General features: G+C 50.9%; 1 protein-coding gene and 1 long non-coding RNA gene across 2 annotated transcripts; one reads left to right on the forward strand and one right to left on the reverse strand.

Moving 5' to 3' along the window:
- Positions 1-1,758: 1,758 nt before the first annotated feature.
- On the forward strand, positions 1,759-3,945 carry LOC144947521 (uncharacterized). Its single transcript, XR_013640074.1, has 3 exons — positions 1,759-1,781; positions 2,444-2,481; positions 3,907-3,945. It is a non-coding gene; the product is annotated as an uncharacterized LOC144947521 (long non-coding RNA).
- A 2,906-nt stretch (positions 3,946-6,851) lies between these two features.
- Positions 6,852-55,062, reverse strand: LOC144947520 (protein phosphatase 3 catalytic subunit alpha-like). Its single transcript, XM_078876737.1, has 14 exons — positions 54,915-55,062; positions 48,104-48,307; positions 45,723-45,847; positions 44,453-44,564; positions 43,229-43,374; positions 35,650-35,789; positions 34,855-34,932; positions 28,374-28,468; positions 27,262-27,387; positions 23,772-23,846; positions 22,060-22,144; positions 14,229-14,326; positions 13,883-13,912; positions 6,852-8,007 (listed from the first exon to the last, which is right to left on the reverse strand). Exons 1-14 carry the CDS (start codon positions 54,967-54,969, stop codon positions 7,715-7,717), a joined length of 1,662 nt encoding a protein of 553 aa, XP_078732863.1. The 5' UTR covers positions 54,970-55,062; the 3' UTR covers positions 6,852-7,714.
- Between the last annotated feature and the right edge of the window lie 17,027 nt (positions 55,063-72,089).

Raw genomic sequence — 72,089 nt, forward strand, 5'->3', positions numbered from 1 at the left:
TCTCTTGTATTATGTATCTCCGCTTCTCATTCTAGTTCTGGTTTGGCGTCGTTAACTAGTTTTCCCGATTTCCAGCATGCAGGGGACCCATATTTGTCTCCAAAGAGCCATGAAATTAAAAGTAAACAATACAACACATTGTCAGCGCAATCTTGTGCATTTTGCACGGGTTCTTGTTGCCGGGCTGATATCCGCTGCAGGGTCCCGCTCCGATGCGTCCTGGGGGTCACACCCGGCCCTATGGGTGGCACATGATCATGCTGCTGGTGGCCGCGGCGGCTTGACAGATACCCGAGACTCCGGCAAAACAGGGCATGGAGATGAGATGCTTGGGTGATGATGGAAATACGGTTTTATGCACGACGGGTGAATGTACCAACGGCAACGTCCCAATTGCACACGTACACATTGCGGCTGCTTTACTTCAATTATTTCCAGAGCCCTGCCATGGTCGATGCAATTCAGGGGAGATATTTAGTGGGACCTGTGGATAATGCAGCCACGACTTATCGCCAACTGACCATGGGAGTGTGCAATTACCTGGCATTTTGCGTCGTTCATTTGCGGCCTGGGTATTGGAGGTGTTTGCCATTACCGCTGTCCGCGCTTAATGTAGTTGGTCCAGCATGACCTGTAAGGACACGGGCTGGCCTGATACGCCGTGTTTCTATGGGAGGTTCATGCTCCCTGCCGTAAATTAGGTAAAAGGGAGAAACCCCCGTGGAGGCATATGGCGCCAGTCTATAAGCTGCCAAGACCCCTGGAATGTGAAGATATCATTCATATCATTCGGTTTGCGCCTCATTAACACCTTGGTAGAGCATCGCTGTCAGATGTGTATACCACCAGGCATCGTCGTTGAGCGATCACATTCCAACATATCAACAATCCGTCATGCAACACGAAGTGCGTCCATTTTTGAGAGTTTGATGGGGACAGTCCAGCCTTCACTCGGTGGTGCAAGGGTAGCAGGCTATGGTCGTCACCTTGCAACTGTCCCCATTCCGTATAGGTTAGACCCAGCGCGTAGACCCTGTACAGTTCTTTTGATGGTGGCTCCGCAGGCTGAACCACTGTTATCATCGCCGCCATTTCTGGGGCAGTTAGTTAACATCTGCCCGCACCCGATGTGCACGTACACCGTTCCTTTTGAGATCGCCTTGACAATGCGTCAACATTTCTGTGTTTCAGACCCTTACAGTGTATAATTGTGTACGAACACATTCCTGCGGAGGCAGTTGGTAGGAACGTTGGGTTGCTCGGTCAATGGCCAGGGTCAACGGCGGCGTGGTGTATTCCGCAAATATGGCCGACTGTGAGGGCGGGCACAAGCCGGCGTGAGTAGGTTAAACGTTGAGTTTAATAAGGGCACCACGGGGTGACCAGCCCCTCCCCACCCAGCCCCACCCCTACCAACCCCCAACCAGCCCCACCCTCCCCACCCAGCCCCTCCCCACCCAGCCCCTCCACCCTCTCCACCCAGCCCACCCCTCCCATTTTTGGATGCACGACAGATGGACGGACACAATAATCCCCTGTGGGCTGGTGGAACCAGGTGGTTCCTACCAGTAATACTCCTGCAATTTTTCTAGCCAGTGCACCAGCTGACCAGACGGCTGGTCTATATGCAGGGAGTACTGTAGGGTGGCGTGATCGGTACAAACTGTACATTTCCTGCCATATAGGTAGGGCCTATATTGCTGCAAGAAGTTCACCATTGCCAGAAATTCTCAGCGAGTTGCACAGTAACGTTGCTCCGCCGGCGAAAGAACGTGACTACCGTAAGTGATTACTACTTCAACCCCGTCATTTAGCTGAGATAGGGCAGCCCCTATACTTAGATCACTGGCGTCCATGTCTAAGATGAAGGGCAGGGATAATTCTGGCTATGCTAAGGGTGGAGCATCCGTGAGCCGATCGCGCAGCGTGACAAAGGCCATTTCTTCTTCCATCCCTCAATGACATTTTTGTTTTGTAGCTGTTAACACGTGCATCACTCACATATTTGGGGGTTGGTCAATTTCACTCAAACGCATTTTTCTCGGGATCCGTAGCAACACCCGACTCGCTCACCACGTGATCCAAATATCGCACCAACATTTCCATCAAAATGGCATTAAGACGGATTTAATTTTAAGTTTGCTGAGCATACCCTAGATAACACCATGCGCAATCGCTGCAGCTGTTAATCAAACGAGTGAACACGATGACGTCATCCAAATATATCAGGCATGACTCCCACTTTAGTCCCACTAAAACCAGTTCCATGAGCCTTTGGAATGTGGCCGGGGCAGATTTTAACCCGATCGGAAGACAATTAAATTCGTACAAGCCTTGAGGTGTGCGGAATGCTGTTTTGGGCCTCATCTAAAGGAAGTTGCCAAAATCCAACGCAGCAGAAATCGACACAAAACCTTAAACTGCCGTCTGCCTTTTTTCCAAGCACCACGAGAGCACCCCAAGGGCTGGTGGATGGAAAACGTATGTACGCCACTAATATATCATCCACTGCCTGTTGTACGTGTGATTTTTCGACAGGGCTCATACGATATGAATTTTGCCGAATTGGGGGAGAATCTTCTGTGTCAATGTGATGCTCGTCTACCCTACTTCATACTGCCCTCTGATGAATACATCAGAGAATTGCAGGAGTAGTTATTTTAGTATGACTTCTGACAACTCTGCATTCTCGTCACATAGTTGGTTTAGCCAACTTTCTTCCATTGACGGAACCTCGCGAGTAACTCCTGCTACTATCTTTTCTATTGAGACCTCCGTATCGATAGATACTGGTGTCATGTGTGCCATTACGGTTCCTGCCTGCAAGTGATTGGTCTCTCACTGACATTTAACACCTGAACGGCTTCTGGTCCGCTTGTACAACTTTTTCTGCTGCCGCTAACGTCAATCTGCGAGTCATTGCATTTGATGGAGCAATTAGAACCGAAGACTCGGCGCATGTAGTGACTATTCGTTTACGGTACCTTAGCGGTATGAGCATTTGCATGCCCGGAGGTACATTCACGTATTCACTGACCAATGCCTCCACTGTCACGCCATCTCAGTACATTTTTTCCGTTGCTTTTAGTCCCGGACGGCGTTTCTATGCAGCAATATTTTTTAAAAAGACAGTTCCTACAAGGCATGGAACCACGAGCATATTTGAAACGAAAATGGATCCCATCAAGGCGAGTTCCCCAATTCGCACTTGTGCATCAATTTTTCCCATTATCCTCATGACGCCACGCACCTGGGGGGGTCAGACATTTCTGACGATGTGTGACGAGAGGAGGGTTTGAGAAATGTGATGTCACATCAAAATGCGACGTCACATCAAAATGCGCAACTTTAAATAAATATAAACACGTTCTACTTAATTAAATATACTTTTTAATACATATTTTCTCCGACAACATCGGAGTGCAGCGGCACATTAAGTACACACGACAATGACAATAGTTTAAAACGATTTGAAGTATGTTTTATATATTTGGGGGGGGGGGGGCAGAGGTTTGTGACGTTATATTTGAGGGGGGGGGACTGACTTTATGTGACGCCGAGTGATGATGGGGACAGACCCAGCAGGTGCCATGGGTTGGTTGAGAGGACTGGTAGATGCACCAAGATGTACCCCATTCTGTGCCAACTTGCTGTATTATAGCCGCCTGGCGCTCCGCTCGTTTTCGTGAGCGTCGCTCCTCTGCCGTCCGTTGTTGCTGGCGGGTGACTGCCTCCAAATGCCCAGTAGCAGCGTCCTTCACGTGCCTCCTCCAGAGGCCGATCTTGACACCGCTGGTACCAGTTGTCGGGAAGTCCACTCAGCTCCACATCCTCCTGTACCACATCACTCCATTTCTTCTCTAGCCCGTGTCGTGCCCATTTAGCCCCCTCTATGCGGCCAAACAGAAGCTGCTTGGACATGCGGTGGCTGAAAACGCGGGCTACATGACCCAGCCAACGCAGCCTTGCCTGCCGGAGGAGCTCATTGATGGGAATGTGTCCATATCTTTCAAGGATTTGTGAGCTCCACATACACACACACGTCCGCGCGTGCACATTCACACACGCAAACACTCACTCCCTGCCCGAGGCTGACTCATTGCACCTCGCGGAGGATCGCTGCCGCCGATCGGATGATCGGCCTCCCTGCACCAGCATCCTGTCTGTGGAACATGGAAAGTGGCTGGCTCCCTACCGCCTGGAGTTACCCCTCACACTCCCCATGTACACTACCCCAAATGTCCAGAGGTGGTTGCATGCTAGCGCGTGCCTGCGGGGGCACACCCCCGCTCACCACGGCTCGCGCAAAAAATAGCCGTATGAATATGCACACGTCCCTCCCCACCTGCCGTTGGGTCGGCTTTAATCCGCTGTGCAAACAAAGCACACGGGCACGCGGGCAAAACGACGGCCGGATTGATGATAATATACGCGCGCCCCCACCGTTAATGCAATCGTCGCTACGAAAACACACTGCGTAAAATGCCCTGTGGAAACACGCATGCGAGTGTCAGCGATCGTTTACGATGGAATACACGTGCGCTTCACACGCCTGCACACTCGCACCACACCTACGCTCTCCCCACACACACAGAAATCATGCGGCTCCACGGACACGGGAGCCGTTAATTACTACCCGCGCTGCCTCACACACACGCTCGAATTACACACTACGCCGATACTTTCCCCACACCCACAAAAATCACACCACACGGATCCTCTGTGCTAAAGTTTATTAATGGCACGTCTATAGCAAGCCCTGGGTGGCCCAGAGTAAATACCCAACGAGCAGTGCTTCGCCTATCCCTATTCAATCCCTAAGTGTACTCTCGCCTACTTCTCACCCCGCAGACATACTCACGGAGTCGTACGGACGCGGTGGGAGCCGGAGGGATGAAGGCACGAGAGGTCTCTGCCTGGGGTCGGGTTGTAGCGGCACTCGCCAGTGTCGCTCGGACGCTGCGAGCGGCTGGGAGTCGGACTGGGTCGCTCCCCCGCTCAAGGAGAACTGCATGTTTTTTCTCTCCCCTCCCATTGTCCCCTCCAAATCCAAAAATCCAGGGTCACGTGGTGTTACCCTGCGTGGCCAATCGGGCGCCTACCTTTCGATTTTAAACCAATGCCCCACCCTTACCTGGAACGATATCCTCTGGTGCGCCTTCACCCATTGTCTACGCACCTGCCCTCCCAACCCCCGCCAAAACCGGTTTGGTTGGGGTGGCCGCCTCGCGGGTGTCCAGCTTCAGTCGGTTCAGGAACCTCCCTCCCATCTCCTCTTATGCGCTGCTCGCTGGGTGTTTGCCCCCGAGGCCCTATCTCTCTGTGCTGAGTGTTCTCATGGCGGTTCGCTCGGTGAGCTTCGTCGTGCCCATACAATTTTAAGCTAATTCACGGGGCCGCAATGCCATTCGGCCGGGGGGGGTCGGCCAATCTCCTGGCACTGGGAAACCGTGGGATATCCCCACTAGTGGCCCCTCGAGTAAAAACCCATGGTACCAGGTGACCCCCCCACCCCACGAGACCCTGTGGGTGCATGTGTGTGTTTAGTGAGAGTGCGTGTGTTTGTGTGGAGGGGTGAGGGGATAGCAGCACCGGCGGAGTTGCTCCGTTGCTGTGGCACCACAAGTGCTCAAGGGTTTCAAGTCGATCGCGACTCACCTTGTGACAAACACGAACCAGAGTATCTGGGTGTAGCTAGTCCTAGGATTATTGGGTTAACTCTGCGTATCCTGCAATCATGATCCAGTGGGACAGGGAGCGGGGAATCCCGGCAATATGAATACGAAGTGGCTTCCACGCGTCCCTGACCCACCCCAGGTGTGCAGTTCACGGCCATGGTGCACCCAAGATGCCTTTTCTTCTGCGTAAGCCGTGCCCTTGCACCAGTAGGGCTATTCTACTTGGATCGTACCCTGGCAACTCGTGTTCTCCAGAGAGCGAGGGGCCACAATAACCTGGGACTGGAACTCCGTGGACTGGTGAGGCAGTGCCTCTTGTTCGTTTTCATTGTTGCCCCGATTCACCTCGTCATCCACATTGGGGAGCAGAGATGGCCCAGGGCCCATGTCCTCCGATTCACCTTGCCGTCTAGCATTAGGAATCCCCCCAACTTGGCAAGTTTTCTCACTTGATCATGTGAGTTGTGTCGTTAATAAAGAGTTCATTGCAGCCGGGCATCGTCTCCGTATTCCGTCACAAGCGAGCGCCGTTCGGGACCATGTGAAGGAATATCACGGAATAATCCGAGGGGGGCAGGGGGGGGGACTGACGCCTCCATTTCCACCGCACAAGCAGCTAATATGGGGACTGCACGGGCTGGAGAAGAGATGGACTGATACGGTACAGCAGGATGTGGAGCTGAGTAGACTTGCCATTGACCGGTACCGGCGGTGTCAAGATCGGCCTGTGGAGGAGGCTTGTGAAGGACGCAACTGGGCAGTGCCAGACATGGTGCACGTTGAGGCTACTGGAATGTTGGGAGGTGGTCGCCCTCCAGCAACAGCAGAGGGCAGAGAGAGCAGAGCACCAGATGGATAAAATGCAGCGAGGTGGCACATTGGGGAGCACAGATGACTTGCATCTGCCAGTCATCTCAGTCAACCCATGGCACCTGGGTCTATTCCGTCACCTGCCAGCAACCCTGCAACATTTAACTTGCCCTCAAGGTGTACCTAGCCTGGCACAAGCACAATAGTGATGTCACCACCACTTAGTGGCGAAAGGCAGATGTTGTGGGTGAGTGGGTTAGAGGGTGTGGGTGAATGCAAGTTTGACGTGTATGAGAGTGTGACGGTGAGTGGGGGAATGAGAGGGTGAGGTGTGGGTGTATAGGTGAGCAGTAGGAGTCAGTCTCTCAGGGTAGAGTTTATTTTCATTGTCATGTTAATTTCTCGTTCACTCAGCACTCACACTTTACCCCACCACCACCAGCACCATCAGCCAGCCTGAGCCTCGCCACTCACCGGTCTTCTCGCCACACTACTTCCCTCACCCGGTGAGCAGCTGTTAATGAACTTAAATGCAGCAACTTAGCAGAGGAAAATGGGAGAGTTGGTGCGATTCTCTGTACGAGTCTGTATGTGTCTGTGTGAAACTGTCTCTATGTATCTCTGAGAGCCTGTGCATCTCTGTGTGAGTCTATGTGTCTCTGTTCCTCTGTAAGAGTTTGTGTGTCTCTATGAGAGTTTGTGTCTATGAGAGTCTGTTTCTCTGTGACAGTATGTGTATAACCGAGAGCCTATGCGTCTATGGGTCTCTGTGTCTCTCAGTGTCTATGTGTGTGTCTCCGAGCCTGGGTGAGTTTGCGTGTCTCTGTGTGAATGTCTCTGTGATAGTCTGTCTCTGTAGGAGTCCGTGTTTTTGTGTAAGTCAGTGCATCTGTGTGAGTCTATGGATATCTGTGTATGTGTGAGTCTGTGTGTGAGTTTGTGTTTCTGTGTATGAGTTTATGGGTCTGTGTCAGTCTAAGGGTCTATGTGTGTGTATCTCTGTGTGTGTGTTTCTGAGTCTGTGTCTCCATGTGAGTCTGTGTCTCTGTGTGAGTACATGTATCTCTGTATGCATCTGTGTGTCTGTGTATGTGTCTCTGTGCAAGTCTGTATGCATCTGTGTCTCTCTTCCCGTGTCTGTCCCTCTCCCTCCCTCACCCTCTCCCCCTTTTATCTCCCCCCTCCCCCCCACCTCACCCTCTTCCCTCCCCCCACCCCCCACCGACTCACACGTCCGTCGCTCCTCCCGTGGTCGGCGGGGGCCCCTCCTCCCCCCCTTCCTCGTGCCCCACCGCGGGGGTCTCCTCCGTGGCGACAACGACACTGGGCAGGGTGGGGGGGGGCTCGGTGGGGGTTAGGGGGGACTCGGCGGAGGTGGGGGTGAGGGGCGCCCCGACCCTGCGGGGTGGCATGCGCTCGTTCACCCGGTCCAGGCCCTTAGCCTCCTCGAAGGAGCTGATCCTCGTGCAGAAGCCACGGCCCCCGCTCCCCGACACAGAGCCAGGGACCCCCCCGGCGTCTGTGGTGGCAGAGGGCGAGAGGGAGGGAGTGGAATGGTGAGTGAGGAGAGGGAGGGTGAGGGTGGGAGAGGGAGGGTGGTGGGGGGGGGACGCAGGCACAGTGAGATGTGTGCATCTTTTCTGCCAAGGTTCAGGCTGGGTTCACAATAACCGTGTCGGTGAGGTTGCAGTACCCGTCACGATACGTGCCAAATAATTTTGTACACGCTGCAGCTTGGCAATGCTTTTACCAGACGTCCCACAGAGTAGTGAGTTGCAATAATGGGGCCTTGTCGATATACGATGCTACACACACCATGTTGACTACGTGACAACTCAATAGTGGTCGAATGTGTCATAGAGCCCTGACATGAAAATTGCAGGACCTGACTATATTTTGCACATGATGATCAAACAACATATTCTGGTCGAGTATGGTGCCCTTTAGATACGAGTAAAAAAACTGAAATCCTGGAGTCTGTGACCACCACACCTGATTCTCCGACAAATGTTTTCGCCTGAGACTGAATGCCAACCAGCAGAACTTTAGATTTTTCCGGATTAAGCAGCATTAATTTGCATGCACACCACGTGCACCCCTTATGTGAAATCTTCCAGGGTAACTGAGGCTCTCCATATCCAACTTTGACTTCACTGCAGTGTACAATTGTGTATCATCAGCCATATTGATGGAACTTGATATCAAGCGATGAGATGACATTGGCGATGGGAGAGACGTATGTTGAAAATAGGAAGGACCCAAGGATGCACCCCTGCGGAGCGCCAACTAGGCACAGCATAGGCGATGACGGTCCGTCTCCTAGATTGACGAACTGTGATTGACCATGCAGGTATGACTCAATGCACCCCATGCCATACACAATACACAGAATCTTGACCTCTGCCGTCTGATGACTATCTCATGGTCGATGGTGTCGAAGGCAGTTGAAAGGTCTAGGTCAACCAATGATACGGTGCACCGGTCATCCAGATTCTTGTAGAGATCATCATTGATCTTTAGCGGAGGCATCTTAGTGCTGAAAAACTTCTGGTACGCCGACTGCAATAGGTCGAATCTGCCTGTTGTATGTGGGAAGTAACCGCTTCAGGCAAAAGGAGCTCCATGATCTTTGAAATCGTACTCAGGTTTTAGATCGGGCATTAGTTTGTGGAGTCACTATGGCTGAAGACCACTTTTTTTTCAGGAGCGGTGTTACCTGCGCCATTTTGAACCGTTCTGGGAAAACAGCCCTCGGTGGATAAAATATGTGTCAGGTGAACAATCAGCGGCGCAAGTACGTTCGAGCACAATTTAATAATCGACGTGTGGATGTAATCGAGCGGCGATGTCTTATTTGGCAGCCGTACGATGGACAGAGACACTTCTGCCACCGATGATGGTGCCAGGGTCTCGAGTTTTGCATTGGTTCCAGGTTGATCACACTCAGATGGCAGATCGTCGCAAGTACTGTGCACAGATCTGGGTTGACAATTTTATGGGTGGTAGGAGTGCCACAAAGCACAGGGGGGTCATGAGCAGACTCACTGACAAGGAGAGCATAGAACGATCTGAAATGCACACTGACGCCTATCTGAATGAAGAGTTACACTATCACCCTGCACAGAAATCCTCTCTTATCAAGATGCTCATACAATCGGGCTAAGAAATTGTCAAATGGTGATAGTCTGAGAAGTGAAATTAAATATGTTAAAGAAGTGCTGCAATTGAACGGTTAGAATGATCCACAAATCAACAGGGCACTGAATGCCAAAACCAAATTAAAATAACACGAGCTTTGAAACTGACCAAGTAAGTAAAACTGTTAAAATACCATGCATTGCGGAAGTAACTAAAAAAATAGGCAGATGTTTGGAATAACAAAACGCCTGAGTCAAATTTGGCACGGTACATAAAATACAGAAATGAATATCTGATACTAAAGATGTATTACCAAAGCTATCAACAAAAGGTGGCAAATTCTATGTTGGGCTGACAGGACGAATGATCAACACGAGACTAAAAGAACAAAGGAATATTAACGACACCCAAACACAACTGTTGGTAGTAGGAGAACACGCATGCCAACACGGACACTCAATTGATTTTGATAATGCTGAAGTTCTGTGAGAAACCAGCTACAACTGGCCAAGACTAATTAGAGAATCTATCGAAATGGATAGAAATAAAAATGTTAACTGTTCGGATAGCTAGAGACTTATTGCTGCTTGGAAGCGAATCATCAAATATTACATGTTTTAAAATGCATGCCGAGTCAGGTTACATCAATGGGGATAACCTGTGAGCAGACAATAACAGGTACTAATATTTCACAATGGCCATGTCGGTGGGGTTTACAATGGCCGTGTAGGTGGGATTCACAATGGCCGTGTTGGTGGGGTTCACAATGGCCGTGTCGGTGGGGTTCACAATGGCCATGTAGGTGGGGTTCACAATGGCCGTGTGAATAGGGTTCACAATGGCCGTGTGAATGGGGGTCACAATGGCTGTGTTGGTGGGATTCACGATGGCCGTGTTTGTGGGGTTCACAATGGCTGTGTTGGTGGGGTTCACAATGGCCGTGTTGGTGGGGTTCACAATGACTGTGTGAATGGGGTTCACAATGGCCGTGTGAATGGGGTTCACAATGGCCGTGTGAATGGGGTGCACAATGGCCGTGTGAATGGGGGTCACAATGGCCGTGTTGGTGGGATTCACAATGGCCGTGTTTGTGGGGTTCACAATGGCCGTGTTGGTGGGGTTCACAATGGCCGTGTTGGTGGGGTTCACAATGGCCGTGTTGGTGGGGTTCACAATGGCCGTGTTGGTGGGGTTCACAATGGCCGTGTTGGTGGGGTTCACAATGGCCGTGTTGGCGGGGTTCACAATGGCCGTGTTGGTGGGGTTCACAATGGCTGTGTGAATGGGGTTCACAATGGCCGTGTCGGTAGGATTCACAATGGCTGTGTCGGTGGAGTTCACAATGGCCGTGTCGGTGGGGTTCACAATGGCCGTGTTGGCGGGGTTCACAATGGCCGTGTTGGTGGGGTTCACAATGGCTGTGTGAATGGGGTTCACAATGGCCGTGTCGGTAGGATTCACAATGGCTGTGTCGGTGGAGTTCACAATGGCCGTGTCGGTGGGGTTCACAATGGCCGTGTTGGTGGGGTTCACAATGACCTTGTCGGTGGGATTCACAATGGCCATGTGAATGGGGTTCACAATGGCCGTGTCGGTGGGGTTCACAATGGCCGTGTGAATGGGGTTCACAATGGCTGTGTGAATGGGGTTCACAATGGCCGTGTCAGTGGGGTTCACAATGGCCGTGTGAATGGGGTTCACAATGGCCGTGTTGGTGGGATTCACAATGGCCGTGTTGGTGGGGTTCACAATGGCCGTGTTAATGGGGGTCACAATGACCTTGTCGGTGGGGTTCACAATGGCCATGTCGGTGGGGTTCACAATGGCCGTGTTGGTGGGGTTCACAATGGCCGTGTTGGTGGGGTTCACAATGGCTGTGTTGGTGGGGTTCACAATGGCCGTGTTGGTGGGGTTCACAATGGCTGTGTGAATGGGGTTCACAATGGCCGTGTCGGTAGGATTCACAATGGCCGTGTCGGTGGGGTTCACAATGGCCGTGTCGGTGGGGTTCACAATGGCCGTGTCGGTGGGGTTCACAATGGCCGTGTCGGTGGGGTTCACAATGGCCGTGTCGGTGGGGTTCACAATGGCCGTGTTGGTGGGGTTCACAATGACTGTGTGAATGGGGTTCACAATGGCCGTGTGAATGGGGTTCACAATGGCCGTGTGAATGGGGTGCACAATGGCCGTGTGAATGGGGGTCACAATGGCCGTGTTGGTGGGATTCACAATGGCCGTGTTTGTGGGGTTCACAATGGCCGTGTTGGTGGGGTTCACAATGGCCGTGTTGGTGGGGTTCACAATGGCCGTGTTGGTGGGGTTCACAATGGCCGTGTTGGTGGGGTTCACAATGGCCGTGTTGGTGGGGTTCACAATGGCCGTGTTGGCGGGGTTCACAATGGCCGTGTTGGTGGGGTTCACAATGGCTGTGTGAATGGGGTTCACAATGGCCGTGTCGGTAGGATTCACAATGGCTGTGTCGGTGGAGTTCACAATGGCCGTGTCGGTGGGGTTCACAATGGCCGTGTTGGCGGGGTTCACAATGGCCGTGTTGGTGGGGTTCACAATGGCTGTGTGAATGGGGTTCACAATGGCCGTGTCGGTAGGATTCACAATGGCTGTGTCGGTGGAGTTCACAATGGCCGTGTCGGTGGGGTTCACAATGGCCGTGTTGGTGGGGTTCACAATGACCTTGTCGGTGGGATTCACAATGGCCATGTGAATGGGGTTCACAATGGCCGTGTCGGTGGGGTTCACAATGGCCGTGTGAATGGGGTTCACAATGGCTGTGTGAATGGGGTTCACAATGGCCGTGTCAGTGGGGTTCACAATGGCCGTGTGAATGGGGTTCACAATGGCCGTGTTGGTGGGATTCACAATGGCCGTGTTGGTGGGGTTCACAATGGCCGTGTTAATGGGGGTCACAATGACCTTGTCGGTGGGGTTCACAATGGCCATGTCGGTGGGGTTCACAATGGCCGTGTTGGTGGGGTTCACAATGGCCGTGTTGGTGGGGTTCACAATGGCTGTGTTGGTGGGGTTCACAATGGCCGTGTTGGTGGGGTTCACAATGGCTGTGTGAATGGGGTTCACAATGGCCGTGTCGGTAGGATTCACAATGGCCGTGTCGGTGGGGTTCACAATGGCCGTGTCGGTGGGGTTCACAATGGCCGTGTCGGTGGGGTTCACAATGGCCGTGTCGGTGGGGTTCACAATGGCCGTGTCGGTGGGGTTCACAATGGCCGTGTTGGTAGGGTTCACAATGGCCGTGTTGGTGGGGCTCACAATGGCCGTGTGAATGGGGGTCACAATGGCCGTGTGAATGGGGGTCACAATGGCCGTGTGAATGGGGGTCACAATGGCCGTGTCGGTGGGGTTCACAATGGCCGTGTGAATGGGGGTCACAATGGCCGTGTGAATGGGGGTCACAATGGCCGTGTTGGTGGGGGTCACAATGGCCGTGTCGGTGGGGCTCACAATGGCCGTGTGAATGGGGGTCACAATGGCCGTGTGAATGGGGGTCACAATGGCCGTGTTGGTGGGGGTCACAATGGCCGTGTCGGTGGGGTTCACAATGGCCGTGTTGGTAGGGTTCACAATGGCCGTGTTGGTGGGGTTCACAATGGCCGTGTTGGTGGGGTTCACAATGGCCGTGTCGGTGGGGTTCACAATGGCCGTGTTGGTAGGGTTCACAATGGCCGTGTTGGTAGGGTTCACAATGGCCGTGTCGGTGGGGTTCACAATGGCCGTGTCGGTGGGGTCCACAATGGCCGTGTGAATGGGGGTCACAATGGCCGTGTTGGTGGGGGTCACAATGACCGTGTCGGTGGGGTTCACAATGGCCGTGTCGGTGGGGTCCACAATGGCCGTGTGAATGGGGGTCACAATGGCCGTGTTGGTGGGGGTCACAATGGCCGTGTCGGTGGGGTTCACAATGGCCATGTCGGTGGGGTCCACAATGGCCGTGTGAATGGGGGTCACAATGGCCGTGTTGGTCACAATGGCTGTGTGAATGGGGTTCACAATGGCCGTGTGAATGGGGGTCATAATGGCTGTGTTGGTGGGATTCACAATGACCGTGTTTGTGGGGTTCACAATGGCCGTGTCGGTGGGGTTCACAATGGCCGTGTGAATGGGGTTCACAATGGCCATGTGAATGGGGGTCACAATGGCTGTGTTGGTGGGATTCACAATGACCGTGTGAATGGGGTTCACAATGGCCGTGTCGGTGGGGTTCACAATGGCCGTATTGTTACCTTTTCCACCACCAGAAGCTTCCATGGCGGCTGTGGAGACAAAGAGAGATATTAAATGTGTGTCTCTCAGTGCATCCCCCGATGTCCCTGTGTCTCCTCGCATCCCCGTATCTTCCCGTGTCCCTTCGCGTGCCCCGTATCTCCCCGTGTCCTCTTGTGTGTCCCCGTGTCTACCCGCATGTCTCCATGTGTCCCCGTGTGTCTCCGTGAGTCCCCGCGTGTCTCAGTGTGTCCTTGCGTGTCCCCGCGTATCCCCGCGTGTCCACACGTGTCCCTGTGTGTCTCTCGTGCCCCTCATGTCCCTGCGTGTCCCTGTATCTCCCCCGTGTCTCCCCGTGTGTCCCACCGTTCTGCAGCATCTCCCTGTCTCCGGACAGGAGGCCGCTGGGCAGCATTCCTGATGGCGCGAGACCCTTGAGAGCCAGAACTGTTTCACTCTCCTCCCTAGAGAGAGAGAGATACGGGGGAGAGAGAGAGGGAGACACATGGGGAGAGAGAGGGACGGCAGCTGAGAGTTGGCTGGCACCGTTTGCAAGTCCCCTGATGCAGGAGCACGCGTCGTCCACACGGGCGACACCGAGGCCAATTTCTCCCTCTCTCTCCCTCTGTAGAGCTTCACCGTAAACCCCTTAAATCCAAAACTTCGTAACAATTATCTCCTCTTCACTGTTTAGGTGCTGGCCAGAATCCCAGCTCGTGCAGAATGCAGCCACTGGAGTTATTATGCGCCACACCATCCCCGCAAGCACACACACATAATGATAACTCCCGCTCTCTTGCCTCTGCACTGGCTACCAGTCAAGCATCGGGGTGGACGACAAGATCCTGCTGCTGCTGACCTACAAGGCTCTCTAATGGGTTAAACCCCACGATATTTACAGGAACTGAACCTGCATTTACCTCTCAAACAAGGTCCCCAAGATCTTCAGATCACCGTCTTCGAAGGACTCTGAGGTCAAGGCTCATTTTCCTGGGGTGATGATGGGGCTTTTGCCAGTGCAGTTTCCAAGCTTAAGAATGCTTTGTTCTTTGCCAATGAGACAAGCAGGGTCGTTCGATATATTATTATTTGGTTCTTTCGGTTAAGTCACGTCTAAAGATAAAATAATAAATTACATTAAATAATAGAATACGACGTTTCGATTGCAACACAAGCAACATAAAATCTAACCAGAAAACTATAGACAGACATATTAGCAGACAGATATCACCAAGATACATAGAGAGAGCAACACAGGTAACAGAGAGAGGTGGTCGTCTCTGTGGGGTGGCCTTAAATAGACAGAGGAGGGCGGACGCAGAGAGAGGGAGGGGGGTTAGAGAAAAAATTAGCATATCAATGAGTGGACAACAAAACGTGGTGCTGCAAGTGCGATGACACGGCAAGCAAGCCTGAAAATCAGGAGAAGGACACACTAAAATTAAATAACCTAGTAAAATATCGAAATGTAATGTAATACAACACAGAGGGTCGGTCAACACACAATTAACGCATAGCCTGGTTGATTACGTATTTCAAAGATTGCTACGTTAGACTTTAAGTGTGAACATTCCAAAGAGAGGACACAGGCAGAGAGAACAAGTAGTCAGAGAGAGAGAAAAAAGAAGATAAGTTTAAAACTTCCCCGTAGAAGTGGTTCAATCTTAATTTTAGAACTTTCGTGACTGCAGGAATTATTATTTGGTTCTTTCGGTTAAGTCACGTCTAAAGATAAAATAATAAATTACATTAAATAATAGAATACGACGTTTCGATTGCAACACAAGCAATCATCATCAGGTATAATGAAATAGCGACATAAAATCTAACCAGAAAACTATAGACAGACATATTAGCAGACAGATATCACCAAGATACATAGAGAGAGCAACACAGGTAACAGAGAGAGGTGGTCGTCTCTGTGGGGTGGCCTTAAATAGACAGAGGAGGGCGGACGCAGAGAGAGGGAGGGGGGTTAGAGAAAAAATTAGCATATCAATGAGTGGACAACAAAACGTGGTGCTGCAAGTGCGATGACACGGCAAGCAAGCCTGAAAATCAGGAGAAGGACACACTAAAATTAAAAAACCTAGTAAAATATCGAAATGTAATGTAATACAACACAGAGGGTCGGTCAACACACAATTAACGCATAGCCTGGTTGATTACGTATTTCAAAGATTGCTAAGTTAGAATTTAAGTGTGAACATTCCAAAGAGAGGACGATATGTTTAAGTCCCGTCTTGAAAACTCACCTCTTCAAACTGCCGCTTACTCCCCACTAATTCTAGCCCGTTTATCAGAATCAGAATATTTATTTATTTTGGAGGAGGAACCCGATGAGCTACAAAGCTATTTTTTTTACAGATGTCCAGTCGGGGCACAGGGTTAGAATTTTACAACAAACAACAAAAACAACAGAAAAACGCAATAGGACTGCAAAGTATAGGAAAAGGAAGCAAATGAAAAAAATATATAAATAAAACTAAACCACTTTTATTTCATCAGGTAAAGCCCACTGAGCTATTAGATTTTTTTTTCAGAAGAGACCTGCCAATCACAAATGATAGCTCAATGAAGTGGCTTATCACGTGGACATTTACAGCAGCCAAATAATCTAAACACACGTTTACCCAGCAGATTCTGTTTATTTCCATGCTTTCCATGCATGGCGTGGCGCACTGGCATCTACGGATGAAATGCTCCACTTGACGAATGTTAATCATTATTATAAGAAAGTAATTTCATTTTTTGTGTGTCTGCATTTCCTATTTCCTCCTCCCTACAGCAGCTCCCAGGCTGGAGGCCTAAAACCTTCCAGGGTGGGTCCTGCAGCCTCCTCACACAGCAACCAACAACAACATCTGCTTTTCGCGGTGATGTTAACACGGCTTCCTTCATGAGCCTCCTCCACAGAGATCGATCTTGACACCGCTGGTACCAGTCATTGGCAAGTCTACTCAGCTCCGCATGCTCTTGTACCACATCACTCCATCTCATCTCTAGCCCATGCCATGTCCATGTAGGCCCCTCTAGCTGGCCAAACAAAAGCTGTTTAGGCATGCGGTGGCTGGGCGTGCGGGCTACATGACTCAGCCAACGCAGCCTTTCCTGCCGGAAGAGCTCACCAATGGGACTTTGTTCAGATCTTTCAAGGACTTGTGAGCTCCTCACATTATCCAGCCTGGTTAAACCCTGGATGGATCGCAGGCAGGCCAACCTAAATATTTCTAAACGGCGAAGAAGTGAGGGAATGACCGTGGCCGAGAAGACGCGAAGCTCTGTGTAGAATAACAGATCTGGTAGCTTCCACACAGCGTTACGCAGCCGTTGAAAAGATAATGCCACTCGACTGATTCGGAGTGAGACCTTTTCTGTCAAACCGGAGCTGGTCATGAGCATACTGCCCAGGTATGGAAAACTCTCCAGCCTCTACCCCATCACCAATTGGGAGTTGAGGGGGTGGAGTGTTTCATGGCTCAAAATACCCAGGCAGGTGCTTGGTTTGGGTGGGGCTGATGGTAAGACCCCACCTCTTAGTGGCACAATCCAAGTTCAGCAGCAGCACCTCAAACTCCTTCTCTGAGTGAGCTGCAATCACCAGATCATCAGCATACATAACATGGTTGACCAATAAGCAGCCCTCCCTCGACCGCACATTGGCATGAATCAGCCTCTCATTGTATCTGTACCAGATGGAAATTCCGCCGATACAGCCACCTGTGATCATCTCTGCCCAGCGCTTTTCCTGGTCTCAGACTCTGGATCGCCTTCCGTACTTCCTTCACAGATGGCACTTCAGCCAGCCACTCATAGGGGGTGACTTCTTCCAATATTGAAGGCACAGCAGCCTCAGCAGGGTCATCTCTATTTTGCCCCATGATGTTTTCTGGGCTGAGGGATTTCCCCTCCCCCAAGACCTCGCATAAATGCTCAGCAAATCTGCAAAACCTGTTTCTGAGGGTCGGAGATCAGATAACCTTTCTTTTCCCTAATGACGGTGATAGGTGCGGTGCTGCAAGTTACTTTTTTGATACAGTTAGTGATTCGTGATCACGAGCTGCTGAGGCAGACTCCATCTCCTCAGCAACCCGCGACCACCACCCATCCTTACAGCACTTTACGGCTCTCCAAACCTCCGAGCCAAGGCTGAAGTAAACCTCCTCATTCTCCGAAGTGGGATGCTGTAGACTGTGTGAGTGGGCCTGTCGCGTTTTCTCAGCCAGCTGGAACACCTCCTCCGTCAGCCAGGGTTCTCTGGGGAGGCTTAGAACATGTATCCAAAGCAGCCATTGCAGTTGCATGAGCCACAGTCCTAAACCTCACCTATTTCCCCTCGGCATCAGCAGGAGGGGGTGGGGGCGACACCAACCCCAGTTGCAAGTGATGATATAATTTTCACTTGCAACTTTCATCAGCTAGCTGAGACCAGGCCACTGTGGGTTTGAATGGGGTCCTGGATGTACACCTACCACTGGAGTGGAAGAATGGCAGGTGCATCTTACAGATGACAAGGTGATGGTCAGTGGGCAGATCAGTTCCATGGTAGGTCCTGGTGTCAAGGACATGGGCCTGCATCTGCCGTTCATCACTATATAGTCCCGCAGATGTTCTCGCTAGGACCCAGCGTGCATCCATGATGTGTGGATGCACCGATGCCGGAACAACGTGTTGGTAATAATTCTAGCAGCCTCCTACCTTTGTTATTGTGTTGATCTGGCCCATGCCTTCCAATCATTCCAGCACAGGTGCCAGCATCATGACCCACTCGGGCAATAACGTCACCAAACAGGATAACTCTCTTCTGAGGGGCCACTTTAGCTCGCACCTGTGACAGGAGGTCATTGAAGGCACCTCACTCATTGGCCTTGCCTACATTCCTCCACGGATGTTCGTCTTTGGTGGGGGCATAAGTAACCACCACCACCCCTCGCCTCTGGCTGATGGGAAGGCGAGCCCAAAGTAGCATGGGACTTACAGCTTTCCACACCTCACCGCCAAGCTCCCACGGCCCCTTCATTCCTTAGTTCAGAAGAGCCACACCCTGTTGTTTGGCAGTCTCCTGACCCGAGTAGAGGACTGTCCACCCCTGATGGTGGTACGAGCCAGAGCCAGTCCACCGGACCTCAAAAATACCGCAGAGATCCAGGCGGTACCAGTCTAGCTCTAGACAGATGAGTGGCAGCCTCTACTCTGCAGTGAGCATTCGAACATTCTACGTGGCCACCTGCAGTGGCGCTTCTGCTGATTCTGGAACAACCCCGAAGGTAAGGATTAAGTCTCCTGGCTCCGCCAAATGGGGCTTGGCCAAGAGACGTCATAGACGCCTGTACCCCCGGGGCCTCCGGCGCAAACTTAGCTGGATATTTTTCCCACGGTTTTGTGGTAATTAATTGACAGTGGAGGGGTTACCAGCCCCTCGGACCCGTCCAGAGCCCCCATTCAACCGCTGTGGTGGCTACAATCGGCATGAGGGGAATAGCCGATTTTGGAATTGGCCTCCCCCCTCCATGGCATTGCTCACATCCACCACAGCGTTACCGTCCTGCCCCACTGAGGTAGGGAGTTGCATTACACAGCATCCACCACCACTACTACTACCGCCTTCTCTTCGCTATAACCGCCACCAGCTCTCTTCTTTTTAGCAATGTCATCTTTTCTTTCATGTTATGCTTTCTCGTACATTTTGTGCCCTCTTCATCTTGGGTTTCCCCCTCCGGCCTCCGCATCATTAATCCCACTCCTCTGCGCCGGGCTGCTGCTGCTGCTGAACATATTCCTATACATGCTTTCTCTGCTATTTTCACCACTACTACCTACGTCGCTCAACCATCTCTGCCGTTCTGAACTCTGATTTAACATCTTTCTAGGTGGGTTTTTTGTTATTGACCAACACCCTAAGCCTTCGATTGGCCCCTCCTCCTATTGCCACGTTTGGCTACCTGCGGTGCATATGCATGTAAAGCCCCGGGCTTCTGCTGAGTGGGCCTGGCGCTGGTGCTATGGTGTAGTGGTTTTCTCAGCTCCTGTCGTGGTTATCCACCAACCTAGTAGTCCATTTGCCCTACTGCTGCCTTGACCTCACATCATGGCCGCAGTGTGCGGTGTACGAGGCATTGACCGAGAGGAGCGGCCTCATTTGTTTCCCTCCTGACACCACGCACACTGCTATAGATCCCCACACGACAATGATGAACCACTTTGTTGAGCTATCATTTGTGATAGCCAGGTCACTTCTGCGCGCAGGCAGCGCTCCTTGGGTGTTGTTCAGGAGGCCTCAGGGGTCAGGGCCACATCCACCCCCGGGGCGTCACGATGCTCTGCTAGCACCGTGGAGCGAAGAAAGAGCCTCGCTCACCAGGACACTGGATGCTTAAGGCTTTACCCCCCCCCCAAACCCCCGCACCCCCCCCTCCATTCCGGCTCCTCAGATTCACTGGGGGGTGGCGCTCCCGCAGCAACACCCATCGTCTTAACGGCTGAGCGACCACCCCAGTTCCGTGGCGACCATGGGACAGACCCAGCGGGTGCCATCGGGTTGACCGACTGAGATGACCAGCAAACGAACCACCTGTGAGCAGCATCGCTCTTCCTTCGCCCACCCCCCCCTGGAGGGCGACTGCCTCTAACTGCCCCCCAGAAGCGACCACCACAGCCAGACATTTCACTTTCATCACAATGCCTCGACGTTGTTACACCCCAGGCCCCGGTGAGTGACCCAGAGAGCTGGACAAGTGAGAGTCCTGGGGCGTTGGGACCCTTCCGTGGTAAAACTATGGGACAGACCCTCGACTTCCGCTTGAGGACAGGGCCAGGGAAGTGGTGATGTTGTGCCAATTTAACACGTAGGCTTTCGCGACCAATATTATTCATTATATATGTTGTTGGGTCAGATCGCGTTATTTATAAATGTGTCGTAACCCTCCACCACCTGACACGGCCAAACGGTAAAAAATGTGTCACGTTTTGCAAAGGACAAAATAATTCACTTCTTTAGCCCACCGGTGTGTTGAAGAGAGAATCAACAGCATTTTAAAATTTGAGTACGATGTTTCGCTGATAGTTACAATCAGCTTCATCGGGCAAGAATGGTGAAGCTCTCCTGTTGCTTCCGGTCTTAAATAGAGCAGCATCAGGGTGACGTCCAAATTGTGATCGCCGCCACCGCCCCGAGTGAGACGATCGCACCCCCCACTCGCGTACGGAACTCCCCGCCGCCCTTCAGAGATCCATTCCCGGTGACATCGCGACCACTCAACAACTCTGCCTCGCCTTAAAGCCGCTGAATGGATCGTTATCATGAGGAGGGACAGAGGGCCGGAGGAGGAGGCCCAGGGCCGGCGTGCGCGTTGTAACTATTCTAGTTTTATTTTACCAGGTGTAATGCTTCACTGAGCTATGAAGTCTGTTCAACTGTAACGTGGTAGTAGTTGCGTTCCTGAAGAACGCTGCATTGTGGAAATATCACGCTTTAATAAATAATATATAATAAAGAGGGTAAAGCACAGTCTGCGATAACACGTGAGATGCATAATTCAGGCTGAACAAAGACTAGGTGCGTGTAAGGGTACCATCGAGAAGCATCCAGCAGCATCCCAATGCTTTGTGCGATGATGCTACGCCGAGGAAGCCATATCACAAATCACTTTTTCCTACTCAAGCGACGTAGTTTCGTTCACTCAATTGCGATATGTCCAATTCGCGTTAGAAAAACACGCAACATTATCGGAGAATGGACTGTGTAGCTCTTTTCCAGAAGCGACCCTGGCTAATACAAATGATAGCTTCGCAACCAAGTTGGTGATATCATCGCGTGGACATTTCTAGCAGCAGCCAAATACTCTCAACGCGTGATGTTAATTCTGAATGTAGAGAAAGAAAAGGCAGAGGTTACCTGGAGAAAATTCCACATGACCACCACGGGGAGAGAGAGCAAGAGGCATGAAAACTCCAAATATACAGCAGGCGTCGGGGTCCATATCGGACCCACAACAGCTCCTAGCCACTGGAACAATGGCCTCTGCAGAGGCTGAGCACGGTGTAGGGTGGGTGCGAGTTGCCGGTACGCGTGCACGTGCTGCATGTACTGTACACACTGTACATACTGTACACGGTGTGAGTTGCTGGTGATGCAAGTGCTTTGCTGCTGGGGCAGCAATCAATTCGGATTTTAACAAGAATCTCCTCCCTCTCTCACCTCAGCACAGAGAAGATTTTCGCCATCTTGCCGATGGCGCGGATTTTGTTGCGAATGACTTCCTTCCTTGCGGCCGCAGAGGCCCCTAGAGATGCAGGGAGATGCAAAGAGACGCGGGGAGACACGGGGAGAACACGAGGAGACGAACGAGAAAGGGGGAAACACGGAGAGACAGGATACACGGGCAGACACAGGGAGACACGGAGGAGACACGGGGAGACACGGAGGATACACGGGGAAATGCGGGGAGATAAGGGGAGATGGAGGAGACAGTGGGAGACACAAAGAGACACGGAGGAGACTCGGGAAGAAACGAAGAGACACGCAGAGACATGGGGAGACACGGGGAGACACGGATAAGATGGAGGAGACACGCGGAGACACGAAGAGACACCGGAAGACAGGGGGAGACAGGTGGAGACCGAGGAGACACGGGAAGACGGGGCAACGGAAGAGACACGAGGAGACACGGAGAAGATGGAGTAAACACAAAGAGACATAGGGAGACACGGGGAGACAGGGAGACACGGGGAGACAACAGGAGGCACATGGAGGAGACAAAGGAACATGGGGGAGGAGAAAGACAACAACACGGGGGAGGAGAAAGACAAGGAGTGAGCTGGAGTCGTGATCGACGTCTCTGTTATCTCCACTGCACGAGCGTTAGGCACTGCATCTCCACCGCACACACGGGCAAAGCTGCCTCAGGTAACCCACACAGGCTGTTGGGGCAAATGCTGTTAGCGAGCAGCACCTATGAAGGCCGGCACGGCACACAATGGGGTGGGTGGCCAGCACCATGCCCGGCCGCCTTTGTCTCCTCAGTGGCAATGTTTACTACACACCACAAAAGGTAATCATTTGCGGCTGAGTCGACCTAGGGGAGGCCCAGGACCGGTTGAGATAATCGTCTCTGGTGTAGGTGGACATGAGGGGGGAAACAAACTCGGGTCTCTCACCCATTGACCTGGACCCACCCACACCCGACCACTCAACCACTCACTTACTCACCCAGCCACTCAACTACTCACCCACCAACTCACTCGCGATCTCACTGATCCACCGACTCACCCGCTCACTCACACAACCACTCTCACATTGGTCGCAGAGTTCAGTTCCTGGTTTAGATCTCGAGTCTCGGGGTTAGATTTGTCAGGCAGCACGGCAGAGACAGGCAGGGAAGACAGGCAGGGAAGACACTCAGAGGAGAGACAGAGTTGGAGGCAGAGCAGAGCCACTATCTGTACCTCTCTTTTGGCCATAAACACCCGGATCTGCAAGAGACATTGGTGATCACACGGGCACAGGTAGAACAGGTAGAGCTGTCCCATAGTAGCTCAGTCACACCAGGGGGCAAGGGCTGAGAGAGGGGGGGTAGTGCTGCAGCTGCTGCAGACGATGCTGATGATGAGGATCATCATGCCGATTATAATGTAGATGGTTGAGATGATAGTGACGTAGCCGGAGATGATGTTGCTGCTGCTGCTGATGATGGTGACGCTGGTCATAGTGATGCTGCTGATACTGACATTGATCCAGATTCTGTTGAGGCCGATTTCGATGTTAGTGCTGGTAATGATGGTGATGTAGGTACTGGTGATGATGATGCTGCTGATGTTTCTGCTGACAGTGATCCAGATGCTGCTGAGGCTGATTTCGATGTTAGTGCTGGTAATGATGGTGATGTGGGTGCTGGTGATGATGATTCTCACCGTCAATCTCATCTCCGTCTGCCTCCAGCTCATGGTCCGAGCAGATATTCAACACGTTCACCAACATCTCCGTAACTGTGGAGAGGCACAACAGCAAAAACAACAAAGCGACATTTTCCACCAAGCGGTGGTGAAGTCACCTCGTCGCATGTGCCCAAGAGCCACGTGAAGCGTCGATGGCTCTTTGCTGGCGGGAGGGGGTCACAGGACAGACCCGGCAGGTGCCAAGAGGCTGGCAGAAGAGAGATGTGGTAACAGCACGGGCAGCCAGGTGTGTTGGGGTCGACTTGAGGGTCCCAGTGATACGCTGCCGCATTGCAGTTTTTCAGTTGGACATCGACACAAGTCGAGTGGGTAACGACTTCTGGTCCATACTGGTGCACAGTGCTCGGCTACACAGTACAGAGTTGGTACATCAATAAGTCGAGTGGGTGACTACTTCTGTACTCTGTTTTTTTCGGTAAAGTCACGTAGGTAAAAAATTTAAATAAATTAACTCACTACGTTTCGGAAGCAACACAAGCCTCCGTCATCAGGTGTAACTGCTCCAGTAAAATTGCTGTAGCGTATGAAGAGAGCTATTCAGAAACACGTGCTTTTTATATAGGGTGCTGGGCAAGGAGGAGCCAATGAGGCGGGGGGGAGAGATAACCATCTTGGTGCTTGTACAATAAATGTACGGTGCCTGTACGATGAATGGCGAATGGGAATGAAACACTGTTGTAAATCAAAATTTATTTAGTGATGGTGGTGTATCAGGCTGGATATGACTGTAAAATTATAAAAATCAATATGGATATGATTATGAGAGTAAATATAAACTGGCTGTTTAGCAGTAAACTGCACGGCAGCTAAAGTTTAAACTTGGTTAATTACATCCTTCCACTGATTGCTCAATTTGAATCATCATCTCGGTTGAAGTTATGTCTATGTTTGTATATTTGGAAAATTAGAAAAGCTTAAGTTATGCTTACTTCTGGTCCATACTGGTGCAGAGTGCTCGGCTACAGAGTACAATGCAAGGGCCATCGTTGATGTCCGTGGTAGCACCGAGGGTGCTTTTGGCTCCCCACCAGCTATACCTTACCAGTATTCTGGACCACGTTTGACCACTTGGTTTCTGCCTTGGCGGCTACCTTCCTCAGGTGGTCGTCTCTCCTCCCTGGCTCCTCCCCCCTTCTCTTGCCTATATGGCCTCTTGTTGCAGCAGCCCTTTTGCCCACTTCAGCAATTGTTTCTTGCTGTGGTTGTCCCACCTGATGACGGACGCTTGTGTTGCGCCCGAAACGTCGTGATTTAATTCATATTTATTTTATACTTACATGACTTTACCGAAAGAACCAAAGAGTATGGATCCCTGCAGTCACGAAAACTTCAAATCTAGATTGGTCGTGGAAGGTTTAGCGGCACGGTCCGGCTTCACTTCAAGATAGGTTGGAGTGTTGCCGCAGGAGGTCACTTTCAAGGAGTATGCCCGGTGCTCCTATTATCAAGATGAGATGCAGTGACTGTTGTGTCTTGTGGGTTTACTCTCTAACACACCGATGTGCAGTACTGCTAATTAATTGGCGTGTTTTGTTTGCAACGACAAACCTTACTGATTGGTTTGTGTTGGGGTGGTGGCGGGTTTAACGACACATTGATACAGGTAGGAACAACAGTTTCACACTGCCCACCAGGAATTATTTGTCTGTCTGTCGTGCATAACCACGCCCTCGATTTGTATTTCATAGAGCGCTTCGGGCGGGCTCAGCACCACGTGACGCGCAGCCCCACGCAGCTTGCGCCGCGTGACACGGATCGCACTAATGCGCTGTCCAACCAAGTTCCTACCTGCCCACTCCGAAGGAACGTGGTATTTACGAGATCTATCCTAAAAAATACCTCTATTATGGATAATATTGGTAGCAAAAGTGTACGTGTTAAACTGAGGTGCCGTGGGGTTGACCGATTTAGATGACTGGCAGATGAACCACCACCTGTGCCACTGTGCCAATTGCGTTATCGGCACTTGGCGCTCCGATTATTGCGATGAGCAGCGTCGCTCCTCCTCCGCCCCCCTCCGCTGTTGTTGTTGCTGCTGGAGGGCGAATGCCTCCAACTGCCCCCCAGTAGCCCTGGGACAGCAGCCGGTGCACAGAGGCTCCGCACTGAAAGCCCTCGGTTTCACGTGATGCACGCACGTGTGTGTCTGTGTGTTTGTTGAACTTCTAAAAGAGATGAATTTGTCAATGTTTGATGATGGGGGGAGCGCTAGTGTAGCGGGTAGCGTGCTGCGCTACGAACCTGGCGATGACCCGAGTTTGATTCCCGCTCACGGCCAACACCGGTGATAGCGATTATCTGAACCGGTTATGGGGCTTCGCTGCTAGGTCAACTCAGCCTCAAATGAGTACCCTGGTGCAGTGTGTAAACATCGCCAGTGAAGAGACAAAGGCAGGCCGGATGTTTATACTGGCCACCCACCCCATTGTGTGCCCTTCCGGCCTTCATAGATGCTGCACGTACGTACATACGTACGTGTAGCCAACCGCCGCTAATCGGAGGTGGCGTGCGCGGTGGGGGGGGATAAGGATGACAAACCGAACGCGATGGCGGGAAGCACTTTTCTAAGGAGGTATTTGTCAATGAGGACTATGTAAAAAAAAGTGCAGTACAGCTCTTCACCCCCCCCCCCCCAAATAGCTTCCCCCTTGTACGTCGGAAGGAATCTGGTGTTCCAGACAGTCGCAGGAGCAGCGTGTTGTGAGAAGCAGCACGACGCGGTTGAAATGCCGGACCACGTTTTAACTTCCCATCGTTTTAATCTTGATATATATTACTAATATTATATTATTTTATATTAATATTATTTTATTATTTCACTTCTACGTGACTTTACCGAAAGAACCAAGAATATGATTCCCATCGTTTGTTTTGGCCCACGCGCGAGTCCGACACACCTGTCGTCGCGCTTTCTCTTCGCTGGATGCAACAGCAACCGCTCATCCAAGGTCGGATGAGAGTTGCCGGAGCTCGTGCAGGTACTATACGCACTGCGTGTACTGTGCACACTGTGTTTACTGTACGTACAGTATGCACTGTGCATGGCGTGAGTTTCTGGTGATGCAAGTGCCTTATTGCTGGACAGCAATAAACTCGGATTTTTTAAATGTCTCTCCCCGTGTCTCTCTGTCTTACCGTGTCTCTCTCCCTGTGTCTCACTCTCTCTCCCCGTATAGCTCTCTCCGTATGTCTTCCTCTCGGTGTCTCTTTCTCTCCACATGTCTCTCTCCCCGTGTCTCATTCTCTCTCCCCATGTCTCATTCTCTCCCCATATCTCTCTCCCCATGTCTCATTCTGTCTCCCCGTATCACTCTCTCTCCCGATGTCTCTTTCCTCTTGTCTCATTCTCTCTCCCCGTATCTCTCTTTCCATGTATTTCTCTCTCCCCATGTCTCTCTCCCCGTGTCTCACTCTCTCTCATCGTGTGTGTGTGTGTCTCTCTCACCCTTTTCTCCCACGAATGGCAGGGACCACGTGAAAACGTCCATGAAGTTGGGCAGCCAATACGGGTGCGGCGAGCAATTGAACTGGCGAATATTCATCACGTTGTTCTCATACTTGAGGATGGCCGCTGGGAGAGAGAGGGTTGAATCAGAGGGGGAGAAAGAGAGGGGGAGAGGGGGAGAGAGGGAGAGAGAGAGAGGGGGAGAAGAGTTGTTAGGATGTAGCGTATTAAAGTAGTGGTAGCCTTGCTGTGGGTAGCAGTATGTGTGAGTGGAGAATTGCTGAGTGACTTTAGGGCATAGTTGGGGTGTAGTATATACGTGTGTGTAGTTAAAGTGTAGTGTATACGAGTGTGATTAAGTTGTAGTAAGGGTGGAGTGTATGAGTACGGCGTAGTGAGTGTGTGTGTGTGGCCACGGCGTAGTGAGCGTGTGTGTGTAGCCACGGCGTAGTGAGTTAGTGTGTAGCTACTAGTGAGTGTCTGTAGACACGGCGTAGTGAGTGTGTGTGTGTAGCTACGTAGTGAGTGAGTGTGTGTGTGTAGCTACGTAGTGAGTGAGTGTGTGTGTAGCCACGGCGTAGTGTGTGTGTGTAGCCACGGCGTAGTGAGTGAGTGTGTAGCTACGTAGTGAGTGTGTGTAGCCACGGTGTAGTGAGTGTGTGTAGCTACGTAGTGAGCGTGTGTAGCTACGTAGTGAGTGAGTGTGTGTGTAGCCACGGCGTAGTGAGTGTGTGTAGCTACGTAGTGAGTGTGTGTGTGTAGCTACGTAGTGAATGAGTGTGTGTAGCTACTAGTGAGTGTGTGTGTAGCCACGGCGTAGTGAGTGAGTGTGTGTAGCTACGTAGTGAGTGAGTGTGTGTAGCCACGGCGTAGTGAGTGAGTGTGTGTAGCTACGTAGTGAGTGAATGTGTGTAGCTACGTAGTGAGTGTGTGTGTGTAGCCACGGCGTAGTGAGTGTGTGTAGCTACGTAGTGAGTGAGTGTGTGTAGCCACGGCGTAGTGAGTGTGTGTAGCTACGTAGTGAGTGTGTGTAGCTACTAGTGAGTGTGTGTATGTAGCCACGGCGTAGTGAGTGTGTGTGTGTAGCTATTGTGCAGTGAGTGTAGCGTTACCCTTGTTGTTGTAGACATCGAGGTAGTTGGGAGCGGAGAAGATGGTGATGAGAGATGGAAATCCGGTTGTTTGACTCTTACGGTACATCCGGTACCTGTGAGAGACAGAGAGACCCTTACAGTTCATTCAGTTCCTGTAAGAAACTCTCACGGTACATTAAATGTGAGAGACTCTTACGGTACATTTGGCACCTATCGGGAACTCTTACGGTACATTCAGAACCTGTGAGAGACAGAGAGACTCTCACGGTACATCAGAATCCGAATATTAATTTATCCTGGAGAAATCCAATGGGCTATGATGCTATTGTTCAAAGATGTCCAAAATGGGGGCAACACGGGGTCAGAATGTTACAACAAATATGATGCTACACAAACACGATAGGAGCAGCTCAAAGTGTAGTATAGATTGCATAAGTACACCAATTCCCAGGCTTCAGCAAGGCAGCACAAACAGAAGCAAGACCACACAAAGACAGTGGCAAACCGCAGTCCCTCAATAACATTGCACATTAAATTTTAACTATCGATCCATTGTCAAGGATCAAATTTACAAATCACATTTGTAAAATGTGGCTACAATGAGCGCTGCTTCAGAACATTTTTGTGAGGAAGATTTACAAATATCATGGTACCTTTGCCCAGTATCGAAGTATTAAAAATGCAAGAGGAGTTGTGTTAAGATGTTTAAACACCAAATAGAAACCTTTTTGCAAGCATCACGTCTGAATTAGCCACACAAAGTGCTTGTGGTGAACATGTAAACAACCACGCTCATGGTGTAGGCCAATCATTTTCCAAGACAATGCATTTCCAGTAGAACCTCGGAGATCTAACGCGCCAGAACTCGAACAAATCGGTGTTCGAACAACATTCACGAACATTTTTTGCCCCGGAAACCGAACGAAATTCGGAGGTCGAACGGCCAAATCGCGAGTTGACGGAACCTGTACGGCTGAGACGCGTATGGCCAGCGTGCATGACGCTTGCCCAGACAAAGGTTTTACCACCTCCTCCACCTCACCACCACCTTCCACTCAAGCCATCAACTCTCCTTACTACAGGTAAAGTGAAGTTCAATGTCCGTTTGTTTGATTTATTCCATATATTTATTCATTTATTCCATTTATTTCTAGGGTTTTACCCTTTTGTCTGGCACCAAAACTGACACCTTTATACAAGGGATCATGTTTGCAATAACCACAACACAAGCAGTCAAAATGCAAACAAAAAGAGACAACTCTGATAATGATATGCACTGTCCTTAAAATTGATTGGTCCACACCCGAGACAGCTTTTCTTAGAGCCGAGTCTCCACTTTTGTTGGAGCAGATGATGCCAAAAGGCGTACAACTCAAAAACAGCGCACTATCAGAGTACTGAGAGCTCGGGGTAAGCATTTACACTGAGACCTCCTTTGCCAGTAGCAAGATATAGTAATAGATAAAACCTATTACTATAAGATATAATAATAGGTAAAAACCTATTACTATATCTTGCTACTGGCAAAGGTGTATGGTTTTATGCATGTAATTACTATAAACTTAGTGTAAAATGCTTTAACATGAGAGATTTCTTGTGTCTGGAACCAATTAATGTCATTTACATTAATTATTATGGGGAAATTTTATTCGGTGTTCCAACAAATCGGTTTTTCAAATGGCCTTCTGGAACGAAGTAAGTTCTATCTCCGGGGTACCACTGTAACCACGACCACTACTCCTCGCCTCCGTTTGATGGGAAGACGAGCCCAAAGTTCCATAGGCATGTGTGTCTCGAGAAACAATGCATATATTATCAGAGCCATGTTTGTTTTCATTCATTGCAAAATGTTTCCATTTAGTGTTTGAACATCTTAACACAACTCCTGTTTTATTGGCAGGAAGGGTAAAACCTGTTCTTATTTCTAGATTTGAAGCTTTCGTGACTGCAAGGATTCATACTCTTAGTTTTTTCGGTAAAGTCACATAGGTAAAAAATTGAAATAAAAAAAGTGATTTTATTATTATTTTATTTGTATTAATTTTAATTTCAATTTTTTTTCCAGTAGCAAGATATAGTAATAGGTTCAAATTCAAATTAATAAAAATAAAATAATAAAAATGAGCTTTTTTATTTATTTTATTTTTATTAATTTACATTTTTTACCTACGTGACTTTACCGAAAAAACTAAGAGTACCTGTTCTTATTGTTCATGAGATTTACAAAGGTAAGGGAGGAAACGTTGGTTTGTTCTAAAACGTTGCTTGGTGCTGCAATGGTAAAGGGCTTCGTCACCCTCTTCCAATGTCATGTCATGTTTTTGCCATCAGATGGACGTCTTGGGTTTCTTCGACAGTGGGGTTAATTGAATTAATTTTGTTGTGACGGTTCCACCTGAAGACGGAAGCTTGTGTTGCCTCCGAAACGTCGTGATTTGATTTATTTTCTCTTTTTTTACCAACGTGACTTTACCGAAAAAACCAAAGAGTATTAATTGAATTCACAGAGCACATCGCACAAATTTGCCAAGAACGGATGTTAGGGATGAACGGGGCACCAATGTATAATTATTCTCGCATCAAGTGATGCGAGATTGGACTTCAAGTAGAGGTCACAAAATGGCGGGTCCTGTATGGAACATCCAGTGCAAATCGAAGAGTAGAATGATGAAGCGGGTTTCGTCTGTTTAGTGATTCATCAGTAGCTGATCTATGAGCAGCACCACAGTAGTCAAACAGTGGGAGAATGATAGCTTCAACAATTTGCAGGTGCAATCTAATGGGAAAAAAAAGTCTGTTTCTGGAAATTTGATTTTCTTCGAGATGTGATCAGTATGAGGTTGGAATGTAAGTTTTGAATCAATCAGGTAAAACCAAATACCTCCGATTAGCACGGTTGGCTCTGAACGGTAAAATGTTCAACATACAACACCCATCATTCATGACAAAGATGCAGTGACGTCACCACAGTGCCTGTGTCAGGCCAGATGCAATTTGAGGCCATGGGAAATATCGAAAGGTCGCTGACTGGAGGTCAGGGGACAGACCCATGGGTTGACTGACTGAGATGACTGGCAGATGCACCACCTCTGTCCCCTACTGTGCCAACTTGCTGTATTTTAGCTGCCCGGCGCTCCGCTCGTTGTTATGAGCGTTGCTCCTCTGCCCTCTGTTGTTGTTGGAGGGCGACTACCTCCAACTGCCCAGTAGCGTCCTTCACGAGCTTCCTCCTCGATAGAGGCCAATCTTGACAGCTCCATATCCTTCCAATCCACATCAGTCCATCTCTTCTTCAGCCCATGTCGTGCCTATTTAGCCCCCTCTATGTGGCCAAACAGACACGGCTTGGGCATGCGGTGGCTGGGCATTCGGGCTACATGACCCAGCCAACGCAGCCTTGCATTCCGGAGCATCTCACTGAAGTAAATGTGTCCAGATGTTTCAGGATGTGAGCTCCTCGCACAAACCAGCCTGGTTAAACCCAGGATGGACCGTAGGCTGGCCAGCCTGAATTGTTATAACCAGTGCAGATGTTAAATTAGAGGGCTCCACGTTTCACAAGCATAGAGAAGGGAGAGGATGACTGTGGACGAGAAGACCCGAAGCTTTATGTGGAGTGACAGATTAGTCCGTCAACCCATGGCACCTGGGTCTGTCCCGTGACCTCCTGCACTTCATGTGGCCTCAAAGTGCACCTAGCCTGGCACAAGCGCGATTGTGATGTCACCAACACTCAGTGGTAAACGGCGGTTGTTATTGTTGTTGGATGAGTGGGTGAGTGAGTCGGTGACTGAGTGAATGAGGTAAGTGAGTGAATGAGTGGGTGAGTGGGTGGGTGAATGAGAAGATGAGTGAGTGTGTAAGTTGGTGAGTTGGTGAGTAGGTGGGTAGGTGAGTGAGTGAGTGGGTGGGTGAGTATTTGTTTTATTCTAGGTGTTAAAATGCATGTTTGTACATCGTAGAGTCATTAGCGCATTGCGCTACAAACCCGTCAACTGAGTTCGATTCCCGTTCACGGCCAACACCAGTGATGATTATCTGACTCCATCTTGGGCCTCCCCTAGATTGCCTCAGCCTCAAATGAGTACCTAGTGCCATGTGCAAACATCGCTACTTGGGAGACAAATGCGGCGTGATGTTGACCATTAACCCGCTTTTGTGCCGTTCCGGCCTTCATAGGTGCAGTTACTCGCTAGTAGCACTTGCCCCAACAGTCTGTTAAAGCTACAGGGTGATCTTTATCTTCATAGCAAAATCGGTGTTAGTGCGAGGGGCTGTTAATCCCTCCACCTGTCACTCATTTGTACTCATTAACCATGCTGGAAACACCAAACAAAGCTTGCGCTGGAGGGCCATGGGGAGAATAGGCGTCTGGGGATGCCTTTTGGCAAAAAACCCATTTGTCAGAGCCACACACTACCCCTCCCCTCAGGGTTCTTCCAGAAACAGAAATCCTGAAGTTACGCATGTGGAATGTCCGAACACTCACTGCGAAAGAAAGGCTGCCATTCCTCTGTCAGGAGCTTGACCAGTGCCGCTTGAACCTCTGGTGTATACTGGAGGTTTGGTTCGGGCTCCGGTCGCCATGAGGCGCGGACAGTTCTCCACTCGAGGGGTAGGACACTGCCAAACAATGGGGAGTGGCACTTCTTCTGAGAAAAAGAATGAAGGGGGGAGGCGTGGGAGCGTGGAGACGAGGTGTGGGAAGCTGCGAGTCCCAGGCTATTGTCAGCTCGCTTCCCCATCGATGGGAGGTGAATGGTGGTGGTTGCTCATGCTTCCTCCCAAGTGGGAGGATGCAGGTAAAAGTCAGATGCCTTCTTCAACCTCTTGTCCCAGGTGCTGGCTAGAGTAGCTCCTCGTGAGAATCATCCTGTTGGGTGACTTTAATGCCCGAGTGGGTCATGATGCAAGGCATGGGCCAGATCAGCTCAATAATAACGGTAGGAGGCAACTAGACTTATGTGCAGCTCATGGACTTGTAATCCCCAATGTGCCGTTCCGGCATCAGCACTTATCTACACTGAAACCCACAATAGCCTGGTCTCAGCAGCCAGTGGATATCTGTGGAAAAAAGAGCTTGATAGCTCATCGGATTTCTCCAGGATAAAGATAGATTCTGATTCTGAGCCGATGAAGATTGCATGCGAGAAAATGGATCACCGCTTGCGACTGGGGTTGGCATCGTCCATCCCTCCTCGGGATGCCGAGGGGGTAATGAGTGGGGTTTCAGGCCAGCAACTCATGCAGCTGCTATGGCTGCATTGGGTATGCGGTCCAGACCACAGCAGAGACCATGGCTGACAGAGAAGGTGTTCCGGCTGGCTGAGAGAAATTGACAGTGCCCACTCCCACCGCCTACAATAAGCCACGTCCAAGAATGAGGAGGCTGACCGCAGCCTTCGCTCCGAGGTTCGGAAAGCTGTGGAGATCCAAAGGTAGTCGCGGGTTGCTGAAAAATTGCAAACTTTCCTTGGTAGCATGCAATCAGCAATGACTCTTTGAATCCATAAAAAAAAGTTACTTGCAGCACCACATCTATCACCATCTTTTTCAATGGAAAGAAACGGTGATCCAATCTCTGACCGCCAAGAACAGGTTCACAGGTTTGCTGAGAATTTCTGAGAGGTATTGGGGGAGCAGAAACCCCTTGGCTCATACAAATCATGGGGCAAGGTGGGGCTGAGTCTGCTTGTGCTGCCGTGCCTGCAATATTGGAGGAAGTAGCTGCTCCCTGTGGGTGGTTGGCCATCTGTCGAGGAAGTGCAAAGGGCAATCTGGAGCATGAGACCAGAAAAAACGCGGGGTAGAGATGACCTGACTTAAAGATTTCGTGACTGCAGGAATTAATATTCTTTGGGTCGTTCGGTAGAGTCATGTAGATAGGTTCAAAAAAATATTTTCTTTTGAACCTATCTACGTGACTTTACCGAAAGACCCAAAGAATAGAGATGACCTCTCAAGCAAACTGGTGATGAAGGGTGCCATTTGTGCGAGCGAGCAAGTGGGTGGCTGAGTGGGCGAATCAGTGGTTGAGTAAGTGGGTGAGTGGGTATGTGAATGGGTGGGTGAGTGGGCGAATTAGTGGTTTAGTGAGTGGGTAGGTGAGTGCATAGGTAAGTGGGTGGGCGAGTGCACGAATGGGTAGGTGAGTGAGTGGGTTGGTGTGTGGGCAGGTGAGTGGGTAGGTGACTGGATAGGTGAGTGGGTGAGTGAGTGGGAGGGTGAGTGAATAGGTGACTGGGCAGGTGAGTGAGTGGGTGATTGGGTAGGTAAGTGGGTGGGTGAGTGGACGGATGAGTAGGTGAGCGAGTGGGTTGGTGAGTGGGCGGATGAGTAGGTGAGCGAGTGGGTGAGTGAGTGGGTTGGTGAGTGGGCGGATGAGTAGGTGAGTGAGTGGTGGGTGAGTGGGTGGGTGAGTGGGTGGGTGAGTGGGTGAGTGGGTGGGTGAGTGGGTGAGTGGGTGGGTGAGTGGGTGGGTAGGTAGGTGAGTGAGTACCCTGCATCTTGCGCTTCATGGGCACGGATCACGCACAGGAGTCCGTTGTTCTGCAGGAACTCACACACGGCCGGGTAGCTGCATAACACAGACAAAGACAAAGATCCCCCGTGTAGCCTTAACAGAATGTTGGGGCAAGTGTTGTTATCAAGCACCTATTAAGACCGGAACGGCACATGAGGGGGTGCGTGGCCAGCACTATGCAAGGACGCCTTTGTCTCCCCCGTGGCGATGTTTTTACACATCACACCAGGTACTCAATTGAGGCTGAGTCGCCCTCGGGGAGGAGGCTCAAGACAGGTTCAGATAATCGTCACTGGTGTTGGCCTTGAGCGAGAATCGAGCGCGGGTCGTCATATTTGTAGCTAACTACTACACTATCGCTCACCACATACACACACACGTAAACGCACACTCGCATACAAACACGTATATTCCACAAGTCTCTCTCTGTCCCACTCTCTACCCCTTGCTGTGTATGCTGGGAAGTGGGCGTGTCTCTGTGGTGCTCCTGTGGTGTCTGTGCATGTGGCCCGGTTTTTCTCAGCAATTCTGAGCTCACCTGACACAGTCACCTTCAACTCGTGGGAGATTTTTTCCAAGATGAAAGTATGAAAGATAATATGAGCGTTTTACCCTTTCTGGCAACAAAACAGTTGTTAAGCTAGTGAGTCGATGTATGTTGAACTTCTTTCACACCGTACATATCCAACCATGCTAATTGGAAGGTGGGTGAGTGGGTCAGTCTATGAGCTTACCCTCCCGCCCCCCCTCCCTCCCATCAACCCCTCCCACCTGTAGAAGTAGGAGCACCCACGCACGCTGTTGTAGGTGAAATGCTCCTGGGTTTTCTCACTCCCAAAGTCCTCGAGGGGATCCGACCACAGGAGGTCGCAGACCGGGCCGTAGGCCGGAGGCTCTCGGAACCTGTCCAGCTGAAAGCGGGGGAGGGGGAGAGAGAGGAAGGGAGAGGGTGGGGAGGGAAAAGTGGGGTTTAACACACAGCTCCTAAACCAGTGGTTCTTAACTTTCAGTGCAGCCTTGCACCCTCTTTGCTTCTCAATCGTTTAGAAAATAAAGTATAATGTTAATAAATACATAGGGTTTCATGAAACAAAGTAGTTGTACTTATGTGCCCTGTGCTTCATTCGAATGATTTACCATCTAAAAGAAATTATTCAGCCATGTCTCGTATCCCCAGAAAGGGCATCTCACACCCCCATGGGGTGCGCGCACTCCAGGTTAAGAAGAACCACTGACCTAGGCTAATCACCGCTTTAACCTTCCTTTTTTTTTCCTTCTTTCTTTGCATCTTTTTGTGATAATTTCATCCTTCTACGGTGAGTTTTTATTTGATTTGATACACCTTTTTTTGTTTTACGGACACGTCTTTTTGCTGTTCCGTCCTATGTTCTCTTCTGCTCCAATCAGCACCCGTGCCCTGCGTTCTACAAATCCTCAGTTAACTTTAGAGGTGCATCTTTTTCAACGGGTAGACTTAACTTGACTCCTATGTTTGTCGTGGTCAAATCTTGAAATACAAATCTCGTCCACTTCCCGTTGTCCAATCAATTCCACATTTTTCACACGTACTCAGATCTGGTGACAATGCATGCCTGTATCAAAATCGGCATCAATTAATCAATTAATTCGCTACTTTACAGAAATAACATTTTGTATGGACGCCTTATTATTTATATTTATCTGTGTAGGTCAAAAACGCCGCGGTCCCTAAACTCTGGAATCACCTCGCCCAAGAAAGCAGGTGCCACGTGTCTCAGGCGTGCCTGCTTCGTGTGAACGAATGTTGATGTGGGAGCAGGCGCTGCATCATTGACGCACTTCTCAACCGCGAGTTAAACGAAGCTGTTCATAAAAACATTGTTTTAAAAAAAAACTTTTCTTAAGGAGTTTTTTTGTTTTGTTCCCCACTTCTGTTTGTGTTGAGAAACATTTTTGGGGTTTGCTCCACGTTGCGAGGACCTTCGTTTGCACTGCACCTCACGAGTTTCCGAGAGTCCAGCACAGCCGGCACTGTCGCAGTGCACCTGCAGCAACAGTGCACCTCCGGCTAGCACAGTTGGCTACGTACAGTGCGAAAGAAGTTCAACATACAAATATACCATACACTACTCTACATACCATACACTACCTCCCATGAGCATGGTTGGCTACGCACAGTGAGAAAGAAATTCAACATACATACATACTATACACTACACTATGATACAGGGTGCTTACATTTTTTTCCACTTATAAGGGACTATCTTTTTAAATGGATATAGAATGGATAATACACTGTAACATGATAACAAATTGCATGTTAATACAAAAAACATTTCGATCACAAAACAAGCAGTCGTTTGTGTTGTGATCGAAACGTCGTAGTTTTTTGTTATTATCTTTCAACCTATCTACGTGACTTTACCGAAAGACCCAAAGAATATGGCTCAATTTGTTCCTAGAGCATCGAATAGTGCCCCTTTTGACCCAAAAAACGCACTTTATAATACAGGTCGTCCTCTACTTACGATGGAGATGCGTTACGACGACCCCATCGTAAGTCAAAAATATCGTAAGTCGAAGATGGCCGAGCCTACCCAGGAGTCTTAAAGAATGGTGATAATTTAGCAAAACAGAGCAATTTACAGTACCGTACTGTATAAACTCTATACTGTATGTATTTATTTAAAAAAATTACACGCGCTAACACCGAGACAACTTAACCCCGTCGACCGCTGGTGAGAGTGAGGCATCGCACAAGGCGGGAGATGCGTACATCCCGGCAGCGTCCCAACGTACAGTATCGTACCCCGTTCGCTGGTGCTTTTTCCTGCCGCACGGATTTTAAAATATTTAACAATTTTGTCGTATCGCTATTGCCACCGTAAGATCGAAATATCGTAAGTCGGACCATCATAACTCGGGGACTATCTGTATTTAAAAAATGGATACCAATACATAGAGATACTTGTCGAGCGCAAGAGCCGAGGCAGAGATGGAGCAGTGGGGGCGAGGGAAGGGAGTGACAAAGTGGAAACCCCAATGGGTGGCTCAAGGCAGAGCCCCTAACCACAGAGCCCACGTGAGTTGGCAGCAGTAGGTCCCATTCCATCTCAATGTGCTGCCATGGCGACGGCGGTTCAGTCAGCCACCCCCGGCCACCTTTAAAAAAGCTGGACCTCTGCAGAGGACATCCGTAGATGACTCGTCCTTCTTTAAACTCAGGATCTAGTGGGGATGAGGATTATTCATTTAAAGACATCCCAAATTTGTAAGCGGACAGTGCAACCCACACGGAGGGGGCAGAAGAGGATAATAATCGTGGCGAAGGTGGGGATTTGTTCTTGAGTCAACATTCTCACACCTCCTCTGGGGTTGCAACATTGTTTGCACCAGGGTTTAGTCACCCAACGTGGTTTACCAAGCTGAAGTGGTACCGGCAAGTGCCCTCAATGTAAAAAATAAGACATAAGGATCCATACTCTTTGGTTTTTTCGGTAAAGTCACGTAGATGAAAAATTTAAATAATAAAATTAAATAACTTAATTTAGTTATTTTCATTTTATTATTATCCTTGCAGTCACAACAACTTCAAATCTAGAAAAAAGACACAAGGACCTCATTAATTCTAGATTTGAAGCTTTTGTGACTGCAAGGATTCATATGCTTCGTTTTTTTTTCGATAAAGTCACGTAGGTAAAAATTTTTTTTTTATAAAAGTAAAATAAAAATCACGACGTTTCGGAGGCAACACAAGCTTCCGTCTTCAGGTGGAACCGTCACAGCACGATAGCTGTATCAAGTAAAACTTACCGTCACAGCACGATAGCTGTATCAAGTAAAACTTACCTGATACAGCAACCGTGCTGTGACGGTTCCACCTGAAGACGGAAGCTTGTGTTGCCTCCGAAACGTCGTGATTTTCATTATATTTTTATTTTACTTTAATTAATTTTTATTTTTTACCTACGTGACCTCATTAATGTCTACGCACCAATCAATGAACATTACAAATGACGGGTGCTTCACTTTGGGAGGTGATTACAATTACAAAATGTATGTTCTCGACCGCACTGGAGCTGAACAATGCAACAGCGATATCTTGAATGCCTTGCAGGATCTGCTTCGCGTATACGCTCTGACTGACGTGTGGCAGACATAACATCCTCGGCAGAAAGGGTTTTACCGTCACAACAGGTCGAGTTGACAGGACAGTGTCGCAATCAAGGATCGACCGATTTTACACTTCAAAATACCTTGGAAATAATGCTGTTGCATCCAGTATCCGGGCTGCACCGCTGGCAGACCATCAACTCATTATGCTTCATGCGAAGATACAAGAAGTCCCATGGGGATCTGCAAACTGGCATTTCCATGATGCCCTTTTGGAAGACGCCATCTTCACTAATCGCTTTGAGAACGGTGTGACTCAAATGCCTGGGGAAGTACGCAATGAACCGACAATTATATTTTTAGATTTAAAGCTTTCGTGACTGCAGGGATTCATATTCTTGGATCTTTCGGTAAAGTCACGTAAAAGTGAAATAATAAAATATTTAAAATAAAACATAATAAAATTATCACGACGTTTCATTAGAACGCTGTCTTTCCGACAGCTCTGTTTCTTCACCTGAGGGCGGCTGCTTGTGTTGTGGCCGAAACGTCGTGAGAATTTTTATGTTTTATTTTTATTATTTTATTATTTCCCTTCTACGTGACTTTACTGAAAGATCCAAGAACATGATATTTTTGATGTTGAGAGCACGGTCCGCAGCATAAAGCAAAGGCGGAGGATGTGGGACATCCAGGCCTACGACATGGTGAACAATGAACGTCTAAAAGAATTCGAGAAAGAGAAGGCAAAAAGGGGCATTGATACGCTCACGGTTTAAATACACCCTTGACAAGGACTCTGGCTCAACACTTTTCTTCTCATTAGGGAAGCCAAATGGTTTCCCTATTCGCCACTAGGTGGCGGTGAGGTCACCACGGCGCTTGTGCCAGGCTAAGTGCAGTTCAAGGCCACGTGAAGTGTCGAACGCCCGCTGGCAGGAGGTCACGGGGTAGACCCAGCAGGTTCCATGGGTTGACTGACTGAGATGACTGGCCGATGCACCACTTGTGCCCCCTACTATGCCAACTCACTGTATTTTAGCCGCCCGGTGTTGATTACAATGGGGTCCGTGTCCTCAAACAATGATCAAATAGCCCCAAAAGTTGCTCAATACTATAATAATCTATTTTCCCCAGAGTGTACATCTACACATGCTCAAAAAGACATCTGGAAAAATGTTCCTCTGTTGGGCGAAGAAGAGGGAATAATTATTGACGTAGGTATAAAAGAGTGACCTAATACATGGCCGTGAGCGCTCTGGCCAGGAACAAATCGCCAGGGATTGATGGACTAACAGGAGAGTTTTATCAGCATTTTTGGCACTCCCTGCGGAAAGACTACAAAGATGTTCTAGAATAAGCAGTGGAGAGTAACATGATGCCTCAGTCCTGGAGGAGTGCAGTGTTTAGACTGCTCCCAGAAAAAGGTGATCTTAGATACCTGAAAAACTGGCGTCCAGGTCTCAAGTGCTGTGCACAGATTATATGATTCTAGCTAAGGCTGTGTCCGCAAGGCTTAAACGGGTTTTTGGCTCAGGTTATAGGCAATTACCAGTCATGCACTGTTCCAGGGAGGACCACTGATGATGGGATTTTCCTAGTCAGAGATCTAATCACCCGGTCTGAACATTTGGACTTTCCGCTGGCTTTACTCTCCCTTGATCAAGATAAATACTTTGACAGGGTTGACCATGCGGGAATCTACTCGGCACTCTTAAAAGCTTTTGGATTTGGAGCTAACTTAATACAAAGAATCGACTTGCTTCATAACACGTCCCAGTGTGTCATCAAAGTTAGCATGGTACTAACTGCTCCTATATAACTCAGTCGAGGTATCAGACAAGGCTGTCTGTCCCCTATATTAGGGCAGCTCGACACCCTCATCGTAGAACCTATTCTGTATCAACTTCGATGAAGAATCACCTTGCTTAAAACTCTGAAGGAACCCAGTATGAAAGTGACTCTCACAGCAGACGCCGACGACATTCTCCTCCTCTTACAAGGCTTCGACAATGCTGAACGGCTCCACGGGTGCCAAGAGATATATTCTCGTGCATCCTCCAGGATGAATTGTCAGAAATGCAGTGGGCCCACTCAAGGGGCAGTGGGACGAAGCCTAGTTCCCTGAGATGGCCAAAGCAATCGCGGGGAGAAAAGGGATGCCTTCAAAATCTTGGCGTGCTCCTGAGGCCTGGAGATAAATGGCTGCAGAGTAACTGGGATACTTTGGAAGAAAGGGTGAGGGAACAACTGGAACATTGGGGGCACCTGTGTAAAACCCTCACGTTTGGAGGAAAAACCCTGGTCATGAACCAGCTGGTTGCTTCCGAAATGTGGCACCGCTTTTTTTCCCCCTTGTTCCGCCGGCTCATCTGATCGGCAAACTTCAGAGGTCACCTCATTTCTGTTAGTCACATAGGAGGCACCGTGTGGCCGCTATCTTAGGCTTTGTCACTGCGGGGAGGCGGGCAAGGTCTCGTGTGCGTACGGAGTCAACTGTCCACCTTTCGCTTGCAAGCCGCGCAAAGTTTTCTGTACACAGCCCCATCACTCACGTGGTATTCCACACCATCTTATATTCTCAGTAACCTGGAGGGCAGCGCAGTGCAGCAATTCTAAATTAACATCATGGGTACCCCCGCTAACGCAGATTCCCAATTTTTACACGAGTGTCCTACAGGCCTGCGGTTTGCCCCCGTCACTACCCGAATGAATAAACCCCGGTCTGCATCAGACCTCACTCTCGAACAGCTTTTGCGGAATCCTGACACGGGACTAACCCTCTCTTGTGGGCTTAGCCATTGAGAAGCGTTACGTTCGATACGCATCTCACTAGGGTAGGCGATCTGGTGAAACCAGGCAAGCACGGTCAGTGGCTTCTCTCTACCCAGATGGCTGCAATAATGGGACTGCATTCAATAAGAATCGCCGAAAAAATTGCGGAAGTCTCGCTCAAAAGCAGTGGGGGGGGGGGGTGGGGCACGTCTGCCATCAGTGTTGGTGACGTGTCAGCTCCTGGTAGTCCAATGTTACCGGAGCAGACTGTCGAGTCGGCAAGAAAAGTACCCACTTCCTTTTTTCGCAGAGTGTCCGGGAAGAGCACTTCTCAAAAGTAGAACGAAATCAACTGTACGCTCGTGTGGTTTGCTTCCATCATCAACAAGTACGAAGGTCGCGCAAAAGACCACGCTAGGAGAGACTCTATGCCCTGCAGCGATCGTGTAACCCTCACTGGGAGCTGTTCTACCCTAGCCCATCATCTCAACGCCAGGGTGACCTGAGCTGGAGCATTGCCCACGGTACGGTGACCACAAATACTTTTCTGGCACACTTCACAGGACACCAAGCCAGAATGTTTATTCCGTGGTGAAATCGAAATAGTTGCCTATCAGTGTTTACATTGTAAAAGTCTCAACCCGCCTTTTTAAGCTCCTACGCAATATCTTGCTGAAATTGAAACTTAATTTCTCCCCAACGAATCTCATTTTTGGATTTAAGGGGAATGCAGACCAAGATATAGTAGAGGGCTTGGTGAACTTTGTCAGAAACAATGCCAAACTGGTGATATATAGGGCCAGAAAGTGTGCATATTGAATTAAACAGCTTAGACAGCCACTGTCGCATCTTCCAGGTTCTGGTTTCTGCCAAAATATGACTGGAATTTCGCCACGCTCAGTTGACGGAGGGGGGAGGGGTGTTCAATCTTTTTTTAGATGTTGGGCTGTAGAGACTGCCCTGTGTAATGTGACTGATGGGAGGAGATCAAGCAATGAGTTTTTGAGGGTGTTTTTTTTGTTTCTATCTGAACACAGTACACAATGGAACTTATGTTACATGGGAAAAAAGCATAAACATGTTAGATTTTTCACGAAAAAAGGTCCATAAAAGCCAAAAAAAAGTTAAAAGCAAAAGAAATGACACGATAAACGAAACAAAGGGCCAAATAACTGAGCATCTTGGTTTCTTCTGATCATAAAAAAGGGAAGAGAGGGAGGGAAGGGAAGGGCGCGTCGGTTTCAGGAACCCACAGCAGTGACCTCGTGAGTGACCTCGTGAGCGACCTCGTGAGCGACCTCGTGTGCGACCTCGTGAGCGACCTCGTGAGCGACCTCGTGTGCAACCTCGTGAGCGACCTCGTGAGCGACCTCGTGTGCGACCTCGTGAGCGAATTCGTGAGCGACCTCGTGAGCGACCTCGTGAGCGACCTCGTGAGCGACCTCGTGAGTGGGCCGATGGCCCCGGCGAGAGCTGAACTCACCCTGCGGATCTGGTCGAGGGTGTGGAGCTCCGGGGAGAGCCCCCCGTGGACGCAGAGGAACTGCTGATTCATCACCGCCGCCAGCGGGAGGCAGTCAAACGCCTCCATGCAGGCATCATACACGCGGTCAGAATACTTGATACGGCCTGTGGAGCGCCACGTGCAGGCATCGCGCACACAGAGACACGGACAGGCATCGCACACAAGCAGAGACTCTCTCAGGGTCCCCCCCCCCATATCTCCTCCTCCCCGTGTCTCCCCCCCGTGTCTCCTCCCCGTGTCTCCCCCCCGTGTCTCGCCCCCGTGTCTCCCCCCCGTGTCTCCCCCCGTCTCTCCACCCCGTGTCTCCACCCCGTGCCTCCCCTCCGTGCCTCCCCCCCGTGTCTCCCCCCCCACCCGTGTCTCCCCCCCCCGTGTCTCCCACCCCCGTGTTTCCCCCCCCCGTGTCTCCCCCCTCCGTGTCTCCTCCCCCGTGTCTCCCCCCCCGTGTCTCGCCCCCGTGTCTCCCCCCCGTCTCTCCACCCCGTGTCTCCACCCCGTGTCTCCACCCCGTGCCTCCCCTCCGTGCCTCCCCCCCGTGTCTCCCCCCCGTGTCTCCCCCCCGTGTTTCCCCCCACCCCGTGTCTCCTCCCCCGTGTCTCCCCCCCGTGTCTCGCCCCCGTGTCTCCCCCCCGTGTCTCCCCCCATCTCTCCACCCCGTGTCTCCACCCCGTGCCTCCCCTCCGTGCCTCCCCCCCGTGTCTCCCCCCCGTGTCTCCCCCCCGTGTTTCCCCCCCCCCCGTCTCCCCCCCCCGTGTCTCCCCCCCCCCGTGTCTCCCCTCCGTGTCTCCTCCCCGTGTCTCCCCCCTGTGTCTGCCACCCCCCTGTGTCTGCCACCCCCCCGTGTCTCCCCCCCCGTGTCTCCCCCCGTGTCTCCCCCCCGTGTCTCCACCCCGTGTCTCCCCCCCGCGTCTCCTCCCCGTGTCTACCCCCCGTGTCTACCCCCCATGTCTACCCCCCGTGTCTACCCCCCGTGTCTCCTCCCTGTGTCTCCCCCGTCTCTCCACCCCGTGTCTCCCCACCATGTCTCTCCCCCACGCATCTCCTCCCCCCCCGTGTCTCTCTCCCGTGTCTACCCCCCGTGTCTCCTCCTCGTGTCTCCTCCCCGTGTCTACCCCCCATGTCTCCTCCCCGTGTCTACCCCTCGTGTCTCCTCCCCGTGTCTCTCTCCCCGTGTCTCCTCACACTCCTGCTTGAAGGTGAAGTACTCTGTGAGGTGGCGACACTCGTGGTTCCCGCGGAGCAGAAAGAGGCTTCCAGGGTAGAGAATCTTCAGCGCCCAGAGATACAGCACACACTGCGCTCCCCAGAGATACACACACAGCGATATACACATGAAGATATACAGAGAAATACACAGATATGCACTGAGACAGAGAGATACACACGGAGATACACAGGTACAGCACGCAATGCGCTCCCACACAGGTACACACGGAGACATACAGAAAGACACGCAGAGATATACACAGAAATATACAGGCAGACCTTTCCGAATGATGGGGGGGGGGTTACCTTCCTGGAAAATTCCGTGTTGGGCAAAACCGCATCCGACAAATAAGAGGACCACTGGGGAGACTGGAGTTGCGTTCCTGGGTCCAAAATGATCGACCCCTCCCTCTTGGTAAAACTCATTCTGCAAGATATTTTCCCTTTTTGCTGTACTCAGGGATGCCGAGTTGCTATCTGTTACGTGTGTGAGTGAGAGTGTGTACAGTACACTTCAGGGAGCAGTGGTGTAGTGGTTAGCGCTACGCTGCGCCGTGAACCCGGAGCCCCGAGTTCGATTTCCGCTCACAGCCAACACCGGCGACGATTATCTAAACCGATTCTAGGCCTCCCCGTAGTGCTGGCCACCCACCCACCCCATCATGTGCCGTGCCGGCCTCCATAGGTGCTCGCTAACAGCACTTGCCTCAACAGCCTGTTAAGATGGGGGATCTTTGTTTGTTTCTATAGTCCACTGTTCATCCCTCAATTTCACCTCAACGTAAATCCCAAGTCTCGATGACTCTTCCCGCACCTCGGCACTCGTGCCCAACGCTCGCCCCCGAAACTGTCGCTTGAACGTTAACAATTCGCCATCTCGTCGTGGGCGAGTGAGTAGATTGAGTGTGAATGGGTGAGTGAGTGGGTGATGAGCGAGTGGTTGATGAATAAGTGGGTGGGTCAGTGAGTGAGTCGTTGAGTGAGTGGATGGGTGGATCGGTGGGTGAGTGTGTGGGTGAGTGTGGGTGGCTGGATGAGCGGGTCAGTGAGGAGTTGAGTGAGTGGATGGGTGAGTGGATGGGTGAGTGAGTAGGTGGGTGAGTTGTTGAGTGGGTCAGTGAGTAAGTGAGCGGGCCAGTGAGTAGTTGAATGAGTGAGTGGGTAAGTGGGTGGGTGGGTGGATCAGTGAGTTGGTGAGTTTGAGTGGATGGGTGAGTGGGTGGGTAAGTGGTGAGGGGTCGCTCACCTCGATGCTAAAGTATCCACGGTCCACGTAGTCTCCCAGGAACAGGTATCGCGTCTGAGCCGGGGAGCCTCCCACCTCAAACAACTTCATTAGGTCATAGAACTGCCCATGGACATCTCCACACACTGGGAAAGGAGGAGGGGGGGGAGGAGAATAGAGTCAACTGATGGGAACCACGGTGGCTAGGAGATGTTAACTACCTCGCCTGGTATAAGGAGGTTGTGGGTTCGATGCCTACTGCTCCATATTTGGAGTCTGCGTGTCTCTCTCTCTCCCCGTGGTCATGTGGATTTTTCTCCGGGCCCTCCGGTTTTTCCCTTCACATTTAGAATCGACATCACAGCATTTAGAGGAGTATTTGACTGCTCCTTTAAATTTCTACGCAGCGATGGTATCAGCCACTTGGTGGAGCTATCATTTGTGATAGTCAGGTTGCTTCTGAAAAAGAGCTACACAGCACAGTGGGGCCTTACCTGGCTAAATAAAAACAGTTTAGTTTTTTAGTTTAGTTTAGCGAGTCACATGGACCCCTGGTTACCTAGGTAACAAGCGCTTTACCTAGCCAACCAGGGGACCAGTTTCCCAGGTGACCGATCGCCTAAGTCAGGGGTGGGGAACGTCCGGCCCGCGGGCCGTATAAGGCCCGAGAAATCATTTGGTCTGGCCCTGCCAAGGCAACTGCAGGCGGGACTCGAAATTCAATAAATCTAGGAGCAAACTTGGAAAAGTAGTTGCGAGTAGCAGCATCATCAATACCAGCTAACATCACATGCCTCGCCAAAGAGAAGCAGTTCCAGCCCATCGCATTAGCGGTGAGTAAATTACATGTTTGACAAAATATAACAGGCTCATTTTTAAGTTGATAATTTTGTATGGCCCGCGAATGATGTTATAAAGATCCAAATGGCCCTTGGCAGAAAAAGGTTCCACACCCCAGGCCTAAGTAATCGGCTAACTCGTCAACACAGCCAAAAAGCGAGCGGTAGCCCCCAGTCGAGCGATTATAAATGTAACTTGGCAAGTAGAGCGGTTGCTAGCGGTAACTTGGTGAGCAAACGGCAGTGAAGTTACCGGTAAGCGTCTGCTAGAGGTAACCGGGCAAGTGAGCAGTTGCTAATCAGCGAGAGGTGAGGGTAACGGTGAGCGGATAGTGACGGTGACCAGTTGCAAGCGAGCGTCTGCTAGCGGTAGCCGGGCAAGTGGCGGTTGCTAATGAGCGAGAGGTGAGGGTACCGGTGAGCTGATACGAACGGTGACCGGTTGCAAGCGAGCGTCTGCTAGCGGTAGCCGGGCTACTGAGCGGTTGGTGGTAAGGGTTATCGGTGAGAGGTTGCGAGCGGTAAGCGGTTGCTAGCAGTAACAAAGTGGTTGGCGGTGAGCGATTGCTAGTGAGCGAGAGGTGAGGGGTTACCGGTGAGTGATTGCTTGTGAGTGAGAGGTGAGGGGTTACCGGTGAGCGATTGCTAGTGAGTGAGAGGTGAGGGTTACCGGTGAGGGGTTGCTAGTGAGCGAGAGGTGAGGGGTTACCGGTGAGTGGTTGCTAGTGAGTGAAAGGTGAGGGATTACCGGTGAGCGCTTGCTAGTGAGCGAGAGGTGAGGGGTTACCAGTGAGTGGTTGCTAGTGAGTGAGAGGTGAGGGGTTACCGGTGAGTGGTTGCTAGTGAGTGAGAGGTGAGGGGTTACCGGTGAGTGGTTGCTAGTGAGTGAAAGGTGAGGGGTTACCGGTGAGGGGTTGCTAGTGAGCGAGAGGTGAGGGGTTACCAGTGAGTGGTTGCTAGTGAGTGAGAGGTGAGGGGTTACCGGTGAGTGGTTGCTAGTGAGTGAGAGGTGAGGGGTTACCGGTGAGTGGTTGCTAGTGAGTGAGAGGTGAGGGGTTACCGGTGAGTGGTTGCTAGTGAGTGAGAGGTGAGGGGTTACCGGTGAGTGGTTGCTAGTGAGTGAGAGGTGAGGGGTTACCGGTGAGTGATTGCTAGTGAGTGAGAGGTGAGTGGTTACCGGTGAGCGATTGCTAGTGAGTGAGAGGTGAGGGGTTACCGGTGAGGGGTTGCTAGTGAGTGAGAGGTGAGGGGTTACCGGTGAGTGGTTGCTAGTGAGTGAGAGGTGAGTGGTTACCGGTGAGCGATTGCTAGTGAGTGAGAGGTGAGGGGTTACCGGTGAGGGGTTGCTAGTGAGTGAGAGGTGAGGGTTACCGGTGAGTGATTGCTAGTGAGTGAGAGGTGAGGGGTTACCGGTGAGTGATTGCTAGTGAGTGAGAGGTGAGGGATACCGGTGAGTGATTGCTAGTGAGTGAGAGGTGAGGGTTACCGGTGAGTGATTGCTCGTGAGTGAGAGGTGAGGGGTTACCGGTGAGTGGTTGCTAGTGAGTGAGAGGTGAGGGTTACCAGTGAGCGGGGCGGCGATGTCGAGCACCGTGGGCTCCGCGCGGAGCACCTCGGCCCCGCGCTTGAGGATGAGGATGGCCGCCTCCTCCTCGACGCGGCCCTCGCGCAGGAGGTGCGAGCGCAGCACCTCCAGGCGCGGAGCCGAGGTCGCCTCATCAAAGAGCTCCCGCGCGGAGAGGCAGCGCGAAGGGGGGAACGGCACCGCTGCACCGGTGGAAGGCGTGGGAGGGTACGGAGAAGGGGGGGGGGCATGGGGGAGGGCACGGGGAGGGAGGGGTATGGACGGGGAGAGAGGAACGTGGAGGGGAGAGAGAGAAACGAGAAACAGTGACATAAAAAGGGAGGACACGGGGAGAGAGAGGCACGTGGGGAGTCAGAGGAACATGGGGAGAGGCAGAGACAGAGACACGGGGGGGGGGGAGGAGAGAGAGAGACATGGGGAGAGATTTATTTTATTCATGTTTTTTTCACGGTAAGCGTTCGAGCTCGACACAACACGTCAATGGTTTCAGGGGAAGGGGCGAGACAGAAAAACCGTGGGGGACGAGGTGGGGGGGGGACTTACTGGCACTTGACCGCATCTAGGTGTGGGGAAGGAATGCTCAATGCCCATCCCAAGAGGGTGAGTGGGAGTTTTTATATAAGGGGGAGGGGTGGGGGTTGGTGAAGGAGGGGCGAGGAGGAAGCATGCAGCAGCCAAGAAAGGACACGCTACAAATCACATAAAAATACACGCGGCTTTATCTGTTGGTGTGGCAATCTCTCCTCCATCCTGGGTCCATCTTATCTTAACCTGGTACGGTGGGGGGAAGGAGGGGGCGAGGAGGAAATCAGCAGCATTCTAAGGGGAGATCGGGTGTGGGGAAGGTGGGGTGAAGAAGAGACACTCTACGGATCATACAACATACACGCGCGGCAGCTTCGTGTGTTGGGGCTGACAACCACTTCCCCCTATTCTCATCTCACCTTGCCTGAACGTAATTCATACAGCGCCTCAACAAAGGCGCCGCTCGGAGAAGGACGCTACGATGCGCGCGTGTGAATGTAATGGCAGAGCGAGCTGCGCTACGAAACAAGCGACCAGAGTTCGATTCCCGCTCAGAGGCCAACACGAGTAACGGTTATCTGAGCCGGTCATGGGCCTCCCCTAGGTCGACTCGGCCTCAAATGAGTACCTGGTGTGGTGTGTTAACATCGCCACTGGGGAGACAAAAGCGGCTGGGCAGGGTGCTGGCCACCCAGCCCCTTGTGTGACGTGCCGGCCTTCATAGGTGCTCGCTAACAGCACTTGCCCCAACAGTCTGAATCTTTGTCTTTGTAGATGCGGCGTATAGTATAGATGAGAAGAAGCAATAGGTGGTGAATCTGTGATGATGCGTGAATTCGGTGAAAGCGGAACTGATGATGGTACATGATGATGATGAACGGATATAATGAATGGGGTTAATGAGCGATAGCCGTGTAATGAAAATGTGAAGAGGGAAACATTAACGGTGATCGTGGTGCTTATGATGGGTGTGGTGGTCGTGGGGTGAGCTTGGGAACAATAAGTGAGCATTAAGTGAAGAGCAGAAACTTAGCGAGCGAACTTGACTGCTTAATGTGGAGGTGAGGTTTGTTCCAGTGACGAAGATAAGATGGGCTCCATCTTATCTTAACTGATGAAATTAACGGGTGAGAGGGGGGGGGGGCATCCTTCTATCCCTCCCCCTGCCTCCCTCCACCTTTCCTCTCACGTTTTAAACTGAGGTGGTGTTGGTGATTGGGGGTGGAGGAGGAGGCGGAGGACGAGGAGGAGACCACCTGACCTCCAATTCCCACTTTTCTTCCCCTTTTAAGGTTGTGGGTGCTGGTGGCGTGAACTATGGCAGCGTGTCACGCCATTGTCCCCGTAAAGAGGAGTGGGGGGGAGGCAGTTCGAGGTCTTACCAGCGAGCCAAGATGGTTTATTTTTCTGGCTATGATGTTGAAAGCTTGGAGCAGGGCATGTGCTGGGTGTTTTTGAAAGGGTACCCCGCCTTTTTGTACATCCCCACTGTGAAGTATCAATTGACGGAGAGAGGTTTGTGCCGCTTCGTGTCGTTGAAGAAGGCCGATATCTTCTTTTTATTAATTTGCGATGTCCGGGCATGACCAACATGCATTTAAGTCGGTTTGTATTGAGCCTTGGACGGTCAGGAGGGGTTGTGAGAGTGAGTTAGTTAATTGGATGTATGTCTGATTAACTTCTTTTGCACCGTACATATCCAACCGTGCTAATCTGTGGTTCTCTGTGGGTCTCTATAGGTCTTGGGTGTCTGTGGGTCTCTGTGTATGTATCTACTTATGTTGAACTTCTTCCACACTGTACGTAGCCAACCGTGTTAATTAAGTTGAGCCAACCTGGCAAGAATTGGGCAAAACCTCGCTCACTTTTTTTTTACCCAGGAAACTGGAGAGCAGCACAGATGAAGTATGAGTACTAACCTAACATTCAAACATATTCAAGAATTACGGTTAAGAGACAAACAACATTATATAGTAGTGTTAAAATAAAGACGTAAAAACACCACGTTTTTTTTTTTACTTAAAACTCATCGATGGTTTTGCACCTATCCGGGGCAATGTTGTTCCAAGTGCCCAACCAGGCTGCTATTATTTTTTAATACAAATGTAATTTGAAAAAACCTGTGAGCACCACCAACTGAACGCTGCGAGGAAAACGTTGTCAAATTAAAAGCAGCACAGGACTTGAATGTCATCGGTCTGGCTGAGGAGTACGGAAAGTAAATTTTACCTTCGGAAGATACAAATGTGTTTTTTTATTAAATACAATCTCGCATGAAAATGGGAGTAACAGAGTTCCTTTTCTCTTCCCTCTGCTAGGAAGATTTCATTTTAGCGAGCCCGTTAAATGTGCTTCGTGGAGTGAGGCACCTGGCACACACAAAGTGCTCACCACAAATGAACCACAATTACCTCGCTGATCTCATCCAGGAGCGATCGTCACGCGAACTCCGGGTCATTCTCGCAGCAGCAGCAGCAGCAGCGGCGGCTTTTGGCAAGCCATCGAAAAAATACGGTCACCACATCGGGCGCTTTCAGATGCGCTTCTGCGGCCGTCTGGAACACTCCTCCTTCCGATATTAGCAAGCCACTGGAGCTGTGCACTTTTAAACCATCATCTAGATTCACAGACTAATTTCTTTAAAACTGCTTTTTGTGTTTAGTTTGTTGTCCTTCCCCCGCACCTCTGATTAGTACGGTTGGGTATGTACGGTGCGAAAGAAGTGCAACACACACTATATTCTACACTATACAGTAAAACCTTGGATTGCGAGTAACTTGGTCTGCGAGTGTTTTGCAAGACGAGCAAAATTTTAAAATAAATATTAATTTGATAAACGAGCGAGGTCTTGCAATACGAGTACTGTAGTACGTACAGTATACGCTGTCTGCCGAGCGTCAAGAGATCACAACTGAGCCGATGGTTCTTCTCTCTCTCGCTGCGGGATTGTAGCTAATCGTCTTCCATGCTCGGTCTCAGTTGGCGTGCCTCATTCGTATAGTCAACATCCGTGCGAGCTACGGTGTTTACTATAGTGTTGTGACCACGTGTGTGTGCGTAAAGCATTTTTTTTATCTTGTGTCCGAGTGTAGTGACTGTTCTTTAGTAACTGTACTGCAAGTGAAAGTCGTCCTACACAATAACCCTCCTCTCCTCTCTCTCGTCTCCCTCACACCAGCCACGATTAAATTTAATTAATACATTTGATTACTTTATATTAAATTGAAATAAGAAAAATATAAAAAGGTATTTTGTATCAATCATTTTTATATGAATACAATATTTTTTGGGTTGTGGAACGAATCATCTGAGTTTCCATTATTTCTTATGGGGAAATTCGCTTTGATATACGAGTGCTTTGGATTACGAACACGTTTCCGGAACGAATTATGCTCGCAATCCAAGGTTTTACTGTACACTACCTCCAACGAGCACGGTTGGCTACATACGGTGTGAAAGAACTGGAACATATGTACATACTTCTGAGATAAAAAGAAGGTAAGAATAAAGAGTGAGAGACTATTCAAGGCCCCGATTGAGGCGCATTGAAAGACTATATCAGAATAGACTATTCAAGTTTTTATTTTATTTTACCGGGTAAGGCTCACTGAGCTTTTTTGCGTCATCTGGTCCAACACCATGTGAGATTAGGCTCTAAGGAAAGCTGTCTCAGGTGTGGACCAATCAATTTCAAGGACAGTGCATACATTATCAGAGTTGTGTTTTTGTTTGCATTCCGACTGCAGGTATTGTGGTCAATGCAAACATGACTCCTTGTAAAAAAAGGTGTCAGATTTGTTGCCAGACAAAAGGGTAAAAAAACAATTATCATATTTTGCTACTGGCAAAAGAGGTTCCAATGGTGCTCACTAAGCTGTACAGCTCTTTTTTCAGGAACGACCTGGCCACCACAAATGATAGCTCAACGAAGTGGGCTGATCCCCACCACGTGGAGATTTATAGCAGAAGCCAAATACTCTAAACGCGTTATTCTAAATGTCGAGGGCAAAACCAGAGGACCCGTAAAAGCGACCACGGGGAGAAATATAGACATGCAAACTCCAAATATACGATCTTGATTTGGAGCTTTCGTGACTGCAGGAATCCATACTCTTTGGTTCTTTCGGTCTAGTCACGTAGGTAGAAAATAAAATAAATCACGACGTTTCGGGCGCAACACAAGCCTCCGTCATCAGGTGGGAAAGCGTGGTCTGCTGCTGAGGCAGACCGTTTAAAAAAGGTTTGAAATGGGTGTAGCCCAAGGGTCAAAAAGAAGTGACCGGGGCTAGTGATGTTAATGTGAGAAAAAAGTAAGATATACAGCAGGCGTAAGGATTGGGACTGAACCCACTACCTCCTGTATACCAGGCGAGGTAGTTAACATTCTAGCCACTGCGGCGCCCATAGACTGGGAGTGTCACTGCCTTGAAAAAAGTATCCGTCACTGCAGGACTTACGGATTACTCGCCTGTTCTAAAAGCCAAGATTCTGTCTTAAATTTCACTGACCCCCATCGAATGTGAAACCATTCTTAAGTTTGACGGACGCTTCAATATTACGCTAACCGCATGACCCCTGACGCACACGGCACGGTCTGCGTTGAACTTATTTCGCACCCTGCGAAGCCGACGGCGCTAATCGGAGCACCGGCACACAGCAGCACACAGACACGCACATCACACAAAGATAAAGACAAAGATCCCCCGTGTAGCCTCAACAGACTGTTGGGGCAAGTGCGGTTAGCGAGCAACATCTATTAAGGCCGGCATGGCACGGGGGGGGGGGGGTGGCCAGCACCACGCCCGGCCACCTTTGTCTCCCCAGTGGCCTAGTGGCAATGTTTTTACCCACCGCATCAGGTACTCATTTTAGGCTAAGTCGATCTAGGGGAGGCCCAGGACCGGTTCAGATCATCATCATCACTGCTGTTGGCTGTGAGCTGGAATCGAACTCGGGTTGCTGGGTTTGTAGTGCAGCGCGCTAACCGCTACACTACACAGCACACTGACACACACAGCACACTGACTCACACACTGACAAACACAGCACACGGACACACAGCAGGACACTGACACACGGCATGCTGACACAGCACGCTGACATACACATTGACACACACTGACACACACACTGACACACACACTGACACACACACTGACACACACACTGACACACACACTGACACACACACTGACACACACACTGACAGACACACTGACACACACACACTGACACACACACACTGACACACACACTGACACACACACTGACACACACACTGACACACACACTGACATACACATTGACACACACACTGACACACACATTGACACACACATTGACACACACATTGACACACACACTGACATACACACTGACATACACACTGACACACACTGACACACACACATTGACACACACACTGACACACACACTGACACACACACTGACACACACACTGACATACACACTGACATACACATTGACACACACACTGACATACACATTGACACACACAGCACGCTGACACACACACAGCAGTAGACTTGGCACACAGCAGCACAATGATACACGGCAGCACATTGACACACACAGCAGCACATTGACACACACAACAGCACATTGACACACAGCAGCACATTGGCACACACAGCAGTACATTGACACACACAGCAGCACATTGACACACACGGCACGCTGACACACACAGCAGCACATTGACACACATAGCAGCACATTGACACACACGGCACGCTGACACACACAGCAGCACATTGACACACACAGCAGTACATTGACACACACGGCAGCACATTGACACACACAGCAGCACATTGACACACACGGCACGCTGACACACAGCAGCACATTGACACACACAGCAGCACATTGACACACACAGCAGGATACACACAGCATCACAATGACACACAAAACACTGACACACACAGCAGCAGACACAGCAGCGCAAACATAGAGCAGCACACTTGACACACAGCAGCACAGACACACACCGACACGCAACCCATTAATAGCCCCATCATCATTACCACCACCCACCACCACCACCACCACCCCGCTCTCCTTACCACCCCCGGGGGCCCCAAAAGGCGCCATTCGCCGCAGAGAACCCAGGCGAGACCGAGGCTTTGCTAATGGCGCTAGGCCGCACAGCCCGAGTCTCGCCTCCAGCTCCGCATGTGCTCAAGGCGCCGACCCCCCCCGCCGCCCTCTCGCCGTCGACCTCCTCCTCCTGCCGCTCACCCTTCACCGCCCGCTCCGTCGTGGGCAGCTTCCCGTCCTTGAGCGGGGCGGCCATGGGGGACGCGAAGAAACGGAGACCGAGAAGAGAGCGGAGACCCGAGACCCGGATGCGCGGTGACGTCTCCTGGCTGCAAGCCCACCCCCACCCAGCATGGCCGCCAAGCCCCGGCCACGCCCAACATTGCACCCCCCCCACCCAACATGGCCACCACGCATCGGCCACGCCCAACATTACTCTCCCCAACCCAACATGGCCGCCAAGCCCCGGCCACGCCCAACATTACACCCCCCCACCCAACATGGCCGCCGCGCCCAACATTACTCCCCACCCAAAATGGTAGCTACGCCCAACATTACCCCCTCCCACCAAATATGGCCGCCACGCCCATTACCCCCCACCCAACATAGCCGCCAAGCCTCGGCCATGCTGAACATTACACCCCACCTAACATGGCCGCCATGCCCCGCCACGTCCAACATTACACCCCACCCAACATGGCCGCCCCGCCCGCACCGACACAAAAACCCAAAAATACCCCCCCCAACCGGGCCGTGTCTCCCCACCCAACATGACCGCCAGTCGAGGACGACCAGCCGCCATCTTAAGTGGGGAGAAGCCGATGGGGCGTGGTGTTTTGCTCCTCCCCCCCTCGCCCTCGGCGAGTCGCAACGCGGTGACGTCACAAACGCAATGCGGCAGCCCCCCCCCCCCCACGGGGCGTCCCTACGCAAAATGGCGGTGGTGGCGTCACTTCGATGCTCACTCAGTAATCAAAATCCGATGATCTTTGAAGCTTTTTTTTATACAAATGTCCAGTAGGGGCAACGAGGGGGGGGGGGGTCAGAACGCTACAGCAACAACACAATACTATTTATAAAATGGGACCTTTTTGCCAGTATCAAATTTTGAAAAAATAAGAATAGATCTTCACCTTTCTGGCAATGAAACAGGAGTTGTTAAGATGTTCAAACACCAAGTAGAAACCTTTTGCAAGGAATCACGTGCTGCATTAACCACACACAGTGCTTGTGGTGAGCATGCAAACAAACATGTTCTGATATGTACATTGTCTGAAACTGTTCAATCAATTAAGCAAAGCATACGAATTACAATTAAGACACGTGAAACTCAGTCTAGATTTGAAGTTTTCGTGACTGCAGGAATCCATACTCTTTGGTTCTTTCGGTAAAGTCACGTAGGTATAACGTCTTGATATAATTTATTTTATTTTATACCTACGTGACTTTACCGAAAGAACCAAAGAGTATGTTAAACTCAGTGTTAAAAAAACACGTTTCTTTTTGTGTGCACGTGTGTGCCGATGTATGTGTGAGATGGACGATGATCTGAATCGGTCCTGGGCCTCCCCTAGGTTGACTCAGCCTCAAATGAGTACCCGGTGCGATGTGTAAACATCGCCACTGGGGGAGACAAAGGCGGCCGGGCGTGGTACCGGTCACCCACCCCCCATCGTGTACCGTTCCAGCCTTCATCGGTGCTAATTGCTAACAGCACTTGCCCCAACAGTCTGTTACAGGCTATACCGGGGATCTTTGTCTTTGTGAGAGTTAGGCTCCATGGAGGAGACTCCTGGGTAGTTTTGCCTACCAGGGTGATGCGTAGTCTATGCTTGAGGTTATCGAGGGATGATGATGTTTTGGCAACGTCAATGTAAGGAATTCCAGAGTTAGGGAACCTCTGTGTCCGATCGATAATTGACTGGGTTTGTGATGCGTATTGTTGTATGCATGGATTTGGGATTTAACTTGGAAGGTCGTGCACAGTATAGGGAAAATAAGCAAATCACTTGAAAATGTATATGTACGAATCAGAATATTTATTTGTACTGGAGGAAAAATTGCGATGATTTATTAAGCTATTTTTTACACATGTCCAGTAGGGGTCATTGGTCAGAACGTTACAACAAAGGATACAAAAAACACGATTGGTCGTGCAAAGTATAGGAAAGGCAAGCCAATAACTCACACACAAAAAATTTACACGTAATATTTTACTATTTTGTATTTGACCAGGTGTAAGACTCCACATCATCATCCCTAAATAACTTTTTCAGAAGCGACCCTGGCTATCACAAATGATAGCCCCACAACCCAAGTGGCCGTAAACATCATCACGTGGAAACGGATATCAGTAGCCAATCAACTCTAAGCGCGTGGTGATGTCGATTCTAAATGTGGTGGGAAATAGCCGGAGGAAAAATTAGTAATATTTAAAAGAAAACTTTTTTTTAAACATGCTTTTATGAAATGTACTAGTAATGGAAGAACTCCACGACTCCAGGAAGTGGCCCCAAAGCTTGCCATAACGTAAGGACCGTGGCCAATTAGACCCAAGCCGAAACATAACATATACAAAATAATGTTTTTTTTATGATAGAATATAGTATTGTCATCAGTATGACATAAGTATACCAAGTTTGCAGTCGATACCACATTGGGAAGTGGGTTAAAATTGAGTTACAAGATTTGAGGATACAACAGCAACAGAGAGAGTGAGTTAAATGAAAGCGTGTAAAAACCACAGTGACCATCACGGGAAGAGATAGAGAGGCATAGATTCGAAATATACAGCAGCAGCAGGCATCGTCGGGGTCGGAACCGAACCCACAACCTCCTGTATTCCAGGCGAGGGAGCTAACATCTCCTGGCCACCGTTGTGATGATGATGAGAGACAGACGCAGACTCCAAATATACAGCAGGCATTGTCAGGGTCGAGATCGAACCCAGGACCTCCCGTATACCAGGCGAGGGAGCTAACATCTCCTGGCCACCGTTGTGATGATGATGAGAGACAGACGCAGACTCCAAATATACAGCAGGCATTTTCAGGGTCGGGATCGAACCCATGTCCTCCTGGAAACAAGGCGAGGTAGTTAACATCTCCAAACCACCGTGGCGCTGTGGTACAATAATAAATAAGTAATATTTAAAAATACGTTTTTAAACACGCTTTAATGAAATGTACCATACGAGTAATGGCAGAACTCCACGACTCCAGGAAGTGGCCCCGAAGCTTGCCACAACGTAAGGGACCGTGCTGATTTACAGCCAACGTGAGTTGAGCGTGGACAATTAGACCCAAGCCGAAACATAACATATAAAAAAGAATGTTTAAAATACTTTTATATTTCTTGGTATAGAATATAGTCTTGTCCTCAGTAAGACATAAGTATACGAAGTTTGCAGTCGATACCACATTGGGAAGTGGGTTAAAATTGAGTTACAAGATTTGAGGACACGACAACAACAATAGACAGAGTGAGTTAAATAAAAATCGTGTAATAATAATAAAAAACGGACCGCAACGGAATCGATTTATCGTGGAGATATCAGCCAATCAAAAAAAACCCCACCAGGGGGCGTGTCACGCGACACTACACTGACAAATGGCGAGTATAGCGATCCGTGGGTCGCGTTATAGCGAGGAATTGACGCAGCGATTAACCCCGCAAAATTTGCGATCGACTTTGAGCCTGCTGCCGGATCAACTGAGCAAGAATCGAAAGGATTAACCTCGATTCACGATCCGCGGCGTCCATATATGGGCAAAGACACGCCTCCTTTATGAGACGCCACTAAAGCTGTCAACCCCTTATCAGTGCCCCTACCTTCTTCCAGACCAATTCAGACCTTATCGGTCACTCCATACCCTTATAAATCTCAACGTTCATCCTACAAAGTCCCATCACAAGGGAGAAACACAAAATAGACCATTTTTTGTGCCCGTATTGAAGCGGCTGTACACCGTGTGGAGCTGAAAACTCAATTTCCCTGTACACAAAGATACGGGATAAACCGTGTGAGTTGACAGCTATGCATCACGCCCACTTACTTCCATAACTGGGCAGATCTCTGAGTGTTTGGCTGCTGGCATAACTTTGCACGTAACGATGAATCATTTGTGATGGCCACGAAAAATAACTACACACCTCAATGGGGCATTATCTGGTAAAATAAATACAAAGTTTAGTCTATGGGTCTGTATGTAGCTCCGTGGGTCTCGTATGTGTCTCCATGTGTAATGCGGGCGAAAGCGACCTTCCGGATGTGACGTCACGAGGAGGCGGAGCCAGGTGACGTGGGTGAAAGGTAGGGGGTCCTTAAGCGGGTAAACCAGAAGGAGAAGGGAGTCGGGGTGTGAATGGAAAGGTGTGGGGCCACGCGGGCGTACGAGCCGAGGGGGCACCGTGAGAAGCGGGAGCCAACCCTGGGAACAGTAGGGAGCTACTGGGAGGTGTAAAGCTGCAGATAGAGATAGGCAGTAAGGCTGTGTGTGAGGAGCAGCGGGGTGGCTGCCAAGAGTCGCAGGAGCGACGAGAAGGCGAGACAGCACGAGGCTGTCAGAGCTGCAGCAGGAACAGCCAAGGGAGCTGTGTGAGAGTACAGCAGCGGAGCTGCTGTGGGGCTGCAAGAGCGACAAGAACAGCAGCGGGGCTGCTGATGTGGACTGGAGTGACATCGGAACCAGCACAGAGAGAATAAGAGAGACAGCCGTGTGGGAACGCAGTACGGACCGAATAAAGGACACTGAGCCAGAGATCGTGGTCAAGTCTTTTATTACACTGGGGTCAGAAGTGAAACGGCATGTCTAAGCAAGTAAGGAAGAAAATTCCCCCGGCGCCAGCATCGGCTTCTTCGTCCGACGACGACGAATTCCCTCCGACCACGGATTCTGCTGGGGTGGTGGAGGAGAGCCCTGCTGAGGCGAGCACGGGGACGGGCGTGGAAGATGTCGGCGCGATGGCGGGTCCGTCAACAACATCGGACGCTCACCAAAGATGGCAACAGGTGGCAGAACAACTGGAGACACTCAAGGACGTCCTGGCGCATCTATGTCACCTCGTTACGCCAAGGACGACAATGGAACGAGAAGGTGCTCCACGGGCCGCCACGTTGCCTGCCCTGCCGCCGCCATTGGCCACGCGGCAAGAAGACGCCATCTTGCGCGCTCCGCGGCGCCAAACCGCCATCTTGGCCACGCCGCGGGCCGACGCCATTTTGAATTTGCCTCCAGAACAACCATCATTGGAAGACGGCGTAAAGAGGAGTCGGAGTCGCCACCTTACTACAGTTAAGGAATTCTCTATCGGGGGCGATTGGAGCGCTTTCGCCTGCCGATTTTTGGCGGCGGTTCGTTCAGCAAGATGGACCGATGCGGAGGCCTTGGAAGTGTTGCCGACTCTACTGGACGACGAATCTGTTCGATTTTTCCGTTCCATAACGGCCGATAAGAAGAAGACTTTATGTGGAGTTTTTGAGGAAATGGCCGACGCCTATGAGCCACCTGACGACGCGCATCGGCGATTCGCTCAACGACAACGAGCACCCGAAGAATCGCCCGTGGCGTTCAGGGGTGCGGTGTTGGAGCTGGCCATGGCAGCATATCCTGACACGCCACAGGATCTGCTCGAGCCTCTCATATTGGGAAAAATGCTGGAGCTGTCTCGGGATCTGGGGATCCCCATGCCTGTGTGTGGGCATGAGAAGCTCACGTCCCGGGCGGCAGCAAAGTGTCTGGATGCGCAGTTTAATCTCCGTCGCTGGAAGCAAGTGGCGGCATGGACGGGTGGGCCCGTCAAGGAAGGAGGCGCGATGGGGTGGGACCCCACAAGGGCGATCTATGTGCCGGATGAGCGGGGTCCACAGGAGCTGACGGCTGCCTCCTCTCCATGGTCGGGACGCGGAAGGCCGGGGCCGCGCGCTACGCCATCGGGACGGGGCCGCCGGGATGCAAGACCTGCGCTTCGGCGCAACGAGGCCGATTGCTTCCGCTGCGGCCGTAGGGGCCATTACGCCAAAGATTGCTGGGCCCGCTTCCCGGGTCCGCCGCAGCAGGAGCCCACAACACCGGACAAGCCGACCAAGGAACCTCCGAAACAGACAGGCCGACCGTGACACCGCGGGGGAGGAGTGGGCCTGTTCGGAGGGCGCCTGCCAGGGCTGCGGGACCTTCAAGCCCGGCGACCCTTCCGACCCCGCTGCAGGCGCATTCGCGGAATACGACCAAGACTGATTCGTCAGGGACACGAGATGTCGGTGGACTTCCAATCGCAGCAGGGGAATTACCCCCTGTCATTTCTCGTGTTCCATCGCGTCCCCGTTCTACAAGTGGGCCGCCGACCGTCCGGGACGGGCCGGCGACCCGCACTCGTTCCAAATCGCTTACGTTTCATTGATTGTATGTTGTTATTGTTCTTGTTCTTGCCGTCGTATTTATCGCATGCTTTCGTACGTTCGTCGATGTTACTTGTGTGTTGTTCTTGTTGTTATATTGCATGCTTAGTGTCCTTTAAGGGGGAAGGTCGGTTCACCGCATTACGCTTTGGTGTTGTTCAGCCGAGGTCGGCTGGGTTTTTTCTATGGGGGAGGGTGGTGTAATGCGGGCGAAAGCGACCTTCCGGATGTGACGTCACGAGGAGGCGGAGCCAGGTGACGTGGGTGAAAGGTAGGGGGTCCTTAAGCGGGTAAACCGGAAGGAGAAGGGAGTCGGGGTGTGAATGGAAAGGTGTGGGGCCACGCGGGCGTACGAGCCGAGGGGGCACCGTGAGAAGCGGGAGCCAACCCTGGGAACAGTAGGGAGCTACTGGGAGGTGTAAAGCTGCAGATAGAGATAGGCAGTAAGGCTGTGTGTGAGGAGCAGCGGGGTGGCTGCCAAGAGTCGCAGGAGCGACGAGAAGGCGAGACAGCACGAGGCTGTCAGAGCTGCAGCAGGAACAGCCAAGGGAGCTGTGTGAGAGTACAGCAGCGGAGCTGCTGTGGGGCTGCAAGAGCGACAAGAACAGCAGCGGGGCTGCTGATGTGGACTGGAGTGACATCGGAACCAGCACAGAGAGAATAAGAGAGACAGCCGTGTGGGAACGCAGTACGGACCGAATAAAGGACACTGAGCCAGAGATCGTGGTCAAGTCTTTTATTACACATGTATCACTAGGCATTTAAATTATAATTTAGCTGATGGTTTACATTTCCACGTGATGATAGTTTTTGTGACTGCAGGAATCCATACTCTTTGGTACTTTGGGTAAAGTCACGTAGGTAGAAAAATGAAATAAAAAATGTGTGGAAACCCTCCCCTTAGAGGCGGTTCAATCTTGATTTGAAGCTTTCGTAACTGCAGGAATCCATACTCTTTGGGTCTTTCTGAAAGAACCAAAGAGTATGGATTCCTGCAAGTCAAGATTTAGTATTGTGTTTGTTGTAACGTTCTGACCCCCGTGCACCTGCTGGATATCTGTGAACAAGAGCTTTATAGCTTATCGGATTCCTTCAGTATGAGGGCGCCGCGTTGGCTACGAGATGTTAACTCCCTCGCCTGGTATGCAGGAGGTTGTGGGTTCGATCCCGATCCCGACCCTGACGCCTGCTGCTGTGTATTTGGAGTCTGCGTCTCTGTCTCTCTCCCCGAGTCCTCCGTTTTTTTTCCCCTAACAATTTAAAAATCAACATCACGCATTCAGAGTATTTGGCCGCGATACATGTCCGCGTGATGATAATCCACTTCGTTGAGCTAGGGGTCGTCCAAAAATGACGTCACGCGTTTTTGGACGATTTTTGACCCCCCCCCCCCCTTCGTCACGTGGCGTCACAAAAAGTCAGACCCCCCTCAAATATGACGTCACAAAGCTCTTCTCCCCCCCCCTCAAATCGCTTTAAACTATTGTCATTGTAGTGTGTATTTAATGTGGCGCTGCACTCTGATGTTGTAGGAGAAAACATTTATCAAAAAGTCTATTTAATTAAGTAGAACGTGTTGTCTATATTTATTTAAAGTTGCGCATTTTTATGTGACGTCACATTTATCATCCCCCCCCCCCCCCTCATCACACATCGTCACAAATCTCTGACCCCCCACTATGGCGTGACGTTATTTATGGACGGCCCCATATCATTTGTGATAGCCAGGACGCTTATGAAAAAAAAACACGCAGCTCAGTAATCCTTCAACTGGTAAAATAAAAATAAAAGTTCTTAGTCATCACCACATTGATCTCCATCCAGCAGTGGATAGACCACGGTGATGGCGATGATCACACAGAGACAGAGAGAGGCGCACGCAGATTAGGGAACACACCCAGGGTAGAGACATCATCATCGTTACCACATTGATCTCCATCCAGCAGTGGATAGACCACGGTGATTACTCGTGTCAGGCCAGGCTCTGACCCTGCGCACGTAACAACAGCAGACGGAAATGGCAAACCCCTCCCTCCCCTCTCGCGAGTTTTGCGCGAAGTCTTCCCCGAGGTGCTTAGTTCGCCAATCTCGTCTCTGGATTGTCTCCATCTTGTCTCAATTTCGTCTCCGGCTTGCATTTGTCTTGTCTCAAATCCAGTGATACGCGTGTAATGAGAGAGAACACCGACGGGTGACTGAGGGCTGCATAGGCATTGCCTCATCGGTGATAGCCAATCAGGGCTATGGGTTCCATCTGGGCCGAAGTTCACGGGCGGAGATCACGGGGGTATACGGGAACCATCGGGAAGGTTCTGAGGGGGGTGTGGTTAGAGGCGGGGTTTTGCTCCGCCGAGAAGGATATAAGGAGAGGCAAGAGAGGGACTCGGGGTTCAGTGAGGAAGCCTGGGTCCGGACTGCATCTCCTCCACCTCGTCAGCCATCGACCACGTGGCAGCCTTGAGGGCAGCGCTCTCGCGATCTCCGACGCCGCCAACCAGTGGGGTGCGGGGAACGCGAGGGCGAGGGAAGCCGCGCGTGGAGTGGAGAAGCAGTGAGCGCGTGCAGCGGTGTGGAAGAGAGAGAGGGGGACCATCTGGAAAGAGAGTGTGAAGCCGAGCAGTCGCAACTAATAAAGAAAGACGCAAGTCACAAGAAGTGGCAGAAGTCGTTATTACAACTGGTTCAGATGTGGTTCTTTTTGAGGTTTAACGCTACAGAGCGCGAAGATGTCCAAACACCTCAAAAAGAAGAACCCACCTGTGGCGTCTTCTGACGACGACGAATCGGCCAACCAGGACCTGCCGACCCCGGGTGCCGTGGACCCGGTTACTGCAACCACGGCAGGGGCAGTCGTCGTGCCAGAAACGGATGGCGCGGGGGCGGCATCCTCGTCTTCGTGTGCGGCCGACGGCTGGCAGCACGTGGCGGAGCAGCTGGACTCGCTCCACGCCGATCTTCTTCAGCTTGTGACGCTGGTCGTGTCGTCTGTGGCCACGGAGCGGCCACAGAACATGTCGCTGAGGAGCGGCGAGCAGGGGCATCTTCAGGGGATCTCTGAGGGTCCCCCTTGGGAATTGACCGCCGCCATTATGCACGCAGTGGACGCCACGCGGCGGGAGGCAGCCATCTTGGGCGCGGATGCTGAGGTGCAGTCGGAGCCCGCCATTTCTCCAGAGCCGCGTGGCGGGCCGCCATGTGGGGCTGCTGCTGCCAAATGTGGTGGTGTGGGGCACAGCCACCGTCTTCCTCACATCAAGGAATTCGTCGCTGTGGGTGGCGACTAGAGCGCTTTCACGTGGCAGTTTAAATCGGCATTCCGTTCGGTTCGCTGGACGAAAACAGAGGCCTTGGATGCGCTGCCTACCATTCTCGATGACCAGGCACTGGCGGTCTTCAAATTGATTCCTTTGGACAAGAGGAAGACCTTGAAGGACGCGTATGCCGAGACGGCCAAGGTTTACGAGCCGCCGTCTGATACCCTGCGGAAATTCACGCATTGTAAGCGTGGGCATAACGAGTCTCCCCTGGCCTACCGTGGCACCTTGCTGGCACTGGCGGTGGCTGTTTATCCCGATGCCAAGCCTCAATCGCTCGATCCTCTCATTTTGGGTAAGATGCTCGAGCTGGCAAAGGACATTAGGGGTTTCGCTACCTGTGTGCGGCCACGAGCCGCTGACGTCCCGGTGGGCTGCCAGATGCCTCAACGCGCAAGATAACTTACAACGTTGGGCTCAGATGGCTGCTTGGACGGGAAACCTGACTCGTGACGGTGAGCCTAAAGGTTGGTCACCATTGAAAGTCGTCCATGTCCCGGAAGACGCGGGTGGCGGGGACCTGACAGCCGCCGTTCCTCGTTGGGACCCGCGGCGGGGGGCTGAGTCGCGCCGCCGGGGGTCCTACAACTCGCGCGGGGGCGAGGAGGGGGCTGCTCAGCGGGCTGCGGTCACGTGTTTCAAGTGTGGCCGTTTGGGCCACTACGCCCGGGATTGCCAGCTCCTATCTATCCCGGTTTTCGCGGGTCCAGCCAGCTTTTGACGCTTGCATCGCTGCTAATGAGGGAGGTATGGGCATTATCGGTCAGGTAGATGCCCATATTACCATGGGAAATATTGCTGCGTCGGGCCCCGTCTTGATTTCTAAATCTTTGGCGGTGTCCTGCTTGTTGGGCATGGATTTTCTCAGGAAGATGCCTGTTAAAATCCTCGCCAATAAAGGCTGTCTTGAGTTACCCGTGGGACGTAAATTGATTTTTTTTGCCGTCCCCGCTCTGTCGCTCGTCGCCATGTGCTGCCTTTCAGGTGCTAGCGGATGTCACCATCGAAATCCCTCCGGGATCACAGATGCTTGTTCCATTGCGGTATCGAAAAGGGTTCTGCGGCGTGGATGCGGATGCAGGAATATTCTTGGCGCCCTCCACCACCGCTACTAAGGGTCTCTCTCTTGTCGGCGCGCAAACGATTGTCCGTTCCAGCCAGGACCCATTTTTGCAAATGCTCAATGGGGGTCCGGAGGGGGTTGTGGTCCCTACGGGCACGGTACTGGCCCATGCCACTACTGACTTTACAGTCCACAACGATGACGTGTCCGGTCACTTGGTGGGCGCCGAGCACGTTGTCGGACGATCGTTGGATGGCCAAACTATGCGGTGAGAACCTGTCATTGTCCGCTGCTCAATGCGGGGAATTGCGTGCGCTGCTCATCGAGTTTGTCGAAGTTTTTAGTAAAAATGATTTCGATTTGGGACGCACGTCGCTTTTGTCCTACCACATTGATACGGGGGTTGCCAGCCCTGTCTGCCAAAATTCACACCCGTTGAGCCCTACCGAAAAGGGACGGGTGCAGAGCGCGGTGGATGAGTTGCTGGCCGCTGACAATATTTCCCCATCTAACAGCCCGTTTTATTCAAAAAGAAGGATGGCAACCTCAGATTCTGCGTTGATTTCCAGAAACTTAATAAGGTGTCCGTGGCCGATGCGTACCCTCTGCCACGGATGGACGACTCCCTCGATGCGTTGTCGGGAGCGAGGTATTTTCGACTCTCGACTTGTCTTCCGGGTTTTGGCAGCTGCCCCTGGACGACTCTTCCAAGACGACAACGGCGTTCTGCACGCCTCAAGGGCTTTTTCAATTCAACTGCCTTCCCATGGGACTGAATTCCGCACCCGCCACATTCCAACGGTTGATGGAGCTTGTTTTGATGGAATTGCAGTGGGACACGTGTCTCATATATTTGGATGATATTATTGTGTTCAGTCGCACGTTTGAGGAACACCTTCAATGGTTAAGAGCCGTTTTTGACAGGATGCGCTCTGCTAACCTCAAATTTAAACCAGAAAAATGTCACCTTTTGCAACGTTCTGTTCGTTACTTGGGACACATTGTGAGCTCCGTGGGTATCGCTACGGACCCTGACAAAACATCTTGTGTCCGGGACTGGCCTACCCCCACTTGTGTCGGGAACGTATGCAGTTTTGTCGGCTTCGCGTCATATTACCGTCGGTTCGTTCCACATTTTGCTATGATCGCTAAACCTCTGCACGTACAAACTGCTAAAAATCCAACACATAGCCGTGCAGGAATGCGCCCGTGATTTTTGTGGCGGACTGATCTGGCACTGGCCACGCCACGGGTCAGCGCAAGACGTAATCCACCCTAACCAACAAATATTTTTTTCCCTGCGGAGTGGTGGAAAACGGGCCGAGCACGTCGAGTGCGACGAGTTCGTTAACACGGGCTACTGTTATCGATTTCAAGGGTGGACAGGCCATCCTCGGTGGAGGTTTATGGTGAGCGCACTCCGTACATCCCTTCAAAACATTCTAAACGTCTCCTGCCATCCTGGGCCAAAAGAAGTGAAGTTGAAGGGTCGATAACGTCTTTTGGACACCCAAATGCATCAAGCGCTCGTGCGTGGCCCATATAACTCTGCCCCGCAGAACAGTGGGCACGACGATATTAGACCTTTGCAATCTGCCGTCCCATTGCATCAAGAGACCCCCCTTTAGGATCACAGAGGACAATTCTCGACGCCCTCCCCCACCTTCAAGGTTCCTGACTTGGTGCCTCAATTTAAGTAAAGAGGTGTCTTCTGCCTGGAGACGGCCCCACTCAGTGTGCGCGAGACCAAGCGTGCTGTCGCATGCAGTAGCGACTTCTGTGTGCGGGACGTCCGCTGCCGCCACAACAGCCGAGGAGACGCCTGTCTCAGTCGGCTTACATCGCCCCCCACTCGTGAGACATGCACAGCGGTTCCCTGGCGGCAGACGCGATAAAGCATCCGCGTTAGCGTGGCAAATGCCTTTCCTGTAAAGGACTCGGAAGGAATAGTCCTGGAGGACCTCTAACCACCGGGAGAGCTTCCTGGATGGCTGTTCGACCCTCAACGCATACTGTAGCGCCGCGTGAACCGTGCGCACCTCAAACTCCCTGCCATAGAGGTACAGACGATACTGCTGGACAAAGAAAACGATGGCCAACAATTCACGACACTTCAGACTCTGTCTCCTCGACAGACCTGTTCTCCACCTGAGGACGGCTACTTGCGTTGTGGCCGAAACGTCGTGAGAATTATTTTATTATGTTTTATTTTTATTATTTTATTATTTCCATTCTACGTGACTTTACCGAAAGAACCAAGAAGATGAATTCACGACACGTCACACATTAGCGCTGCTCAGCTGGGGACAATACTCGGCTGCCATAAGCCACAACCTTCTCCACGCCGTTCACAACCTGAGACAACACGGTGCCAATTCCAGTATCATTCGCGTCCGTGTTTAGGATGAAGGGCAATGAAAAGTCAGGGTATCACAGGGGAAGTGCCGTAACCAACCCATCATGTAAGGCAATAAACGCCTCCCACTCCTCCTTCCCCCATCGACATTTTTGGCCCTTAGCCATGAGTAAGTGGAGAGGTTTTGCGATAGTAGCAAAGTTGGGCATGAAGAGGAAAACCCCACAAATCTGCGTACTTCACCCACCGTCGTGGGGGTCGGCCATGCGCGCACACACGCTGGTTTCTCAGGATCTGTAACTATCCCTGAATCGCTTTCAAAATTAGCTACCCGCATTCAAACAAAAACAGCCCTCAGCCGTTGCAGATGTTCCTCAAATGAACGAGCAAACACAATGGCATCTTGACTTAAAGCTTTTGTAATAGCAGGAATTAATATTCTTTGGGTCTTTCGGTAAAGTCACGTAGATATCTAGATTATCTACGTGACGTAGATTTTTTTCTCCCCACCTGAAGAAGACCGCTTGTGTTGCGATCGAAACGTCGTGGGTTTTTGCTTTTAATTTAGATTTTTTTTTTTATATCTACTTGACTTTACCGAAAGAACCAAGTTAATGTTCCTTCTCCGTCGGGCTCAACCTATAGGGGTTTTGCCGAATGGGGGCGGAGTTCTCTGTGTCTATATTGTGATGCAACAGCGACGTTCGGCCAATGTCATATTTACTTTTACTAAAAACGTCGGAAAATTAACTGAGAAGCACACGTAGCGTGGACCGCTGTGACTGAGACAAGCGCTGCGGAAGGCAAGGGGCGTCTCGGGCCTCCCCTCGCCGATGTGCAGCGAAGCTTATCACTAAACATGGAACCCCTTGACTACCTCTCCTCCAGTGGGCATTCATTCCTAAGGGCATTCATGAGGGCATTTAGACACCCCACACCTCCTCGCCTTTTTTCCCTTCTCCTACAGGGATATCAGAGCGAGGGAATACACCAAGAGTTTGTAGAGTATATTTAAACAGTGGTGTCAAACCCCTTTCATATTCTCTGTGTGTACCTGAATCGTCTTGTTAATAATAAAATACTTTTGGGAAGAAAAAAAATCAGTTCTTGTGATGTCGCAGCGATCGGAAGACGGAACGTCTCCATGAGCAGGCTGAACCACAAAAGCTGCACAGCCTGTTGCCCTACAGCAGCACCCGACCCAGATGACGATTGACTGGCTCCGTTTTAATAATAATAATAATTAGAATGTGTAATGCACATTCGATTCTAGGATCCCATTGCGCAATTCATGGAAATCAGGAAACAAAAGCAGAACCAGGGAAACTGACCAAACTAAAGAGGGAAGGCCACTTTAAAGAGATGGGTTTTCAAAGCAGATTTAAATATATCTACCGACTCCGAATTCCTCATTTCAAGTGGCAAGGCGTTCCATATCTTGTGGATCGCATGCTAACAAAAGCACCAATCACCAAAAGAGCACAACCCTAGACCTGGGAGTGCTGAGCAGTTGGAGATCGGAAGATCTTAGGGACCTTGATGGAATGTATAAATGCATTAGTTCATGCGGACGGTGGCATCAAAAGATGAATTATTCAGAGGTTGGTGGTGTCACTGAACTTGAGTGCACAATTTGGCGAGAGTTCCGAGCTCACTCAAAGGGGGCAACAGCGACATCATCAGTTTGGAGCCTCGTCTTTACCTGGTGGGTCTGCGGCAACATCGCGTGCCGTGGACCCAAATCAATGGGTTAGTATCATGGCACTTTTTTGCCGGTACCAAAGTGTAGTGTCAGTGAGTCAGAGACGAGGTTTCTAGAGGCACCTTATTTATTGAACACACACGTTCTCATCTGCACACACTCTACAGTCGTTAGCCTATTCACACCACTAGCCGTCTAACACCAATGACGCTGACGGAGACAGCAAACAACTATCTAGCAGCGCAATATCATGCGAAGACGTCAGCGACGATGGCGACGAGACGAGAGCAACGACCAAACGATCCAATCCCAGAACCGGCAGCCTCGAGCTCCCGCTCTCAGCCTCTTTTATGCTCCCATCACGACCTGGCTCTGCCCTGGCCGCGTCTCCCTTCTCGAACCCACCAGCAAGTTCATGGGGCTTCCAGATAGGGCCCTCCATGGCGCTTGCCCCAGTTCCTCCGCCCTGCCGACACACCCGTGTATATGCTGACCGGCGTGTGTACTGTTTGTCCACCACAGTTGCTGCTGCTGGTCATCGGCCAGCGCTATTACACTACATCACCCCGCACCCCCCCCCCCCCCCCAGCTGACATACAGCAACTGCAACTGGGTGGACAGGCAGAGCAACCCCAAAGCCGAGGAATATCCATAAAAAAACATAAATACAGTCGCGACCCTCCCCCGAACAGACAAACATGAAATAGATACCTATTACAAGGGGTTAAGTTTGCATTAACGACACGTATTTGTGGTCAACAAAGCATACATTATCAGAGCGAGTCTATGGGCAGTGTGAGTCCATGGGCAGGAAGAGTCTATGGCGAGGGTGAATTAATGGACAGTGTTGAGTCTATGTTGAGTGTGAGTCGATTGACAGTGTGAGCCTATAGGCAGGGTGAGTCTATGGACAGGGTGAATCTATGTGGAGTCACTGTACTTGTCACTGTATGGCGCCGGGCTTGCGAAGTCACGGCCGGTAACATTGTCATTTCGGGCAGCCCGGCTTACGGGCTGCAGTACCAACTCTAGCGGTGGTTGGGTGAGCGCTGGTTAGCGCGGAGGCACCACGAGCAGTGTGCGGTGCCGGCTCCCAGGTGAGGGAGCGAGAGGGAGCGTCAGCCAGCCAGGCTTACTCTGGGGAATGACACTCTGGCTGACCTGTTGTCACTTGACCGGACGATACTGGGGGGGGGCACAGGTGGACAGGGGCCGAGGGGCGGTCACGTGGTTTGGAGGGGCTCTCGGGAGCATTCGAGAAGGACCTCGAGAAGTCTGGAAGGTGGGCGGGGCTGAGGGCGGAGCCAGCCCCAGCCCGGGAGTATATAACGAGAGCTCCGTGAGGAGATCGGGGTTCTTCAAGTGTTGGTGATGAAGATCCACGTCGGGGAGAATAAGCCTCTAGCCACGCGGTCCAGGACCCAGCTTGTGGTCCGGACCGGGATAGCGAACCGTGTCTAGTTCTGCCGTAGCGTGGTTAGATGGGCATTCGAGACCCGAGCGTAGTTTGTGTTACTTTACGTGTTGGTGTTAATACATAGTGTTGCTCCCGAGATAACGTCTGCGACTCAGTTGGACTCACTACAGGGTGAGTCTATAGAGAGTGTGAGTCTATGGGCAGGGTGAGTCTATGGGCAGGGTGAGTCTATGGGCATTGTTGAGTCTATGAGCAGTGTTGAGTCTGTGGGAAGTATGAGTCTATGGTGCAATGTTGAGTATAGGGTTTCAATGTTAAGTCTCTGGGCAGTGTTGAGTCTATGGGCAGTGGTGAGTCTATGGGCAGTGGTGAGTCTATGGGCAGTGTTGGGTCTATGGGTTTCAATGTTAAGTCTCTGGGAAGTGTTGAGTCTATGGGCAGTGGTGTGTCTATGGGCAGTTTTGAGTCTATGGGCAGTGTTGGGTCTATGGGTTTCAATGTTAAGTCTCTGGGCAGTGTTGAGTCTATGGGCAGCGTTGAGTCCGTGGGATAAGGGAAGGAGGGGATGGAGGGAGGGGGTTGAAGGTGTGGGGTTGTGGGTGACAGAGCAGAAAAACAAGTGTCGGCCGAACTCGGCAACTATTTTTCCTGCAAGCGACTGAATCGCTTCCGAGAATCGCTTCCCCCACACACCGAAAAGGGGGGGCGGGTGTGGCGGACGTGGGTGGCGGCCACCCCACCCCGCTCGTGTGGTGCCACAGTTACGGGCCTTCAAAAAGGCACCGCTGCTACTATTCGCTACTAACAGCACGTTGGCCCCGGCGAGTGTTGAGTCTATGGGTGCGAGTCGGTGCTGTGTCGTGTATGTGCGTTGAACTTCTTTCGGTGGAAGACCAACAACACTGAACACAACCAAAAACAAGCAGTTCTAATTAAATGAGTGTACAATCTAGAACCAATCACCCACTCACCCACTCACCCACTCAATCTCTCACTCACCCACTCACACCACTCACCCACCCACTCACCCACCCACCCACCCATTCACCCACCCACCCACCACTCACCCACCCACTCACACACTCATCCACCGACTAACCGATTCACCAACTCACCCACCCACTTGC

The sequence above is a fragment of the Lampetra fluviatilis genome, chromosome 45 (genome assembly GCF_964198595.1).
Source record: "Lampetra fluviatilis chromosome 45, kcLamFluv1.1, whole genome shotgun sequence".
NCBI lineage: Eukaryota > Metazoa > Chordata > Hyperoartia > Petromyzontiformes > Petromyzontidae > Lampetra > Lampetra fluviatilis.

Bases quoted from the DNA above. Each gene is read 5' to 3' on its own strand.
- LOC144947520 (XM_078876737.1), bottom strand. From the start codon at position 54,969: ATGGCCGCCCCGCTCAAGGACGGGAAGCTGCCCACGACGGAGCGGGCG. The intron at 13,913-14,228 runs GTGGGACACACG...TTGTCTCCACAG, and splicing joins CAGGGAGATGCTGCAGAACG to CCGCCATGGAAGCTTCTGGT. The intron at 8,008-13,882 runs GTAACAATACGG...CTGCCACCACAG, and splicing joins AGCTTCTGGTGGTGGAAAAG to ACGCCGGGGGGGTCCCTGGC.